This window comes from Malus sylvestris, chromosome 16 (assembly GCF_916048215.2).
Source record: "Malus sylvestris chromosome 16, drMalSylv7.2, whole genome shotgun sequence".
In the NCBI taxonomy this organism is placed as follows: Eukaryota; Viridiplantae; Streptophyta; class Magnoliopsida; order Rosales; family Rosaceae; genus Malus; species Malus sylvestris.
Genome location: NC_062275.1, coordinates 28,114,439 through 28,186,527, shown reverse-complemented (window position 1 = coordinate 28,186,527; position 72,089 = coordinate 28,114,439). Strand labels below are relative to the sequence as shown.

The 72,089-nt window shown below is 38.2% G+C and overlaps 1 protein-coding gene across 1 annotated transcript; it reads left to right on the top strand.

The window, feature by feature from the left end:
* Positions 1-49,695: 49,695 nt before the first annotated feature.
* LOC126608434 (probable small nuclear ribonucleoprotein F) lies at positions 49,696-57,036 on the top strand. Its single transcript, XM_050276307.1, has 5 exons — positions 49,696-49,776; positions 50,199-50,286; positions 54,396-54,433; positions 54,578-54,642; positions 56,726-57,036. The coding sequence occupies exons 1-5, from the start codon at positions 49,771-49,773 to the stop codon at positions 56,793-56,795; spliced, it is 267 nt and encodes an 88-aa protein (XP_050132264.1). The 5' UTR covers positions 49,696-49,770; the 3' UTR covers positions 56,796-57,036.
* Positions 57,037-72,089: the final 15,053 nt, after the last annotated feature.

The following is a 72,089-nucleotide window of genomic DNA, read 5'->3' as shown; positions in this document are numbered from 1 at the left end:
AACAACGAATAAACATGACAAGTATAGCAAAGTAAAACCCAGACAGAGTAGAGTTTAAGAACGCAAATCTGGTTTTGGAGATAGATGATCTTGTTGACTTTCGAATTGGTTTGGAATTCTGAGTGAGGAATATTAGAGTTCCTTGGTTGTGCAGTCTGCATTCTTCTCTGCTTGTTTCTTCTGCACGGCAGGCAGGCACGAGGTAGAGGTGATGGTCTGTTTCTTTCTTCAATCTTTCCAAGTGCCGACCATTTACTTTCTTTCTCCTTGCCCCTAGCTGAGGATGAATTAGCACATTGTCTTCACAGGCTTCGAGGTGTCATTTTCACTTCCCTTATATGTTCCCCAGGCAGATGTGGTAGCTTGAGGTAGCATACGATGTTAAAAATGAGTACTCGAGAGCAAGACCAGGTAAGCAATCAGGAAGGGGTTCCAGGCAGTTGGTTCGAAATTGGAAGATTGATACCAAGTGCTGGCTGATTGCTCTCTTTCTCCTTGTCCCGCAGGTGAAAAACAACGACAAGGAGAAAGACAGGGAGAAAACATGATATGAGATACTTTTACTTTCAACCTTCATGATATGAAATACTTTTTCTTTTGATGGGTTGTTTGCAGAGGTATCCCAGGGAATAAGGAACACTGAGTGACTCGAGAGGCTTTGTTGGGAAGGCATTGTCAGAGATAAAGAAGGGTTATGTATGTCTGCCTTGCAATGGAGCGTGAAGGTCGACATTTATATGATTAATAACTGGTACTATTCTTTCACTCTTGTCAGCAACCGTTGGACGATTAAATAGTAATCTTCACGTGCTTTCTACGCCACTAGAAATCTTCGATAGATTGCCCATAATTTCTGCAAGGCTGAGTGTGCATGTGACAGATGCTGACACGTCTGGAAAAGCAAATGCCTCTTTGATATCTGAAATCGGCATTTCGAAAAATTGCCCGTGATTTCCGTAAGATGAGTGTGCATGTGACAGATGCTGACACATCTGGAAAAGCAAATGCCTCTTCGATTTCTGAGCTTGCCCCTTCGATTTCTGAGCTCCGTCGAGTGCAGAGGTTGCCCCTTTTGAGAAAGCTAGGGCCTCTTCGATTTCTGAGCTTGCCTCTTCGATCTCTGAAATCCCATCGAGTGCTGATTTTTATAAAGGATAAGCAGTTCGTTTCTAAGCACACTTGAATTTTTGCCCGTAGAAACTCCCTTCATTGCACTTCTAAGATCTCGATTTGTCCGACCTCTTCTTTCTTCAACACCTTTGAAAATGTCTGGCCCATTCGACCGTCGTTTTGACTTGAACCTTGGTGAAGAGGCATTCATGCCTTTTCCAGACAACATATGACGCCCATCCTTCATATCCCCTACTGGTTCTCTTACCGTTGGGGATTCGGTGATGAAGAATGATATGACCACTGCGGTGGTGGCCCGGAACCTTGTCACTCCCAAAGATAACAGACTACTTTCCAAATGGTCTGATGAGTTGGCTGTTAAGGATTCTCTGGCTCTTAGTGTGCAGTGTGCGGGTTTTGTGTCTAATATGGCCCAACGTCTATTTGCTCGAACCCATCAAGTTGAATCATTGGCGGCTGAAGTGATGAGTCTCAAACAGGAGATTAGAGGGCCTAAGCATGAGAATAAACAGTTGCACAAGTTTACACATAACCATGCTACAAACATGAAGAGGAAGATTGACCAGATGCAGGAATTTGATGGTCAGATTTTACTTAATCATCAAAGGTTGTGGATTTGTTCCAACAGCATTTGCCTTCGTCTTCTGGGGCTATACTGCGTAGTGAAGCTGCAAATGATCAACCTCTGATACCTCCTCCTTCTGTGGCTTCGCCGACTGCTGTTGTTCCGCCAACTACTAAGACTTCTCCTAAGCAGCCTTTGTGAAGGCTCCCTCTTGTATTTTTCTGCTTCCTGTTCATTTTCAACTAATTTTAATGTAAAATACCTTGCATATATTGTCAATGTTTCAAAAATAAACCCACACAAAAAATAATTAAACAAGCAACAAATAAAAATAACAATCATGGCAAAATAAAATTGTTATTTTATTTTTAGGAACGCAAAATAAAAATAACAACCAGGTTTTTAGGAACGCAAAACATGGGTTGCCTCCCAAGAAGCGCTTGCTTTAACGTCTTGCAGCCGGACGAAACTTCCTTCTAAGCTTGGATAGGGCCCACGGCATTGAGTGGGATTTCTTCCACAATATGTCCCACATCACTCTCATAGTATAGCTTCAGGCGATGCCCGTTCACTTTGAATTCGTCGTCGTTCCTTAAGCTTTTAACTTGGACTGCACCATGGGGAAAAACATTAGTGACAAAAAATGGCCAAATCCACTTAGATCGTAACTTACCAGATAACAATCATAGACGGGAATTGAATAGTAGCACTTTCTGTCCAATTGAGAATGTTTTTCCCCAAGTCATTTTGTCATGAAACGGCTTTGTTTTTTCCTTGTAAATTCGTGCATTCTCATAGGCTTTGATGCGATGAAAGTTAAGCATTCAAATTAAACCCTTTTGTTGTCAAATTGTAGTATAAATGCAAGTAAGGATCGTTCTAAACCGGGGATTAGGAGGGCTTGCTAAAACCTCTAAACTTACTAAAAAACATAAAAACAAAGTTAAAAACGTTTGAATAGACTCAAAGGACTCAAAACACATTCTACAGATACAAAACAACTTTAAAACATTCAAAATTGCCTAAAAACACTTACTGGGCTGATTTGACTCTAACACAACTTTGGACGAAATTTGGGTTTTGACTTGAATTAAAACACTAAAAAACACTAACGAAATAGAAATTTAACACTTTGAAACAACAAAGTAAAAGGGGGATTTTGGTTTTGACGAATTCGAAACAAACAAACAACTTATAAAATTAGACAGATTGTAAAGCGAATTTAAGAAATGAGATAATGGATAGATTAGTTAGAGGTCCGTTCTTCGCACATGACACACTTGTACATGAATTGATTTCCAATTGCTTTTCAATAAACTATGATGCTCAACACCCCAGATTAACCGTGATGCACAAATTAACCCTTAGATTTTCCTTTACTCATTGAATTGGATGAATGCATGCGACAACCCAAATCATTCTGTAAAAGTCCCCTATATGAATGCATAATAGAGATACAATAAGAGATTATTACGTTTAATGAAAATCATAAGTGTTGACAAGGCAATTATAACTATGAATGCATGATACAATTGTCAAGAATTCAATTAACGCGATTGTGATAAACAACCTTCACTACTCATGAATATAAACTTGTAACGATTAGGTGAAACTCATTTATATTCTAGCATCTAATTCATGCATGAAAACTAAGTATGCATCCTTAATAAACATACAAGAATCAGTTATGAATAAAATAGATAATTGAATTGCAATCACAACTTATCAAATCACAATTGGAAGAAATCAATTCAAATCTCAAGCATGTTCATGGCTTCAAACTTCCCCCTAACTAAATTGGGGTTTAGCCACTCATAATTGCAACAAAATTAGAAAATAACAAAGTAGACATTGAAAGCAAGAACGAAGTACACCTAAAACGCTCCAAAGTTCCAAGCTTGAGACGCCAAGGACCTTTGTTTTCACCACCTTGTTGTAGCACAAGTGTCTAGGATGTGTATGGATATATGGATGGAATGGAATTGCACGACATGGAAAATGGAAATGTATGGAGATGTGTAAATGGAATGGAGCTCAAGGCAAAAGACTTGTGTTTGTGAATGAAGCTCTTTTGATGGATCAAGATTGTCCTTAGGAAGGGGAATGGTGGATGTATTTATAGGCTAAGGAGAGGACCACTTCAATTCCTTGCACGTGCAGTTTGTATGGGTGTGTGATCTCTATGTTTCCCTTTACATTTGCACACACATGACCTCCATCATTTCAGCCACAAAACAAACACATTTTCTGCCATGTTTCTCCTTTACATTTACACAAATATTCTTCATCATTTCAGCCACAAATCAACCCATTTTCTGCCCATGTGTTTGCCTTTCGTTTGCCCATGTGTGTGTGTTTTTCCTTTGCATTTGCACACACATGTTCTTCATTATTTCAGCCAACAATCCGCCAACAATCCACCCATTTTCTGCCCATGACAAGCCCTCCATGCTGTGCAGTTTCCATGTGTGTAGTTGTCCATGTTTCTCTTTTGCATGTGCCATGCCTTCTCTTTCTAGCTGTGCATTTCCACTTGCTCCAAAGCCAAATGAGTGCAATCATAACCCCATTTGCTGCTGAGTGTTGATAACAAAGCAAAACACCAAACAAGTGCCTTTACTTTCTCATTTTATTAGCCAAATCTGCTTAGCCCTTTTCTGAACCTTTCAGTGTTACAATGCCCATAACTTCTTCTAGAAAAATGATATTAACAATTCGTGAATTGGTCCAGAAAATAGACATCCGTATCTTTCCAAGCATATAAGGCTCATTTTCTCATTCATTCTGAGTTGTTCGTAACATGCTTCCAAAGTCCGCTAATCTGCACAGGCAGTTTTGACGAATTTGTTACTTAATATCTCACTTGCGCTACTTTTCTTTTCTTTGCTTGATAAATCACACAATACACAAAAACATAGTAAATAGCTCAAAAATATAAGGAACTAACTAAGAAAAGACAAGTGAATTTTATGTAAAATATATATAAATATGAGCTTATCAAATACCCCCACACTTAGCTTTTGCTAGTATTCGAGCAAAATAAAGAAAACAAAACACAACCTAAACCTTCCAACGTTTGCCTCAGGGATTTCCAACGCACATGACAAGTTAAAAATCATCATTCCCACAGATTTTAGTCAACTTAACACTTGAGCACATACTTAATCATAGTCACCACTTACTAGTTCACATTTAACCAATTAAAACGATGTTTTGAATGTAGTAACATGCCTTAGAGAATTTACTCAATTCCTTACAAGATATTCTCTATTTTCACACACATTTTCTGACTACACACCCTACACTAGTTATATGTGAGAAGATTGATGTAAACATGAAAACGAACACTCACATATATGTATAACAAAGAGGGCAATTTTCTGGAGTTATTCAGCATGTTTAGATATGATCTCATGAATGGAACGCTACTACTTAGATGCGAGAATCAGTGACACCATATGCTCATACCAATTTCAAACTCCACAAATTGAAACACATAACACTCAAGATAGAAGTCAAGGGTTGTAACGGGGCTTGGGGTATTGGCTAATAAGGAAAGGATAGGAATAACAAATATTCTTAAAGTGATAACAAGCAAAGCAATGGAATAGACACTTTGGAATTCACTTTAGAATGCAGAATCAACTTTTAAATACAAAGGAATGATTCATGCAACAGTTAGGGCTCTTTTTCACAACTTTTCTTCTTTTCATTCTATTTTCCACGAATGTTGTTTTTTTCTTTTTCTTTTCTACCCGTGCCTTATTAAGGACTTTGGCACACACACACACACATAAGAATCACTTCCCCCACACTTGTTTTTCTACAAAAGTTCAATAAAAGGATTTCCTTCTAAATTATGTTTTACTATGCTTTAAGAACAAGGGTATGGATGGTCCTAATCTAGGCTAGGTGAGGATATTGTGGGTTAACAAAGAACATAGGCTACACCAGGCTCAACGGGGTTAAACTTAAACACATAATGAAATAGGGCATGGCAATTTGGCTGTGGTGGTCACTACACAATTCATCTTGAATATGTATTATGCAAATCAATAACATGCTTTGAATGAAATAGGCATGAGTTCTAGCATTTGGAACTAACTGATGAAACGCCTTCTAAGTAGCAACCAAGCAAAGAATAATGAGATCATGCAACGACTTTAGAAAACAATGATGCACAGATTATTAACTCTCCAAATAAACATTTAGGCTCAAGACTCACAAGGTTGTAGCGTACATTTGAGTTCCTTCTTTCAAGCATGTTACAAAACATGATTTTTCCTTTATGATTGCATGTGAATTCATAAATTATAACTACAACCAAGCATACATCAAAGAGTAAATCAAATTTTCATCCATGTTTATAATTCTCTTTAACAGTCATGTAATTAAAAACCAAATCCTCATCATTGTGTTGGAAGGTACCCTAAGACACAAATAAACATACAAAAACAACTCTTTTTGGGTTTTTCAAAACAATTTTTCAAATTTTTATGAGATTTTCGGATTTTTATGTCAAAACACACTAAAACACTCCAAAACAGCTTAAAAATACTTACAAACAACAAGGAACAACACTAGAAGTAATGGGTGATAAATTCTTACGAATTTCATGCAAAACAATGGTTACCCCCCCCCACACTTAAATCAAACATTGTCCTCAATGTTTCAAGCATAAACTCACACAAACAAACAATGAATAAACATGACAAGTATGGCAAAGTAAAAATTAGACAGAGTAGAGTTTAAGAACACAAATCTGGTTTTGGAGATAGATGATCTTGTTATCTTTCCACAACTTTGATCTCGAACTGGTTTGGAATTCTGAGCGAGGAATATGAGAGTTCCTTGGTTTCAAATCAGACTCCTTCTGCTGGGTTGATTTGATTGTGCAGTCTGCATTCTTCTCTGCTTGTTTCTTCTGCACGGCAGGCAAGCACGAGGTAGAAGTGTTGGTCTGTTTCTTTCTTCAATCTTTCCAAGTGCCCACCTCTTCCTTTCTTTTTCCTTGTCCCTAGCTGAGGATGAATTGGCAAATTGTCTCCACATGCTTCGAGGTATCATTTTCACTTCCCTATTTTGTTCCTTAGGCAGATGTGGTAAACGAAAATGAAGCATAAAATGATGAAGATGAGTACTCGAGAGCAAGGCTAGGTAAGCAATCAGGAAGGGATTCCAGGCAGTCGGTTCCAGATCGGAAGATTGATACTAAGTGCTGGCTGATTGCTCTCTTTCTCCTTGTCCCAAAACAACGACAAGGAGAAGGACAGGAAGAAAGCATGATATGAGATACTCTTGCTTTCAACTTTCATGATATGAAATACTTTTGCTTTGGATGAGTTGTTTGTAGAGGTACCCCAAGGAATAAGGAACACTGAGTGACTCGAGAGGGTTTGTTAGAAAGGAATTCTCAGAGAAGAAGAAGGGTTATGTATGTCTGCCTTGCAATGGAGGGTGACATTTATAGGAATTAATAACCGGTACTATTCTTTCACTCTTGTCAGCAACCGTTGGATGATTTAATAGTGAACTTCACGTGCTTTCTACTTCACAAGAGATCTTCGACAGATTGCCCGTAATTTCCGCAAGGCTGAGTGTGCATGTGACAGGCGCTGACACGTCTGGAAAAGCAAGTGCCTCTTCGATATCTGAAATCGGCGCTTCAACAAACTGCCCGTGATTTTTGCAAAGCTGACTCTGTATGTGACAGATGCTGACACGTCTGGAAAAGAAGATGCCTTTCCGATTTCTGAAATCCCGTCGAATGCAGAGGTGACATGTGACAAGTACGGACAAATCTGGAAAAAAAGATTGGCCGTGGTTTCTGAGCAAGCCCAGCTTTTGAGAAAGCTAGCGCCTCTTTGATTTTTGAGTTGGCCTCTTCGATTTCTGAGCTCGTCTCTTCGATCTCTGAAATCCCATCGCGTGCTGATTTTTATAGAGGTACGCAGGATGTTCAAAGCACACTTGAATTTCTGCTTGTAAAAACTCCCTTCTTGCACTTCTACGATCTTGACTTGTCCGACATCTTCTTTCTTTAACATTCTGAAAATGTCTGGCCCCTCTGACCATCGTTTTGACTTGAACCTTGGTGAAGAGGCAGTCTCGCCTTCTCCAGACAACATATGGCGCCCATCCTTGTCTGGCCCCTCTGACCATCGTTTTGACTTGAACCTTGGTGAAGAGGCAGTCTCGCCTTCTCCAGACAACATATGGCGCCCATCCTTCATATCCCCTACCGGTCCCCTTACCGTTGGGGATTCGGTGATGAAGAATGATATGACAGTTGCGGTGGTGGCCAGGAACCTTGTCACTCCCAAAGATAACAGACTACTTGCCAAACGGTCTGATGAGTTAGCTGTTAAGGATTCTCTAGCTCTCAGTGTGCAGTGCGCAGGTTCCGTGTCTAATATGGCCCAACGCCTATTTGCCTGAACCCATCAAGTTGAATCATTGGCGGCTGAAGTGATGAGTCTCAAGCAGGAGATTAGAGGGCTTAAGCATGAGAATAAACAGTTGCACAGGCTCACACATAACTATGCTACAAACATGAAGAGGAAGATTGACCAGATGCAGGAATCTGATGGTCAGATTTTACTTGATCATCAGAGGTTTGTAGGTTTGTTCCAACAGCATTTGCCTTCGTCTTCTGGGGCTGTACCGCGTAATGAATCTCCAAATGATCAACCTCTGATGCCTCCTCCTTCTGGGGCTTTGCTGACTGCTGAGGCTCCGCCGACTATTGAGACTTTTCCTAAGCAGCCTTTGTGAAGGCTCCCTCTTGTATTTATCTGCTTAATGTTCCTTTCTTTTTTATGAATGTAAAAATACCTTGCATAACTGTCAGTGTTTCAAAAATAAACCCACACTAAAAATAATTAAACAAGCAACAAATAAAAATGACAATCATGGCAAAATAAAACTACAGATAAGAGAAGGTTTTTAGAAACGCAAAACTGATTGTGGAGTAATTCAAAAATCTTCCTTATTTGAATACATGGGTTTCCTCCCAAGAAGCGCTTGCTTTAACGTCTTCCAGCCGGACGATACCTCCATTTAAGCTTGTACAGGGCCCACAGCATGGAAGGGTACATTCTTCACAACATGCTCCTCAAAGTGCTCACACATTAAATCCTTGAACGGAACGAGATAGTAGTCCTTCCTGATTTTGGTGTGTTGCTTCCAACAATCGATATAACCTTCCCTACTACCTTGCATTCGATTAGGTACCTGCAACATAGAAGGTAACAACCTATTAGTTGAAATAGGAATTTAAATTGGGTTAGGTGACGTACCAATGTGCTGCAATGAAGTGGCAGCACTATTAACAAATGCACAAGGATTGCTCTCGGTCAGAATTGGGGTTTTGAGAGTTGTGGTCATGCACTCCTTGTTGTTCACTCCAATTTCCTCCTCGATGGTTGTTCGAGGTACTTTCTTTTTTATTAGTATTGAACGTTTCTGCCCTATATTTTCAATCACATCAATGGCACAACAAAAATGAACATCATTAGTATTCTCAACAGATTCAGGAATATTAAAGCTAATCATATCACCACCAAATGCCATAGTTACTGATCCTTTGGCTACATCAATCTTGGTTTGAGCCGTTTTCATGAATGGCCGTCCAAGGAGGATGGGCAATGTAGGGGAGTGATCCGACTCATCCATTTCAAGCACGTAGAAATCCGCCGAAAAGATTAAGTGATTGACCTGTACTAAAACATCTTCCAAAACTCCCTTTGGATAGGCATTAGAACGATCGGCCAATTGTATAATCACACCATCATTTTTCAATTCGCCTAAGTGCATAGATGCATAGATTGAATAAGGCATGATATTTATAGATGCACCTAAGTCTAACATGGCCGATTCAAAACGAGTATTACCAATTACATAAGGAATGGTAAAACTTCCCGGATCCTTGCATTTAGTGGGCAGTTTACATTGTAAAACAGCTGAGACATTTTCACTTACCTTGACAACCTCCTTGCTCGAAATTCTCTTCCTAGTTGTGCAAAGTTCTTTTAAAAACTTGGCATACCTTGGAACTTGCTTAATTGCATCCAAAAGTGGTATATTAACTTGAACTTTTCTAAACGTTTCCAAAATATCCTTTTCAGCCTCCTCCTTTTTTGATTGCATAAACCTACGAGGAAAGGGTACATTTGGAGGAACAACGTTAGAATTAATTAAAAATTGGAACTTCCTTACCTTTGTTGGCCGAATTGGATGGTTTAGGAGCTTTTGGGGCCTGCGACAAAGGTGTTTCCACCCTTTCCGTGGGGGTGCTTTGCTCCTCCTCTTCAATTATCAACTCTTCAACCTCATTGGAACGTGAATTGGACGGTTGGGGATCAGATCCAACTTGTTTTCCACTTCACAAACTTATGGCTTTTGCAGATTCGAATCCTCCCTTCGGGTTGACAATGGTTGAACTAGGCAACTTACCTTGCTCCCTGAACTGTCTTACAAACTTCACAATCTGCCCAATTTGCTTCTCCATTTGGTCCACCCTTCTTTCTTGGTTTTGCATTGCTTTGGCTTGATTTTCTTGCCCCTAAGACAAATTGGTGAGTAACTTAAGAAGTGTCTCATTATCTAAAGATGTACCTGAGGTATTTTGGGCAGGTTGTTGTGGGGCTTGTGTTGGTGCGTATTGCTTGGTATAGAAACCCGGAGGTTGCTGCCTAAAGCCTCCTTGTTGTTGGGGTTGTTAGGGTTCCCTCCACCTGAAATTTGGATGGTCTCTCCAACCTGGATTGTACGTATTAGAATATGGATCATTCCTTGGCTAGTTTTGGCCTTGAAATCCAATTGCATTGGCACTTTCCCATCCACCATTTTCAATCAATTGCGGGCACTTTTCAGAGGCATGTCCTTGGATAGAACACACACCACATACACTTGGTTCTTTCATCCTCATTCCTTCGGCCATCTGAGACACAATGGAAGTAAGATTAGCTAATTGCGATTGAATGTCGGATGTGACACTTACCTCATTCACTTGCTGTTGTGGAGTGTCCCTTTGACCAACGCCTTCATATTGTTGAGCATTCCATGCTCGGTTAGTAATTAATGTCTTGGCAGCCATGGATGTTTTGTCCATCAAAGCTCCTCCTGCTGAGGCGTCTAGCATTTGGCGTTCAATTGGTAGAAGCCCTTTGTTTTCAAGCTCGAAACGGCAAGGACCTTTGTTTTCACCACCTTGTTGTAGCACAAGTGTCTAGGATGTGTATGGATATATGGATGGAGAGGATTTGCACGACATGGAAAATGGAAATGTATGGAGATGTGTTTGAATGTATGGATGAAATGGAATGGAGCTCAAGGCAAAGGACTTGTGTTTGTGAATGAAGCTCTTTTGATGGATCAAGATTGTCCTTAGGAAGGGGAATGGTGGATGTATTTATAGGCTAAGGAGAAGACCACTTCAATTCCTTGCATGTGTAGTTTGTATAGGTGTGTGATCTCTATGTTTCCCTTTACATTTGCACACACATGACCTTCATCATTTCAGCCACAAAACAAACACATTTTCTACCATGTTTCTCCTTTACATTTACACACATATTCTTCATCATTTCAGCCACAAATCAACCCATTTTCTGCCCATGTGTGTGCCTTTCCTTTGCCCATGTGTGTGTGTTTTTCCTTTGCATTTGCACACACATGTTCTTCATTATTTCAGCCAACAATCCACCCATTTTCTGCCCATGCCAAGCCCTCCATGCTGTGCAATTTGCATGTGTGTAGCTGTCCATGTTTCTCTTTTGCATGTGCCATGCCTTCTCTTTCTAGCTGTGCATTTCCACTTGCTCCAAAGCCAAATGAGTGCAATCATAACCCCATTTGCTGCTGAGTGTTGATGACAAAGCAAAACACAAAACAAGTTCCTTTACTTTCTCATTTTATTAGCCAAATCTGCTTAGCCCTTTTCTGAACCTTTCAGTGTTACAATGCCCATAACTTCTTCTAGAAAAATGATATTAACAATCCGTAGCTTTCCAAGCATGTAAGGCTCATTTTCTCATTCATTCTGAGTTGTTTGTAACATGCTTCCAAAACCAGCTAATCTGCACAGGCAGTTTTGACGAATTTCTTACTTAATATCTCACTTGTGCTACTTTTCTTTTCTTTGCTTGATAAATCACACAAAACACAAAAACATAGTAAATAGCTCAAAAATATAAGGAACTAACTAAGAAAAGACAAGTGAATTTTATGTAAAATATATATAAATATGAGCTTATCAGGCTTCGTTCCGTATCTCCTCAAGTTCATTCAGTTGGAGCTTTCTATTCATTCCAGTAGCATCTAAGTCCCAATCGAATGTTTTCACAGCCCAGTGCGCTTTGTGCTCCAGTTCCACAGGTAGGTGACACGGCTTGCCTTAGATTAGTTGAAATGGAGACATCCCTAGAGGTGTTTTGTAGGCAGTGCGATATGCCCACAGTGCATCATCTAAACTCAAGCTCCAATCCTTCCGGTTTGGCCTAACAGTCTTCTCCAAGATTTGCTTGATTGCTCTATTTAAGACTTCGGCTTGGCCACTTGTTTGAGGGTGGTATGGCGTGGAAACCTGATGCTTTACATTGTACTTTTTAAACAGCGCCTCAATGGTGCGATTGCAAAAGTGGGAGCCTCCATCGCTTATTAACACCCTCAACATGCCAAATCTGGAAAAGATGTTAGCCTTGATAAAATCTGCCACCACTCTAGAATCGTTAGTATGGGTGGGTTTGGCTTCCACCCATTTTGACACATAATCAACGGCTAGCAAAATATAAGTAAAACCATATGACGGCGGAAAGGGTTCCATGAAATCCATACCCCATACATCAAAGATCTCCACATTAAAAATGGGGGTTTGCGGGATTTGGTCCTTGGCACCTATTATACCTCTTCTTTGGCATCTATCACAAGTTATACAAAATGTTCTAGCATCCTTAAACAATGTAGGCCAATAGAAACCACTTTCTAAAACCTTAAGGGTTGTCCTTTGGGTGCCAAAATAGCCCCCACATGCATAACTATGGCAAAATGCAAGAATTGAATTAAGCTCGGAATTGTGCACACATCTACGAATAATCTGGTCAGGACAATACTTCGACAAATATGGATCATCCCACACATAAAATCGTGCATCATTTCTGAGTTTATCATGCTTGTATTTATCTAGAGTGCTAGGAACTTGGTCTGTGACCAAATAATTGACCAAATCAGCATACCAGGGCTTACTTACCTTTAGGGACATCAATTGCTTGTCAGGGAAGGTCTCTAGAATGGGTAAGGAGTCCTCCTCGTGCACCAAACGGCTGAGGTAGTCAACCACCACGTTTTCACTCCCCTTTTTGTCTCTTATTTCAATGTTGAACTCTTGAAGTAGGAACATCCAACGAATCAACCTTAGTTTGGCCTCCTTCTTGGTGAGAAGATATTTCAACACTGCATGGTCAGAATATACAATCACTTTAGTGCCAAGTAAGTATGAACAAAATTTATCTAAAGAAAATACAACTGCAAGAAGTTCTTTCTCGGTGGTAGAATAATTCAATTGAGCATCATTTAGGATCTGGGAAGCGTAGTGGATGACGTGGGGCTGTTTGTTCCTCCTTTGGCCTAAAACAGTACCAATGGCGTAATCGGATGCATCACACATCAGCTCAAATGGAAGGCTCCAATCTGGTGGCATGATGATGGAGGCTGAAGTCAACATGTCCTTGAGGGTTTTGAAAGCGGTCTCGCACTCCTTGTTGAACTCGAAGGCTACTTCCTTTTGGAGTAAACGGCAAAGGGGTTGAGTGATTTTTGAGAAATCCTTGATGAATCTCCTATAAAATCCTGCATGGCCAAGAAAAGAACGAACCTCCCTCACCCAAAACCGAGGCAACTTGGCGGATTTGGAATAAGCTCTAGACCAGGCAGATCCCCAATCTCTCCATCTGTAGGTAAATTACCTTCAAATAGCATCTCCATATAGGAATGAATGCATGCACTCGCCAGATCAAAAGAATAAGAAGGCCTACCCTAAACAAGGCAAAGAAAGATGTTAGAAATCAAAGCTAAGACAATGAAAGTAAAGTAAGTCGCAAGAAAGAAGGGAATATGTACCTCTTTCTGAAGTGACAGACGACCACCAAATTGAGGAGGCCTTGATAGGAGCATATTTATACGACTTAGTTAGCTTGTTGTCTTGCATTTACATAGCTAATTTCTACTTATTAGAGTGTTTTAAACTATTTTCGTATGTTTTCAGGTTCAAATGACAAAGTTGGCAAGAAAGTGCAATTTGGAGCATTTTGGAGCAGTTTTGGGCAAGAATGGATAGCACATGCATGGAGCAAGGTGGATGGACGCTTTTGAAGTTTAAGAGGCTAGGAATATGCTGAAGAGATGAAGAAAATAAAGTCAAGACAAAGAAGATAAGGAATTAGCAAGAAACAAGGAAGCATTATCCAAAAACCTTATCTTATCCTAACCTTATCCTAATCTACCTAATTTCCAACTACAAGGAGGATATCTAAATGACATTAGGATACCTACAAATCAGGTTTCTAAAAGCCAAGCCCTTTTCCTAAAATCATGCTGCATCCACCACTTCTAAAAGCTATGTTTCCTATCACAAGGACCATTCCTTTTCCTCACAGGAATCTTAATGAGAAGTGTCCTTTTTCCTTGTTGATTTGGAGTCCTAATTCCCCTCATTCTCATCCCTTTGTCATGCCTTCCCTTCTCCCTATAAATACATTATGCCACAACAATCATAGATCATCCATCTCTCACCACAATTTGCACCACACATCCAACACACACAGAAGAGCCTAAAATCAGAAAAATACACAATTGTGCCGTAGCTTTGCAAGGAAGGAAAGAAAAGAAGAGCTTTGTGCCGTGCCTGCCATCCAAGGCCATTAGAGTGTTGAGCATTTATGGGTTCTTTCTATCCTTAGTTTTAGTTCAATGTTTAAATTAGATTGGTTTTGTTTAATTGCGAACATGTGGAACTAATTTCGTTTTAGCTAGAGGATAATTCAAAGCCATGAACATATATGTGATATGAATTGATTACATGCAGTTATGGTTTCATAAATCGTGAATGCAATTTGCTTAACTATTTGATTGATAACTTATTCTAGTGTGTTTATTAAGGATGCATACTTAGTTTGCATGCAGGGATTTGATGCTAAGATATAAGGGAATTTCACCTAATAGTTATGAACTTATATTTACAAGTAGTGGAGGTTGCTAGTCACAATCACGTTAAGTAGATTCCTGGCAGAAGTATCATGCAGTTCATAGTTTTGAATGCCTTGTCAGTGCTTATGATTTTCATAAAACTTAATGATCTTTGATATGTATCTCTATTATGCAGTTCATGTAAGGAACTTGATAAGAATAATTTGGTTGCATCATTGAGTCCAATTCAATGAATTTAGGAACATCTGATGGTTAATTTGTGCAGTTCACGGTTAATTTGGGGCATTGTTATTCATGGTTTATAGGAAGAATAACTGGAAATTGATTTGTATACATATGTGTCATGCGTGGAGATGAACCCTCTAGCTAGCCATTCACCCATTGAGACACCCAATTTCGTCCAAAGTTGTTTAGAGTCTTTAAATCCGTTTACTTTTACTTTAAATTCGTCAAAAACCACTCCCCCCTTTATATTTCGTGTCTTTTAGTTAGAATCTGTCCAAACTAGTTTCTTTTTAGTGTTTTGAGTCAACATAAGTTAGAATTCGTCCGTACACATTGTTTTGAGTGTTTTTAGTTTAATTTTCATCCAAACTTCCCTTTAGTTTCTGTTTTGAGTCAATTTGTTTGTTTTGTGTTGTTTGGAGTCATTCTGGGTAGTTTTGAGTCACTAGAGTCTAGTTTTGTGTTTTTATGCGAAAATTAACTTAACACACAAATTTAACCCTCTTTTGACAATTGCAGTATAAGTATAAGTAGGGATCGTTCTGAACCGGGGATTAGGAGGGCTCGCTAATAACCTCTAAACTAACTCAAAAACATAAAACCAAACTTAAAAACACTTAACAAGACTCACAAGACTCAAAGCAAACTTAAAATACTCAAAACAGCTTAAAACAACCAAATAAACTTAAACTAGACACTAGGAATGACTTTCAACGAAAATTGACTTTTACTTGAATCAAAACACTTAAAAACACAAACTAAAACTGATTTGAAACACTTTGAAACAAGAAACTAAAAGGGGGGTTTTGATTTGGATGAAGTTGAAACAAACAAACAAGTATGAAAAACTAGACAGATAGTAAAATAAATGTGAGAAATAAGATGATGGATGGGATAGCTATTGGGTTTTTCTCCACACATGACATGTATGCAAATAATTCGATTTCCAGTTACTACTTCATTGAATTATGAACGACAATGCCCCAAATTAACTGTGACATCACTAGTTAACCCTCAGATTTTCCTTGTTTTATTGGATTGGATGATATCATTCGACAACCCAAAACATTCTTCAAAAGTTCCCTACATGACATCATAATAGAAATACAATCAAAGATCATTATGTTTAATGAAAATCATAAGCATTGACAAAACACTTGCAACTATGACATCATGTCACTCATGCTAGAATTAAACTTAACACGATCGTTTATAAGCGATCTCCACTACTTATGAATATAAGTTTGTAACGATTATGTGAAACTTTCTTATATTCTAGCATCGGATTTATGCATGCCAATTAAGTGTCGACCCGTTAATCAACAAATACAAATAAGTTATCAATCAAATAGTTAAGCCAATTGCATTCACGAATCAAGAGTTCATAACTGGAATTTATCAAATCATATTACACACATAATCATGGCTTTGAAATCACCCCTAGCTAAGAGGGGTTTAGCCACTCATATTCACAACAAAACGAAAGAAAATGAATTTAAACATTAGAAACAAAAGAAAGAAAACACCTAAATGCTCCAACGATCCAAGTTGGATAGCAAGCACGTCCAAGCACTTTCCTTCCCTTCCTTTGCTACGGCACAAGGTGTTGGTGAGTGTTTGAAGGTTTGTTTGTATAGAGGAATGGATGTGAAGATGAATGGATGTGTTTGGATGAAGGTTGTATTGAAATGGGGATGAATGATCAAGTAAAAACTAAACTATATGGCTGCCACACACACTTCCTTTTATAGAGGAAGTGCGCGGCAATGAAGGGGAAATTGGTTGTGTGTGTAATGATTCAAGGGTGAAAATGAAGTAATGATGCAAAGCATGGGGGGTAAAATAGAGTGGTGTTGCAGCAATGAGTGCAATGAGTGGTGTTGAAATGATTCAAAGGTGAAAGTGAAGTGATGATGCAAAGCATGGGGGATAAAATGGAGTGGTGTTGCAGCTATGAATGCAAGTGGGGAACATAAATGATTGTGCACATGGTAGAGAAAGGAAAGGGAGGTGGAATGGTACAGAAATGAGTCAAAGGTGCAGGTTGAGTCACGATGCACGGCATGGGATTCCAAAGGTGGTGGATGGTGCATCAATGAGTGCATGTAGTGAAGGTAAAAGTTGTATGAAATCTGATGGGTGAAGAGGACAAGGAATGTGCAGCAATTGAGTGCAATGATTCAATGTTTTGGTGCATGAAATCAGAAATAATGAAGGAGACAAGGGTGGTGCATGGCATAGATGGATAATGAGTGTAATGGTGCATGAAATGAGTGCAAGAAATCTGGTGCATGAAGGGGACAAGGGTGATTATGCATGGCATGGGTGGAAAGGTGAGTAAATGGTGAATCAATGAGTGCAAGGAGGTGAAAGGATATTGTGCACATGGTAGACAAAGGAAAGAAAGTCGAATGGTGCAGCAAATGAGTGCAAGAAGGGAACATGGATGAATGTGCACGGCATGGGTGGTAAAATGGAGTGATTTATGGCAAAAAAATAGGAAATGAATGGCTCCCTGGCACGGCAAGGAAGAGAATGGTGAAGAATGGTATGGCTTGGACTTTTAGGGCAGGTTTAGGACTTGTAGAATATGTAATGAAATGTCCCAAAGTATTTAGGAACCCTTCGTGTGACTAAATCTTTGGTAATTTAGGATTAGGAAAGGTAACGACAAGATAAGGCAAGTTCAACTAGTCTTTCCTCATTCTTAATGGTTTCCTTGTCTTTCTTGGTCCTCAATTTATTTTCTTCTTTTCCTTGGCACATTCCTAGCTTCTTTAGATCTTTAATTTCGTCCAACCACTTTGCTCCATGCATTTGATATCCATTCCATGCCCAAAACTATTCCAAAAGGCACCAAAATGCACTTCTTTGCCTCTTTAACCCTTTGTACCTACAACCACATGAAAATGGCTTGAAATACTAAATCAACTAAGAAATAACAACATAAGTGCACAAGAACAAGCTAACTAAGTCGCATAAATATGCTCCTATCATGTTTTTGAGTTAAATTTGTGTAAATTAGCATCCCTTCTAATCCTCGGCCTAGAACGATCCCTACTTACACATACTACAACTATCAAAAAAAGGTTTAATTTGTGTGCTAGTTTATATCACATCAGGCCTATACACGTTTTCTTCTTATGACAAAAATTGACATCGTTATCAGCCTGAGCACCTTCAAGTGGTCGCTTGTTTATAATCTGTTAACACTATTGCAAAACAAGTCCATTTTTGCACGAATTAACTTCATCACTCGCCTCTTCATAAGCATCCAGATGTTGATGAGATAAGCATGGGCGCTGAGGAACTAAAACCACAAGTCTATCTTGCAAATGAGCTGCACTCGCACAATCAAACGATACCAGCTGTGTAGGAATCACAGAACAACCCTCTCTCAGTGCATCATTACTTGAGTGAGAAGAATTGGTACCACTTGCCATCCCTAAGTTTCCATAATGTACCTTTGACCACCAATTTACGTAAGCACGGGTCACCAGATTTTTGTTGAACTCATCATTGACCGGTAGGATGAAAAAAGCATTTGTATATGCACGGGAACAAGACTCATAATGAATATACACAACTTGCAAAGATTTTGACTGGGTGTTTTCCCTCAGCTTGCCTAGCACATGTTGGACAAAACCAAATTGCCTGTTAAACCGATGGGGACTGTACGGTTGAATGATGTATCAGTCTCTGAGCGAGACTTATAAGATAAGACAAGTTTGAGCGAGACTTATAAGATACCCTGAGCAAGACTTATAAGATAAGACAAGTTTGAGAAGCAAAGATGCAAATCATCTGTGATGCCTCACTGCGTTGGGCCAACTCTCGCTAGGTGGTCCATCCTCAAGCCTTCATAACTTTTGTACAACACTTACGCCTGTGAATCATCAAGGTTCTTCGTGGAAAACATACCAGAATACTTCATCATCAAAGGCCCCAGCTTGACTAAAGTCAGTGAAGAAGGCCCTAACTTGTCTAAAGTCGACAAAGAAAAATGAATGCCAAAGTACTCATCCGACTAACCATACACATAATGGTAAGGAAGTATTGCATCACGATCTTCAGTGCTTGCCAAGTTCAAAACAGCACTCAAGCCGTTGTAAATGTTGGCTAAGACAGGAATAGCAAGGCTAAAAGATTTGCCTGCAGCCATCTTGCTAGCAACTTTGAAGACTCTGAGACAGATAAAGTGGACATCGTCTTTGGGGAAAACAAACTTACAAAGCCAACAAGCTAAGAAAGCAGCTAGGTAAGATTCTTTCGCGTACTCTGACGCTACTCCAAGATTCTCAAATGCCCTTAACTCGCCAGGGGTATGGTGCTCAGCTGAACTAATAACACCAGACGGATCAGAGTTTCCCTTAGGCATGGTTGTCTTGTTGTGGCCACTTTTCTTCGAATGCCTCTTATACTTCAACATCCCAATACCAAAATCAGATCCATGAAGAAATCTTCACGCCTGACTTACTATGAGATTCCTGGAAAAGCTTATGGTACGCCCAAAACAAATAGCAGCAGCTCACAAGCAATCTCCATAAGATATAGATTTGTGGATGTTTTGTTGATCTAAAGGTCTTCGAGGCTTAATCTTGGATGAACAGTAGGAAGTTTCTTCAAGGGGCCTTCGGGGCTTAATCTTGAAGGTTAAGGGAAGTTTCTTTAAGGACCTTCGGGGCTTGATCTTGAAGGTTGAACGAGAGTATCTTCAAGGGCTTTTGGGCTTGATCTTAAAGAACAGTTGTGCGGATTTCTTCAAGGGCTTTTGGGCTTGATCTTGAAGAACAATGATGAACAGATCTTCAGGGGCTTTTGGGCTTAATCTTGAAGAATGGATGTGTGGATTTGTTGATGTTGTGGATCCAAAGGGTCGTTGGGGCTTGATCTTAGGATGAACGAATGATTAACGATGAACACTTTCTTCAAGGGCCGTCGGGGCTTAATCTTAAATTGGTGGAAGTTCTTCAAGGGCCGTTGGGGCTTCATCTTGAAGGAGGATTTGACGAAAAACGAAGAGAGCTTTCTTGATTCTTCAGGATTTGCTTGGGAGCTTTAGAGTTTCAAAGCTTCAAGGTTGTGGTGTGATGTGAATTGGTTAATGAAAATGAATGCCTTGGCTTCCTATTTATAGAATTCCAAAACTTGATTTTTAGATTTAAATAATCAGATGAAATAAATCATTTCTGCCAAGTATTGACACGTGTCCTATTTGATGATTTTTTTTTATTTTTTTCTACTTTTTCGTTGAGTCACACGCTACGTGTAAAATTTATATGATGCGTGAGCGTTGAAATTTTAATTATTGGTCAACATTTATTTAACCAAAGTTTCAATGTTTATGGCTTGATCTTGAGGAACGGTTGTGCGGATTTCTTCAAGGGCTTTTGGGCTTGATCTTGAAGGTTGATGGATGAACAGATCTTCAAGGGCTTTTAGGCTTAATCTTGAAGAATAGTGATGAACATATCTTCATGGGCTTTTGGGCTTGATCTTAAAGAATGGATGTATGGATTTGTTGATGTTGTTTGATCCAAATGGCCATTGGGGCTGAGGCTTGATCTTGAAAGAGGATATGACGAAGAATGAATAGGGCTTTCTTAATCCTTCGGGATTTTCTTGAGAGCTTTAAAGTTTCAAAGCTTCAAGGTTTTAGTGTGATGTGAATTGGTCGCTGAACATCAATACTTAAAGAATGCACGAAGGACGGAAGGATGGCAATCATAACTAAACAAAGATGCATAGACAGCATGATAAAGGCCCACGTTGGTAAGTACATCTTTGGAGCGGCTCAAGACATCTTCAAGCCACTCTTAGTAAAACTTAGAAAAGGCGGCTCCTCCAGTAGTCGACAAGGTACTACTCCAAGTCATAGCTCTGTTGCGAATATGATCGCCAAGAAGCTCAAACAAAGCCGGAGAATTGTCACACACATGGTACGAAGGGCTCAAGATGAGAATTCTCGATGTACATACATTCTTCTTTGTATTTGGTCGACAAGAAACTATCACCTCCAAGATACTTTAGAAGACCATGACTTGATATGCATCGAGTTGTCTTTTGCAGGAAGGGTCAGCGCCTTAGAGCCCGTCAATGGCTCACAAAACTTCAATGTCGTTCCCTTATCTTGCGAATCACCTCCTTTCGCAAGAATGGTGATGGTGTTTCTCTTAAAGCACTTGAAAAATATCATGGCTGCAATGAAAAGATTAGCCACAAAAATTGAGCGGCACAACAAAGAAGATAGCTACAAGACGATCCCTCCAAGCAGCAGCAAGAGGCACGAAGTCACCACCGAGGAAAGTCGTGACCAAAAGGCACTACACAGCATAAACTCATTGCAGTCTTTTGCACAACCCCACATGGTAAAAGTGACGCACTGCAACAAGCTCCAAGTAGCAGCAAGAGGCAGGACGAAGTCACCACCAAGGAAAGTCGTGACCAAAAGGCACTACACAGCATAGACTCACTGCAGTCTTTTGCACAACCCCACACGGTAAAACTGATGCACTGCAACAAGGTCCAAGCATGAACAAAGGAACCTCTGTCAAAACAGCAAGGAAGTCGACCAATATACTGAGTACATAAAAAATAAACCTCAAAATCGACCAATATAATGAGTAAATACAAAAAAAAAAAAAAAAAAAAAAAAAAACAAAGCCACGTGGAAGCCAAAATCCACCAATATAACTGTGTGTGTGTGTTTATATATATAGAAACATGACTAACCAATATCAAAAGCACCGTGAACCTCATGTGTGTGTTTATATATATAAAGTCACAGCAAGACCTGAACCTGCGGCAACAAGCAAAAAAAAAAAAATGCAGTGCAGCCAGAGGTGATCAGTGGTGGTCATAGCACAGCCCAAGACTCTGCGACTTGAAGGAAATGAAATGGGGATCAAATATTTGTCTAAAGCCTTACATGAGGGTCTATTTATACACAACTAGAATTGAAGAACTTGATATCTGGCACGGCAACAAGCATCGACTTTTCTCCAATGCTAAAGCATCTGCTCTTCTCCCCAAAACAAGAAACATGGTCCCTTTATCTTTTTATGGGCCAAATGGAGTGGGAAGCCAAAAGTGGATTTGGAAATGTCAATTAAAAAAATTAACATCCTAAAATGAGTAGACAAGACGAGCCTCGACATTTAGTATAAGTGATGATGGCATGTGGAAAGCAAATGGTAAAAAAAAAATAAATAAAAATAATGATAGACATCATTTGTTAAGGATGGAGTGTGCAAAAAGCAAAAGGGATAGACATGCAAATTGGCAAAAAGAAGAAAAAAATATTGATGGTGCCAGGCACACCGACAGCGAAAAAAATAAAATATATATGTATATGTATATGTATGTATATATGTATATGTATATATAGACCCTGAATGAAATAAAGTTCATTTATTTCTCTAGAAATTTACATAAATGTACATTTTACATGAGACAAAAACAAAAAAAACAAAAAAAAAGAGCAGCAAACAGGAGGGAGCCTTCACAAAGGTTGATCAGGTGGCGCCTCATAACTCGGTGGAACCCCAGGAAGAAGAGGCGCCGGAGGTTGATTGTTTGGAGCCTCAACACTTGGAAAAACTCCAGAGGACGAAGGTAATAGGTGCCTCTGGAGTAAAGCCACAAACATTTGATGGTCATTCAGAATCCGACTTTCGGATTCTTGCAGCTGGTCAAGCTTTCTTTTCATGCTCGTTGAGTAACTAATGTGAAAATTAACTTGACACACAAATTAAACCCTATTGTTGACAATTGTAGTATTAAGCAAGTAGGGATCGTTCTAGACCGGGGATTAACTAGGGCTGCTAATTAACACAAATAAGACTCAAAAACACTAAACTAGACTCTATAAACTCAAAACACTCAAAACAGCAACAAACAATAAAAAAGACTCAATTCTAGACCTAACAAGTGGTTTTGACGAAAATAAGACTTAACTTGACTCAAAAGACTAAAAGAAAACAGATTATGACTCAACTAATAAGACTCAATGAAAGGGGGATTGTTTTTTGATGAATTTAAAACTTAAAACAGGAACTTTGCATAAAACACTTTAAGAAAATGAATTTGGTGAATTAAAAAGGGTAAAGGGCTAGTTAGAGAGTCCTTCTCCACACATGATATATGCAAACAAACCAATTTCCAGTTATTATTCCTTTAAACCATGAATGACCACACCCCAAGTTAACCGTGATAGCACAAATTAACCATCAGATTTCCTTATTTCTTGAATTGGACGGGATACGCATCACAACCAAATTATCCTTCCCAAGTTCCCTAACTATGAAAAGCATGATAGAAAAACATATCAAGGATCATTAAGTTCTTTGAAAACCATAAGCATTGACAAGGCATTCGTAACTATGAAAAGCATGATACTCCTGCCAAGGATTTACTTAACACAATCATGACTAGTGACTTCCACTACTTGTGAATATAAGTTCATAACGATTAGGTGAAACTCCCTTATACTCTAGCATCAAGTTTATGAACGCAAACTAAGTATGAATCCTCAATCAACATACATAAACAAGTTTTAATAACTCAGATAAGCAAATCTCATTCAAGACTCAAGAAACAATAACTAGATGTAATCAATTCATATAAAACATATAATCATGGCTTCGAATTCACCTCTAACTATAAAGAAATTAGTTCCTCATGTTCGCAATTAAACAAAGATAACTTAAATTAGACATTAAAAATAAAAGATAGAAAACACCTACGAGTGCTCCAACAATCCAATGTTGAATGGCAAGGCACGGCAAAGGGCTCCAAGAATTCTCTCAATTGTATCTAAATATGTGGGTGTGTGGTGTAGGAAAATATGGTAGAGGGTGGTGGTTTGAATTGTGGCAGAAAATATGTATTTATAGGCTAGGGTTTTACGCAAAGTAGTGGAGGAGAAGGATTACACAATCCTAGAGGAATAGGACTAGGAAATTCAACAAAAAGCATCTAGAAAAGGATTAAATTCGTCAGATTTCTAGGGGAAAAAGGATCAGGTTATTTGCATTGTTTCAGGGCTTCTAGAATTAGATATTAGGTATTCTAATGTGATAAGGAGTCCCCCTTGCAGCTGGAGTTAAGGTAGAATAGGATTAGCATAGGATAAGATAAGGTTAGTTTGGATGAGATAAGGTTGGATAAGGTTTTGGATAATGTTCCTTCTTTTGAGCTGATTCCTTATCTTCTTTGTCTTGGATTTATTTTCTTCATCTTTTCAGCACATTCCTAGCCTCTTGAACTTCAAATTTGTCCATCCATCTTGCTCCACTCATAGGCTATCCATTTGATGTCCAAAATAGCCTCAAAATGCTCCAAATTGCACTTTCTTGCCAACTTTGTCATTTGGACCTACAAACACACGAAAATAGCTTAAAACACTATAATAAATAGAAACTAACTATGAAAATGCAAGAAAACAAGCTAACTAAGTCGCATAAATATGCTCTTATTAATAACTATTTACGAGCATGTGCAAATCTCTATTCTTATGTCGGAGCCCTCTAATCTCTTGCTTAAGGCTTACCACCTCAGCCACCAAGGATTCGACCTGGTGAGTACGAGCAAGAAGGCGTTGGCCCATATTCAATACAGAGCCCACACACTAAATACTGAAAGCCAAAGAATCTTAAGCAGGCAGCTCATCAGACCTCTTGGAAAAGATCCTATTATCCTTAGGGGTGAGAAGATTTCTAGCAACCACCGTAGCGATTATGTCGTTCTTCATCACAGAGTCGCCAACTGAAAGAGGACCAATAGCGGATAAGAATGATGGATGTTATATGTTGTCTTAAGGAGACATGTTGCCGTCTTCCACATCATTCAAATTAAGACGACGATCAGATGGGCAAACCATTTGCGAAAAACGATGAAAGAGGAAGAGGTCAGGTAAATCGAATTCTCAGAAATGTAAAAAAGGGAAGTTTTTACAGGCAGCAACTTTCTGAGCGTGATTTTGGAACACGATTAATGCCTCTATGAAAAGAAGAGGTAACAGGGCTGCCTGTTCAGAAATCGAAGAGGCACCTCTCCCCGAATTTCAAAAGCCAGGCTACTTGTTTTGAAATCGAAGAGGCACCGTTCTCCGAATTTCAAAAGCTGGATTTTCTAAGATAAAACTTGTCAGTACATTTCAGACGTAACCTCAGCTTTTCAGATATCACGAATGATTTTGTCAAAGATTTCTGATGAAGTAAAAAGCGTGTGAATCTTATTGTTTCAATTACCCAACAATTGCCAACAAGAGTAAAGGAACAATGCCATTACTTGCTATTGGGAAATCCCTATATATGTCGACCTTCATCCCCCATGGCAAGACAGACCTGCAAAAATGCCTAACTCTTCCTCGCTTCCGAGAGTGCACTCTAAACGAAGCCTTTCGAAATACTCAGTTCTCTTCCTCTCCGGGAATACCTCTGCAAATAAATGACACCAAAGCAAAAGTATCTCATATCATCAAGGCCGAAAGCAAGACTATCTCCTATCATGCTTTTTCCCTATCTTTTCCTTTACCCTTGCTCTTACCTGCAAGACAAGGAAAAAGAAAGCAATTAGTCGGAACCTGAAATCAAACTTCCGATCTGGAACTGATTGCCTGGAACCTTTGCTTGGTTGCTTGCCTTGCATTGCTCTCGAGTATTCATCGTCATTGAGAAGTAATGTTCTGAAGGACCATTTAAATGTAAAGGTTGCATTCCACTTCTGCATCGGGGACAAATATTGCAAGAGATTGAAGCAGAAGGATCAATGATAGGCTAGAAAATATCACTATAGAACGACGCCATTCCCTGCAAAACCACATAATCTAGATGGAGTCTAATTCAAATCCAAGATCAGCATCGTTGCTCTAATCCAAGAGCTCGAAAAGCTTCAACAGCCTTTCGCTAGCACCGTCACCGAAGAGCAAAGCTTCGCCGTGCAATGCTGTCAAATCGCCACCACTTTTTCGAAAGCAAGAGTATCTCATATCATGCTTTCTCCCTGTCATTTTCTATGTCCTTGTTTTTACTTGCAGGACAAGGAGAAAGAGAGCAATCAGTCGGAACTTGAAGTCAAACTTCCAGTCAGGAACCGATTGCCTGAAACCTTTCCCTGATTGCTTACCTAGCATCACTCTATCAAAAAAATAGACAAGGTAGCAAAAGATACCACATCTGCCTGAAGAACAGATAAGGTAAGTGAAAAAGATACATTGAAGCATGTGGAAATAAGCACAACAAAACACGTGCCGATTCATCTGTTACTTCTTAAAAAAAAAAAGTATCTCATATCATCAGGGTTGCAAGTACTCTAGAGTTGGCAAAATTGTTTTAACCCTCAAATTCTTGAGTCGACTCACTAAGGTGTTGTGAACTGCACGTGCCGATTCACCACCCTTGAATCAAATCCTTCGAGATCAAGTCCCAACGGCCTTTGAAGAAATCACAAGTCCTATTCAAGATCAAGTGTCCACCACTCTTGAATCAAATTCTTCAAGATCAAACCCCAATGGCTCTTGAAGAAATCACAAGCCTGATTTAAGATATAGTGTCCACCACCCATGAATCAAACCCATTTCAAGATTAAGTCTATTGAAAGTAAATTCAGTCCCTTGGAGGAAACCAAAAAGACCCTCCAACCCAATTCAAGATTAAGCCTGTGGAAAGTCAACAAGCACAACAAATCCACGTGCCGATTCATCCCCAGCAAAGCTAAAGAAACTTTCAGTTTTATTCAAGATCAAGCCCCGACGACCCTTGAAGAAACTTCCAGCCCAATTCAAGATCAAGCCTCAATGGCCCTTGAAGAAATTTTCAACCCAATTCAAGATCAAGCCTCGACAGCCCTTGGATTGACATCTACGTTGAGGGACTTCAAAACGCATCTTTTACATGTGACAAGCACATGCATGCGACGGGCCTTAAAGTGGGGGCATTTGTAGACATCTAAATTTCGGTGAAATAAATGTTGACCAATACTGAAAATTTCAACGCTCACATGCCACATACATTTTACACATAGCGTGTGACTCAACGAAAAAATCGAAATAAATCAGAAAAGTCATCAAATAGGACACGTGTCAACACCTGGCAGAAATGATTTATTTCATCTGATTATTTAAATCCAAAAATCAAGTTTTGGAATTCTATAAAAAACAAGCCAAGGCATTCATTTTCATTAACCAATTCACATCACACCAAAACCTTGAAGCTTATAAACTCTAAAGCTCTCAAGCAAATCCCGAAGGATCAAGAAAGCCCTCTTAGTTCTTCATCAAATCCTCTTTCAAGATCAAGCCTCGACGACCCTTGAAGAACTTCCACCAATTCAAGATCAAGCCCCGACATGCCTTAAAGAAAGTGTTCATCTTTCATCATCCATTTATCCTAAAAGCAAGCCCCACCAACCCTTTGGATCAAACAACATCAACAAATCCACACATCCATTCTTCAAGACCAAGCCCAAAAGCCCATTAAGATACGTTCATCATCGCTCTTCAAGATCAAGCCCAAAGGTCCTTGAAGATCTGTTCATCCATCAACCTTCAAGATCAAGCCCAAAAGTCCTTGAAGAAATCCGCAAAAGCGTTCCTTAAGATCAAGCCTAAAAGCCCTTGAAGATACCCCACGTTCAACCTTCAAGATCAAGTCCCGAAAGCCCCTGAAGAAACTTTCCACAACCTTCAAGATTAAGCCCCGAAGGCCCCTTTGAAGAAACTTCCAACCGTTCATCCAAGATCAAGCCTCGAACCCCTTGGATCAACAAAACATCCACAAATCTAGATCTTACGGAGATCGAATCAGAGGATCAAACTATTAAGAGATTGTAACCCCAAAATCATTAATACCAAAATATTATTTTGTACATGTGTTCTTGTTTCAGGAAAATTCGTGTTTACAACTGTTTATAAAGAAGGTGAAGTCTCATGTTATGATTGCTCAAGTGTATGTGGATGATATCGTTATTGGCTCCACTTCTAATTCTCTTGTGAAGCAATGTATCAATATGATGACATATGACAAGTAAGTATGAAATGAGCTTGGTTGGAGAACTAAACTACTTTCTTGGGCTTCAAGTAAAAACAAGAAGTGGATGACATTTTCATTTCTCAAGCTAAGTATGCCAAGATTGTTTTGAAGAAATTTGGTCTTGAATGGTCCAAGGCGGCTAGGTCTCCAATAAGCACTTGTGCTAAAATTCATAAGGACTCAAGTGGCAAGGATGTTGATCAAACCTTATAAAAAGCATATTATTAAGTCTACTCTATTTGACTACAAGCAGACCTAATATTGCCTTTGCAGTTGAAGAGTGTGCTCGATTTCAAAGTTGTCCTAAGGAATCCCACATATTGGCTGTCAAACGAATTATCAAATATGTGGATGGAACTACAGATATTGGGCTTAATATGCGCATGACACGAACACAAATCTAGTAGGTTTCAGTGATGCTGATTGGGCTGGTTATGCCACTAATTGGAAAAGCACTTCAGGTGGTGCCTTCTATGTTGGGAGCAATCTAGTAGCTTGTGTTGGAGCAATATTAGAACATATGAAAATAACAACAAATTCTAATGATAATAATCATAAAGAAAATCACGTCATTATATATATATATATATACACACACACATATATGTTCTAAAGACAGAATTTCACCCCTACGCTTGTGCTTGTAGTTTAGTAGGTGCCCATCTCCCAGTATTCAACAATCTATAATCCGAAGTTTAAAGCAACGCAATCTTTCGGACTCTGGCGAACTTTATATATTTCGTACTCTCAAGACACGACTCAGAATTTGAACAACAAAGGAATAAAAGACATTAGAGAAAATGCATCTCTTAAAAATTAGATAGGTGGGATGCTTGAATTTATATAGAACTCAAGCCACCCATTTTGAAACCTTGTGACTGTTGCCTAAAGTTCCAACAAACATATGCAACTCATAAATTTGAATTCAATTGTAACACTTGACTCTTATTTCTCATTCACACACAAATTAAATATTATAATTTATTATAATATATAATTTACAACAATTCCCCACATGAATGAAAAATTATAAAAAAATTGAGAGTACAGGTGGACAAGAGATGCATCAGGAGAGGTGTCTTTTGGACTTGAACCTACCCTAGTGAATACTTGTAGGATTTACTTGGTGACACAGTGGATATGGAAGATCTTGAACTGTTCACCGCAGTAGTAAACCAAGACAACACACATCAGTAATCCTAATATATTCTGGTTCATAAGGTTGTGTTCCTTTTGGTCCCAAACAATTCCCGGATTCTTGAGAGGCTTAGAGAACTTAGCCATCTCATTCTCATAGAAGTGACCCACTTCTACTCTCACATAGGTGACCATTGATTAAGAATAGTCTGCTATATTCCCCTTATTTTTAAGGTATCAATGTCATTAAGTATAAATATACACCCTAAAACTTTTGCAAACAACACACTTCTTCCACCATAGGAGTGAGGTATACAGTGTGTTAACTTCTTTGAATCATGCCCAACTAGTTTGCCTATTGAACTTAGACCATAGGATCTCCAATCAACTAAGTTAGATTTCTGCTCAAGTGATTCATTAGTTACATTGGCTTTAGCCTTATTCCTCTCAATTATCAACTCTCTCTAGTCAAACCTTTAATAATTGGTACCACTAAGGTTGATTACTCTTATGGTATGCATTTCCATATTATGAAATTATATTTCATACGAAAGTAGTTGTTTTCAATGTTAAGTCCTCAAAACATATGTTAGGACTTACACAATAATTTGCTAACACTAGGAAGTAGACTTCCCCCACATTTAAGGTATTTGTAAGAAGATCTCTAACCTCTTCACACCTTAAAATTATTCAATAAAAGAGATGACCTCTTCGTTCAATTAGCAAATTACTTTTAATTGACCCCCACAATTCTTTCATAATTGTGGTTGAAATGCAATCTGCAAGTAGTTAGATGCAATCTGCATGTAGTTAGACGTTATATCTCTTATTTTGCAAAATAATTTGAAGACTTAATCTTCCAAATTTCTCCAAGTATATATGTGTCTAACTTTTATACCATATTCTAGTGTCTTTCATTAGATGATGCAAAGTGGGACATCTTTTCAACAACCCCAAACACACAATTTGGTGGAATAGGAAATCCATTAAAAACCTCCAGGCCCTTGTTCCCATTTGATTACACTAGTGTCTTTCTCATGATCAACGACGTGGACTAGTGCAAGAACTATATGCTTCTAAAATACTCTTGGACAAATTCAAGTATTTATGCGTATGCCATGCTCATGCTAATCTGAAATGGGCTAGAACTAATACCAAAATTTAATTTTCTGAACTTGCCGCTGCAAGCACAATAATGCTTGGCAAGCTATACATCCATTCAAATGGAAAGCCACCTTTGTTTTCAGTTCACCACCAAATGCCTTTACATGTTTGTTCTATATTAACATCAGTCTAGCATATCAAGCACAAATATGGCTCCTTCAAATCATATACAATGGTTTGCATCTTCCCTATCAAGACATGATTTGTCTGGATGATGAAGCCTGATGAGTCAATTTCATATTATATATTTTACCCTATTCTTAGTATGTTTTGGTAATTATTTTGGTAGAATAAAGAAGCAGTGCCAAGTGGTAGAAAATGACGTTTCTTGGCTCAAAATGCATTTTTAAAGCCCAAGATGACCTCTGATGGGTTCATGGCCTTCTGGAGAAGTGTTCAGAATATTCCAAACTTTAAATTCAGCTATATTGGGCCAGTTTTGGAGCAGTTTAGGGGTTCAAAACGTGGTTGTTCTAATTTTAGGCGAATTTTACCATTTAATTTAGGGTTTTATTTTGGTATTTAGTTTCCTAGTTTGATTAGGAGACCTTTTATTAGGAGGATTTAATTTTTATTAGGTTAAATAAGCTTGGCCAACCCTATTCCTAGACAGTCTTCTTCTTCTTCGTGCGTTCTTGAAGAGAGGAAATTGGCCAAGCGTAAAGATTTTCAAACTTTTTTTTCATGCAAGCTGTTTTCGATCCTTTATTAGTTCAATAAAGAATTTTATGATTTTTATTATAAATATGTGTAACTAATTTTCTTTTTTTTAGGGTGAGGCCACAAGTCTTAGCAAGAATATGTAGTTTCTCTTCGATTTGCTTATGATTATATGCATGTAGGTTTTCGAATTATTAATCACTGGTTTAAACTATCTAATTGTCTTGATGCTTGATCACTATTAGGATGTTTAGAAAAGTAATTTGATGAAATTTTGGTCGGAGGTCGGACCCTGAAATTGACGAAGGCTTCTTGTGATTAATATGTGCAAGTTCACTTAGGATGAATACCACGTCTTAAGGATTGTATGGTTTTTCAAAAGGTTTCACAAAACTTAATGAGTCATGCATGTTTAGATTTGATCTGAATACCACAGACGGATTGCATGTTTAATACGCTCTATATTGGGGGTCCATGTAGGCATATATTAGGAACACCTAACCTTCGAAATATGCATAAGTAATTTGGAAGAACTATATAGGATTGTTAAGGTGACGGCGGATCCCTAGTGCTTTCTTAATTTGATTTCTACAAAACTGTTTTTATTTTCTTCATCTTTAATATTGCAGATTAGTTTACTTTTATTAATTAAATTCGTTTTAATTTAAGTAGGTCATAAGATCAATCATCTCAATTTCTGCTTTACAATAATTAATTGGAATTTGGTTTTCTTCGATTTATTTAATAATCCATGTGGAGAACGACCTTGCGAGAACCATTTATACTACAATATCTTTGTCATTCGTGCAAGTATTTTATGAGTTTTTAACCTTTTTGCATGTGTGGTAAAATTCCTATCAAAGCCACTCCATCTTCCATTTTAAATAATGGGATTCTCTAAACTAATGTAAAATTGCATGCATATCAATTTGATTTTCTTAGAGGAATCACTTCATAACAACATGTTTAAGAAACCATTTTTAACAGGCGCAATGATTAGCAACAATGGACCCCAAGTCCTCATTATTTAAATCAAACAATCATACCAATTAAAAACAACCATACCTGTTCACCTTGGCCTTGTCATCACCGACCCAAACTATAGAGATCATATAGTTTAATTTATACATACTGGTAGTTTCCACCAACATACATGAGTATTTGCATGAGCCAAACTCCATGGATAGCCGAACTGTTTGGCAGTTCTCTAAATCCATTGAATATAAAACTGATTTGCCATTTCTCATCTTTCTACCACAAGTTCTTGGCCGCATGTATATGAATTTAATGCATTAATTCAAATGAAGTCCCTTCCTTGAAGAGGAACTTATCGCACGGATTGATACTAATCTGCACTATAAACTTCCTTTTGCTTTTCCCATAAACTGCATATACATCTTACAAACATATCATCATATTTTCTAATTATTCCATCGAAAATTCTGTCTTTGGATTGTTGGAGCAATATTAGAAAATATGAAAATAACAATAAAATTTTAATGATAATAATCCTAAAGAAAATCACATCATCATTATATATATATATGTATGTATGTATATGTATATATATATATATATGTATGTATATGTATATATATTATATATGTATGTATATGTATATATATATATGTATATATATGTATGTATATGTATATATATATATATGTATATATAAACAACTAGAGAGAAAGTAAGAAAACTGACAAACTTGGAGATTGAGGCTTGCATAAATTCATTGTCCTAAAATTTTGAACAACTAAGGAATAAAAGACATTGGAGAAAACTCTTCTCTTAAAAATTAGACATGTGGGATACTTGAGTTTATATAGAACTCAAGTCACCCCTTTGAAACCTTATGATTGTTGCCTAAAGTTTGAACGAACAAATGAAACTCATGAATTTGAATTCAACTATAGCACATTTACTCTTATTTTTCATTCATACACAAATTAAATATTATAAATTAATATTATTAATATATAATTCCAATAACTTGGCATAGCAAGAAGCAAAACTGCATCTCATTGCTTATTGATGAGACTAAATATGTTGTTGTTGGATGATATTGCACTCAATTGATGTGGATGAAACAAATGCTCAGTGACTATGGTATCCCCCAATCCATTTTTCTTGTTTATTGTGACAACATGAGCGCAATTAACATTTCTAAGAACCTTGTCCAACATTCAAGAACCCAACATATCAATATAAGACATCACTTCATTAGAGATCTTGTGGAAGGTAAATTCTTACCTTAACCTTTGTGCCAACTGAAAAAACAGCTAGCTGACATCTTCACTAAAGCTCTAGATAATCAAAGGTACGAATATCTTCGACGGTCTATTAGTCTTTGTGTTGTGAATTGAATAGGTTGTATAACTTTGCTTCCAAGAGTTGAATATTTGGTCGAGTCTCTGTGCATATTTTTGTTTAGACAGTTAAATCATCAGATAATTTCTTTTTGTTTTCTATATGCATCTCTTAGTTGTCATAAATTATCAGTAATACGTGGATTAACCTTGGATAATTATTCACTATGATGTCAAATGTGATCTTTGATTTAAATTTGCATTAGTCCGAATTGAATGGCAGTGACTTTACTTACTCTATAATCTGAATTAAGTGCCAATTCTCATTTTCTTTTGTCTTCTCTACAAATCAAATCAAATCAAATCAAAAATTTGACGAGAGTTGTAAGAAAGGGGTATCTTCAAAAAGAAATCATTTAAAAATAAATAAAAAAAGGAAAATCCCATCAAATTGGCCTTCCATGCAATGTCATGAGGTTGTGCTTCAAGATCCCCTCGACAGGTGACACATCCCAACCCAGGATGTCCACTAGGACTCCAAATCAAGTTGTGATGGCCGACACCTGGAAGGTGACGAAGCTATAAAGTGTAGTGATGTGGAAAATGTGAATAAATTTAAACCTAAAAGTGCCTAAATGTAAGAGTGCGCTGGTGAGCGAGAATAAACCCATTTCACACGTGATGATAGAGCATAAGTACAGTACAGTAAAATAGGGTGAGAATTATACTATCGATGGTAATCGTCTACACCAAGATTTGCCAATAATCCTCGTCGATACGAAAACTCTGCTACTAGAACTTGGGGAGCGAAAAACAAGGGTGAGTGGGCCTGAAGATAAAGTTTTAATAAAAACCTTTTGAAAACGTTATAACCCCTTGCCGGAAAACCTGTATAGTTTCCAAAAAATCATACTATGTAAGTATGAAAAACCAATGCATAAAAGTAGTGACAACAAAGGCATGCCATGTCACAATATCTCAGCAAAAAAAAATGTAAGTCAGGTGTGAATAATCAACTAGCGTGCCAGTCGAAGTCACCTAATGTGACCTGTACGACTGGACCTATTGCTCCTCAGTCTATGCTAGCACACGAGTCGTAGTCACCTAATGTGACCTGTACGACAGGACTGGCTGTAAATATGTACGCTCTAGTGCTACAATCACGTGAAGGCTAGAGATAAATCGGAGGTCACCTACGAGTCGAAGTCACCTAATGTGACATGTACGACAGGGCTGGCACCAAAGTTGGATCCAAGGCGAGCCTGTGGTGCGGGAGGTGAACATCACGTGAAGGACTGGCCTTGGCCCGGGGCGGGAGCACTAACACCAGAGTGCATCAACGATGAGCACTAAATGAATATATGCATGCTAATATGATGCAACAATTCCAATCACAAAGTAAACTCACCTGAACTTACCTGCACATCCCGTAGGATCGTTTGGCATTTCACAATTTCATAAGAATGCAACATTTTAAATATAACATTATTTAATCATGACATGACATGCATAACTCAGTTCAAATCATTTGTGGAAACTATAAATTTATAAATACATATATATATATATAGTATAAAAACGAAAAAAACCCACTCACCTGGAGTCCGCGCTACAACTCCCTAGCACGAATATCAAGGTGTCACGAACTAACGTTGCCTAGAACAATTATCAAATCATGTCTCAGAATCCTTATTAATAGAACACGTAACTTATATAAAATACATCCCCAAGGACATTCTAGAATGATTGGTAACTTATTGACCAAAAGTCAACCGTCGATCAAAGGTCGACGGTAGGGTCCACAACACTACATAACTCGATTTGGAAGATCTGCCCCCTTGGATTTCTGATCCATAACTTTTAGAGATCCACATTATGCTTCTAGAACAACATCCTAAAGTTTTGGAACAATCCAACGGTCGGATCTCCGTCAACTGCTAAAAATTAAGTGGAGGCCGACGTTTTATTTTACAAACTTTCAAATCCAATTCGAAAAGAACCGTACGTTAGATTCCTAATTTGTTAGTTCCTAATATTCTTAAATATTACGTACCATAATGTATTAAGGTTTGGTGACAATCCAATGGTCGGATCATTGATTCATATAAGGATCAAGTAGGGTCTCTATCAAAACTGTGTTCAAGCGATTAGATTTCATCAATCGGACTTTGGATAAGCGCTCAGGACATCAAGCATGCCGCGCTGTCCAAAATCCATAAATTTTGAATTTTTCCCACGGGTCGTCGTGCATAGTGGTTTCCAGTGATTGGAAACCCTTTTTTTTTTTTACTAACTCCAAATTCTACCAAAATTTGTAGAAAGATAGAGCTCAACAAGAAGAACAACTTTTATACCTGCCACGAAGTCCAAAAGTGGACGGAAGATGGTCAATTTTGCCCACAAAGCTAGCGGGTGCCGGAAGCTTCCCAGCGTCGATTCGTTGCCTACGGTGGTCAAACGGGGTCAAGGGTGGTCGGGATTTACTCCTGGGATGATGGGCTACAAAGCCCAAGTGGTGGCGTTGGCCATCGCTTTGCCAATTCACTAGCAAAATGAAAAGAGTGGTCGAACATAATTTTGACTCGTCAGATTTCGTGGCTTCACCCCGCCACATATGGTGGTTTATAAAGGTGGTTCTTGGTTGGGTTTTGTAGAGGGGAGTGAGAGCTTCAAGATGGTAGTGTTGGTGTCGAAAAATTCCACCGGAGTTGGCTGAAATCGGCATTGGAAAATGAGAGGTCGCAATGGTTCCCTTAGGTTGGATCATAATTTTGGGGGAGCTAAGATGTTCTCTCTCTCTCTCCTCTCCTCAATTTCTGATTAGTCCATTAAACTCTAATCTAATTGGTCCTTGAACAAAATCTGATTGGGCCTCATCCCACAAGGTGAGAATTCAAATAATTTATAATCTAAAAAATAAATAACCAAATTCAAACGTCCCCAATTATACCGTTATAATCCGGATTCACAAACAGCTTTCACCTATGCGGTCATAGTGACGAGTACAACGAGGATACGCTAAAAAAAAATAAGCCATACGTCTTTCTAACCGAGGGTCAACGAAAGTCAAAATCTTTGCCTCAAAGGCATTTTCGAAATATCACTAATTTAAAATTTATAAAGCTTAAAATTAGGGACAGGTTGTAACAACAGGTCATGTCTCATCAAAATTTTACCTTCATTCAAATGACTTGGGCATCTCTCAAAATGGTCCTAACTCAAAGTTTTTCACCAAAGTTCTCTTTTCTTCCAAGACTTGTGTTTTGTTTTTTGTGAGTCTTGTCCTTTGTTCATATTATGTAGAAAGTGTTGTTTCTTAAGGTCAATGGATTATTAAAACCTCGGTTAACTTTGAAATTAATTTTAAAGCCTGGTTATATGCTTTCAAGATGGCTATCTCCAATCATATTCCCTTACACATCCCTGTTGCACCATGAGCAAGTGTTCATCTATGCATTACTGTCTTTTTGTTCCCTTGAAGAGTTGTCTTTTGAGGATTACATTACATGTCTTTTTGTCAAATGCTTGTCTTATCAATATCTCTTGTAAGCATCGATATTCAAACTACTTTTTCTTATCCCCTTCGTGGCTTGTGGTTTAGCTATCATTTATTGGTGCAAAGATTACAATTGTTATCTTGATCTCTATCTTTTCAATGAGCAATTCATTTGTTTGGGTACATTGTGTCTTTCTTTTGTACAAAACTGATTGTAAATAGACATCTTCCTTTTCTATTGAGTCACTGTCCCTCGTCAGAAAAGTAAAATCTTTTAAGTGTATTTCTGTTAGTGCATGTTTCAATCTTTGGTCTTGATTTATGGGGGAGTTTGTTTATATGAAAAGCATCATTTCTGGGGGAGTTCAATAGAATGCATGCATCCTTTCTGGGGGGGAGTTCATTTATTCATTAAAATTTGCATTTTCTTTGTCTTACCATTACAAAATGGGGGAGAAAATTTAATTTCCATTCCCATGTATTTCATACCTTGAAACTACTTACCCATGATAAATTTTACTTGTTCATATCAAGAGATGTTAATATGCAGGATTCAGTCCTTGGTTCTTCTCTTGAGTGTGGGTGAAGGAAATTAGTTCTAGATTTGGGGTATTTTGTCAAGGAAAGCCAAAGAGGAAGATTGTCAAGTCTAGACTTATATGTTTGGCTTTCCTTGTCAATATTGTAATTATACCACACTTGCTCTAACTAGTTTTTAGAATTCATCCTTAAAGGCTTAAGTTGCTCGAGACAAGAGTTCAAGGATGTGGCACATCATCTCAAGTAAGGTTCAGTCATTCATATACATTTCACGTCTAAATATTTTTGCTTCATTCTGATCAGTGTTGTTGTCTCCTCAAAATTGTTCACTGCTTTTTAGCTAGTTTGGCACATAATTTAAGACATGCCATATGTGATGACAGACACATTTTTGTTGAATGTTTGTTCCTCATGTTTGATCTTTTCAAATCATTTTGAAGTCCGACCCTTGTTGATTGAAAAACAAACCAAAGCTTTTAGGGTTAGGATCCCTAGCTGGTTCCTTTTTTTTTTTTTGGGTTTTTAGATTTATTTTCCTAGAGAGAGAGAGAGAGTGCATTAGAGTTTCAACTTCCTCTTTGTTCTTCATTTAAGAAACCCTATTTGCAAAACCATTTTCTTGCATTATACACCCAATCATCGTATAATAGGGTTGTATTGTCTTCATGGTTTTGCATTAAATTGGTGTTCAAATTTTTCTAAGTTTCAAATCTGCTTATTGGCACATTTTTTTATTCTCATCAGTTTCTTCCTTCAACTATTTAATTGGAGAAATGGACTAGTCATTGAATCCAGATTTTCATATCATCATCATAACATCATCTCCATAGGTTGAGTTGGTTTTGGTGCCACAAGGGGAAAAGTTCAAGGTAGAAGTTGCCTCCTCGTGAAGACCCAATGGATCCTTATCTCGTGCAAAGTAAGGTTGCACAAAGGTAAAGCTACTCCGTAGATTAGGTCTAAGAACTGAGCTTTGTATGGTACTTGTAATAACCTTATTTGTACTAGTGGATTGGACCCAATAGAGAGTCTTCAATTTTTTTAACCCAGATATTTTTCTGGCCAAAAACTTCTTGTGTTGAAAATCTTTTATTACTTTTCACATATGTCACCTATTTGTACATGCTACATTCACCTCTTAACTTTTTAATAGATTTGTGCACATAGTCATGCTCAGTCAACACAATAACAACATAAAATAAACTGGTGAAGTGCTGACTAGGACATGTATTGGTAACTTAAATTGGATTACATAATCTATGTTTGGTTAACTAACGAATTTGTCTTAGTTGACTGGTGTGATTGACTAGTCAGTCCAACATATCATATTTTATTTACACGATATTTCGCCTAGTACCAATTTCAAACTTTAACTTCACCTAGAAGCCCTCACTACTTCACAAGGCCCTATAGTGTGTTGATTGGGTTCATGTGTATGAATATAGAGATACATAAATAAACAAGAAGAAACATATTGCCTTCTAGTAATTGCTTAATAGAAGGATAAATTATTTGAAGCCACTTAAAGATTCATCTCGAAAATCTCTATGCAAAGTACTTGTTGGTCAACGTTAACTAGCATTTGGTAGAACGATGATTAGATATAATGAATTGTATATTATATTAATTATTTAGGTCTATTGGACATAGTTTTAATTATAATAAACAATTGGGCTGTATTGATGAAAAGAGCTCCAAGTCACAAGCCCAAGATGGCAAGTGAAGAAAGGGTTGATGCATAAGACAAATCTCATCGCAGAAAACCCTAAAAGGTGCTACTATGGAGTCTATATATACCCCTTATTTTTCTCTTATATGTCCACAAGTTGAAGTGCAATCAGTTTTTTCCCTTAAAGAAAAAAGTGAAAAATCATAATTCAAAAACATCTTGTGTGTCACCCATTCCTATTGATCCAAGTGAGAGATATTCCTATCACATTTATATCAATCACTCCATCATCTGTTCTTAGATTATCGGTGTGGAAACTCTTAGAGGTTCAACATTAGGAGAGTTTCACGTGATGAAGATAGCAAGCCTGAGGATGGTCGAATTAAACGGAACGTATATGGCTAAGGATTCAAGTAAGTTAACCTCTTCGTCATCTTTATTTGTTACATAATCGACTATATCAAACTAGAAATGTAATTGGGATTAAATATTATGCTTATTTATTATTTTCGCTACGTAATTAGTTATTCAAATTAAATATATCCTGATTATATGTCCGGAAACCCAACACGACCACCTCTTAGTTGGATTCCATTGAGTTAGGCCAGAATCCTACTTCGTATTCAGTACCGTTGAGTTGGTCTCGGACCCTACATCTTATGGAATTCAGTGAGTTGGTCTGGAATCCTACTTTCTATTTGGTTTCGTTAAGTTGGTCTCGAACCGTACATCCTATGGATTTTGTTGAGTTGGTTTGGATCATACTTCCTATTTTGTTCCGTTGAGTTGGTCTGGAACCTACAACCTATAGATTGGCGGTTCTAGAATCCTCATTCTTGTCGAGTTCTATTGAGTGGTTTTAGGACTTTAAGTTTATCTCTTAGATAGCTCCATGAGAAGTTCTGGAATCCTATGGAGTGTAGATTTAGGCCAAACGTGTTATCCTAGTTTTATAGTTTTATATATGTGTGAAAGTGAGGATTGATAACCTAGGAGAACATGACACATGTTATCCATAGAAAACAATTGAGGAAAAGGTAGCATTGGGGGCAAAACTAGTGATTGTGATTAGATGATGTGAATTAGTACTTGTGGCTTCATAATATAGTATTCATATTAGATCCCTGGTGTATATTGAGGACCACAATGTACCAACTTACTACTCATATGAGTTTCACAGCTTATGCGAGTTTGATTTGCCCGATGCACTATTCCAATGGTGCATGACCGGCTTTGCAAGTTAATAGGTTTCACCAAGTATGAAGAACTCCAATTGTAGTTGTAATGGGGATTGAGGATTTGGAGCGTCTAGAACTTTACAAATTCCCGGTGTGAGGAACTTTAAGTGTAGCTACTAACTGTGAACACCGAAATTCCTGAAACGAACGAGACAAGAACATGTGTACAAAATAATATTTGTATTGATGATTTTGGGGTTACAATCTCTCTCAAATTTGATCCTCTGATTCGATCTCCATAAGGTGTTGATTTGTGGATGTGCGATTGATCCAAGGGTCGTCAAGGCTTGATCTTGGATGAACGGTTTCAAGTTTTCTTCAAGGGTTGTTGGGGCTTAATCTTGAAGGTTGAGAGAAGTTTCTTCAAGGGCCTTTAGGTTTGATCTTAAAGGTTGATGGATGAATGGATCTTCAAGGCTTTTGGGCTTGATCTTGAAGAACTATTAATGAACGGATCTTCAAGGGGCCTTTGGGGCTTAATCTTGATGAACAGTTGATGAATGGATCTTCAAGGGCTTTTGGGCTTTATCTTGAAGAACGGTTAGATATGTAGATTTGTTGATGTTGTTGATCCAAAGGGCCGTTGGGGCTTGATCTTAGGATGAACGAATGATGAACGATGAACACTTTCTTCAAGGGTCGTCGGGGCTTGATCTTGAATTGGTGGAAGTTCCTTCAAACGGCCGTTGGGGCTTGATCTTGAAGGTTGGGTTGATGAAGAAGGAATAGAGCTTTCTTGATCATTCGGGATTTGCTTGGGAGCTTTGGAGTTTCAAAGCTTCAAGGTTTTGGTGTGAGGTGAATTGGTCCCCTAAAATGAATGAAATGGCTTTTATTTATAGAATTTTCCAAAGCCTAATTTTGAATATATTATTCAAATAAAATAAATCATTTCTGCCAGGTGTTGACACGTGTCTTGTTTGATGACTTTTCTGATGATTCTCAATTTTTCGTTGAGTCACCTGTTATATGTAAAATTTATGTGACATGTGAACGTTGAAATTTTAATTATTGATCAACATTTATTTCATAGAAATTTCGATGTCTACAAATGCCCCCACTTCAAGGAGCGCCGTATACATGTGCTTGTCACGTGTAGAAGATGCGTTTTGAAGTTCCTTAATGTCGATGTCGATCCAAGGGCCATTAAGGGTTGATCTTGAATTGGGCTGCAGATTTCTTCAAGGGCCGTTAAGGCTTGATCTTGAATTGGATCGGAGATTTCTTCAAGGGCCATTGAGGCTTGTTCTTGAACTTTGTTTGAAATTTCTTCAAGGGCCGTCAAGGCTTAATCTTGAAGGTTGAAATTGGACCACAATGAACTTCATGTGGTAGATGATCCTTGGCTTTGGTAGTGGATGAATCGGCACGTATTTTGTTGCACTTGTTGACTTTCCACAGCTTTGATCTTGAACTGGGTTGGAGGATTTTCTGGATTCCTCCAATTGTTGACTTTCCACAGGCTTATTCTTGAACTAGGTTGGAGGATTTTCTGGTTTCCTCCAATTGTTGACTTTCCACATGCTATTCTTGAACTAGGTTGGAAGACTTTTTGTCTTCCTCCGATTGTTGACTTTCCACAGCTTATTCTTGAACTGGATTTGATTCAAGGGTGGTAGACACTTCATCTTGAATCGGACTTGTGATTTCCTCATGGGCTGTCGAGGCTTGATCTTGAATTTGGCTAGAAGCTTCTTTAAGGGCCGTTGAGGCTTGATTCTTGAAGGTTAACTCGAACACATGGCAAGCAGGCACGAGGTGAAGGTGACGACTTGTTGCTTTATTCAATCTTTCTAATACACATCTAAGCAGTTTGGTCAATGGTATGATCTTCAAGACTGATGGGCTCTTCTTCCAGTTAGTGACTTAATCTTTAAGGATTTGATTCAAGGGTGGTGAATAGGCACGTGCAGCCCACAACGCCTAGCAAGTCGACCTAAGAATTTGAGGGTCAAAACGAGTCTACTACCCAGAGTGATTGCTACCTTGATGATATGAGATACTTTTGATTTTGAAGAAGTAGCGGATGAATCGGCACGTGCTTTATTGTGCTTGTCTCCACATGCTTCAATGTATCATTTTCCCTTGCCTTATATGTTCTTCGGGCAGATGTGGTATCTTCTCTGGAAGCATAAGATGTTGAGATAATAGGTACTTCGAGAGTAGTGCTAGGTAAGCAATCAGGGAAGAGTTCCAGGCAGTCGGTTCCTGACTGGGAGTTTGACTTTCAAGTTCTGACTGATGGCTCTCCTTCTTCTTGTCTTGCAGGTAAGAACAAAGACAAAGACAAGGACATAGAGAAAGCATGATATGAAATACTCTTGCTTTCGAAGAAGTGGTGGCAATTTTGACAGCATTGCACAGCGAGGCTTTGCTTTTCGGTGATGGTGCCGTCAATATGTTGTTGAAGCTTCTCAAGCTCTTGGATTCAACTCAGACTCCTTCTGCTGGGTTGGTTGATTGTGTAAGGAATGGGAGACTTGTTCTTGAAGGAAATCAGCACGTTATCTCCACATGCTTCAAGGTATCATTTTCACTTGCCTTATTTGTTCTCCGGGCAAATGTGGCATCTTCTTCGGAAGTACATCAGCAGCTGAAGACGAATACTCGAGAGCAATGCCAGGTAAGCAACCAAGTAAAGGTTCTAGGTAGTCAGTTCCTTACACGGAGTTTGAGTAGAGGTTCCGACATATTGCTTTCTTTATCCTTGTCTTTGCAGGTAAGAACAAGGACAAAGAAAAGGACAAGGAGAAAACATGATATGAGATACTCTTGTTTTCTACCCTAGTGATATGAGATACTTTTGCTAAAGGACAGGGAGAAAACATGATATGAGATACTCTTGCTTTCTACCCTGGTGATATGAGATACTTTTGCTTTGGTGTCATTTGTTTGCAAGGGTATTTCCGAAGAGGAAGAAACTTGAGTATTTCGAGAGGCTCTACTAGGAGTGCACTCTCGGAAGTGAGGAAGGATTGGGCATTTTTTTGTAGGTCTGCCCTGCTATGGATGATGAAGGTCATCATATATAGGGATTTCCCAATAGCCTGTAGTGGCACTATTCCTTCACTCTTGTCGGCAACAGTTGGGTAATTGAAATAGTAAAATTCACGCGTTTTCAACTTTGTCAGAAATCTTTGACAAAGTTACGCGTGATTTCCGCAAAGTTAAGGTTGCATGTGAAGGATGGTGACAAATCCTGAAAAGCCGGTCTTTTTGAAACTCGGAGAGTGGTGCCTCTTCGATCTTTGAATCGGTGGCCTTGTTGCCTCTTATATTTCTGAACAAACGGCCCGACTTTTGAAATTCGGGGAGAGGTACCTCTTTGGTTTCTGAACAACCCCATTGCCTCTTTGATTTCTGAACAGGCCCTGTTGCCTCTTCTTTTTATAGAGGCTTGAATCGTGTTCAAAAGCATATTTAAAAAGTTGCTACCTGTTAGGAATTTCCCTCATTTTGTATTTTCTAAGAATTCGACTTACACAACCTCTTCTTCTTTCATCATTTTTGCAAATGGCTTGCCCATCTGATCGTCGTCTTGATTTGAATGTTGGGGAGGATGTTGATATGTCTTCTCCAGACAACATATGGCGCTCATCCTTCTTATCCGCCACCGGTCCTCTTACAGTTGGGAACTCTATGATGAAGAATGACATAACCGCTATAGTGGTAGTTAGAAATCTTCTCACCCCTAAGGACAATAGGATCCTTTCCAAGCGGTCTGATGAGCTGGCTGTTCAGGACTCTCTGGCTTTCAGTGTTCAGTATGCAGGCTCTGTATCAAATATGGGCCAACGCCTTCTTGCTCAAACTCGTCAAGTCGAGTCACTGATGGCTGAGGTGGCGAGTCTTAAGCAAGAGATTAGTGGGCTTAAGCATGAAAACAGAGAGTTGCACATGCTTGCCAATAGTTACTCAACGAGCATGAAAAGAAAGCTCGACCAGCTGCAGGAATCTAAAGGTCGGATTCAGAGTGACCATCGGACGTTTGTGGCTTTACTCCAAAGGCATCTACTGCCTTCGTCCTCCGAAGCTCTACCAAGTGTTGAGGCTCCAAACAGTCAACTTCTGACGCCTCTTCTTCCTAGAGTTTCGCCAAGTGATGAGGCGCCACCTGAGCAATGAAGACTCCCTCCTGTTTGTTGCTTCTTTTTTTTTTTTTTTGTAAATATATATTTGGCATGTGGATTGCGAATTTATGTAATTTTTAGAGAAATAAATAAAAGATGGACTTTATTTCACTAAATGCATTATATATATATATATATATATATATATATATATTTCATATGTTTCTCATGGTGCCAGATGCTCCACCATTTTTTATGGTGCCAGATGCACCACCACTTCCTTTTTTTTTTCGGTGCTGGATGCACCCAAGACATATATACATATATAATTTTCTTTAACTTTCGGTGCTGGATGCACCCCCCCCCCCCCAATTCTCTTTTCTTTCTTCCTCCTGTGATGTGCATCCAGCAAACTTCCATCATTATCTTCCTTTTTTTTTCTTTTTTTGTCCACGTGGTGCCAGCACCACTTTGCTCCACCATCGCCCTTTTTTTATTAAATATTTTTTCTGTATAAATTTGGGTGATGGGTAAAGGAATTTGCAGGGAGCGGAGCAAGAAGGCCGAGAAAATGGTGCTTCGAGCTTCACGACCGACTAGTAGTTTGACGGCGGTCGTTGAAGTTCTTTGCTATCATGGTGGTCATAGTGACGAGCTCGAGGGAGGCCAGATGCTGCGGTGGAAGATGGGCAGAGATACATGATGATCCTTTATAATAATTTTTTTTTTCGGCTAACACCTTCTCTTTCTTCCCCACATGGTGTTTGGCGATGGGCAGAAGATGGAGCAGAGCTTCGGAGCACCGGTGCCAACGCTTAGGAGCTGGGTTCCTCGCTGGGCTTAGGTGTTGCACAACAGAGAAAGTGTTCAAATGATGCATTGTCGTTGCTGTTTGTTACGCTCGCTACACGAAGGCTGCTACAAGGCTGGATTTGTGGGTGAAAACCTAGGCCGAGTCCGAGAGACAGAGGTGCAGATACAGTGGAGGATCTTCAACAACCATGTAGGGTCTGGCCTTGATGATGAAGACGAGAAGGATAAGGGTGACCTTAATGTCGGATCCAGCTAGGAGACGAAGGCAGCAGCGATACCCAACAAAGGATGGAAAGAGCAGCTGGAGCTTGAGGTCATTGCAAGGCGTGTGCATCCGTCAATGCTGCTGCTGGTTCTCAGCCTGCAGGTCCAGGTGGCTATGAGGCACGGGTGGAAGCCATGCATACCTTCGCTGATGAGAGAGAGAAGAAGATTGGCTATGGAGATGGAGAGCTGTTGAACTGTCGTTGATGCTCACTATAAGGGACATCGTTTGTTGCGAAGGGAAGTGCCGCTCATTGTTGATGGGCTCGCCATGTTTCTTGCTTCTGATGCCCTCATTTTGCACCATAACTAGTTCGGTTAGCTCGACTCCGACGACGACAGAGTAAACAGCAGCTCGAACTTTGATTGCCTAGGAGGATAAGGACAGACAGAGAGCATGAATGAGGGAGAACAATCACGGCAGAGAAGATGAAGAAGGAGAGTGTGCACGGCGAGCGTGGTAGAGTCTTGAAGAAGCGTCACCGTACAAGGCAGGCATCAAAGTCCACCCTGTTGTGGTTGAAGAAATAGGCGATGTGCTACAACCCTATCGAGAAGTTCATCCATCCGGCTAGAGATTCCCTCCTCGTTGCACCACACTTGGCAACCTTGAGGCTCATGTTCAGACACCTCTTGAATCAACATTGCAGAATGCCCATCCAATGACGCCGTAGCTGAGTCACTCGCCGAGTCGAGATTCAGCGAGTTCTTGAGCGACGAGATGGCCTCAGACACGTTCTAGCTCAGCCTCTGCAGCTTCTTCTGCACCGCAAATGACTTTTTGACTCCAGCGCTAAGCGAGACCATTACAGCAAAGACAACAAGCATGGTTGCTGCTGCGATTGGTGGAGGCGTTGATGGCGAGTTGAGGAAGAAAAGACGAGCCTGGTGTAGCTTTTGGGGACTTGACTTCGAGGCGTGGCTCGTGAGGAAATGGGACAGTGTGAGCTGCTGGGCCGCATTGTGGGCCGAGGAGAAATGAGGAAGAAGACAAGCTGGAGTTTGGGCCAGTTGTGGCTTGAGCCCTTTTGCTGCTGGGTCGAGACACTAATGAGGATGGGTCGCTGACAAGGGCCCGGCTTTTGAGTTATGTATATGCATATATATAACATATATATATATATATATATATAATACTTGTATATTCCTTTTCTTTTTCTTTTTTTTTGTTTTGTAAATACATAATAACATATGTATTCATTTTTTTGTAATAAAATTGACTCTATTTAATAAAACACTTATTTTTTTATTTTGATGTGACAACTTGAAATTGAATATTCAAGCTGCCTACGTACCCTTCCAAAGAAAGAGATCAAGTCAAAACGTAGTTCAAATACATTTTATTTTTTGGTATTTTCTTTTGGTGCCACTCGCAGTTTTAACTCGTGCAAGCAAGGAGCGCTTGTTGGTGTCACCTTTTATGCTCGTGCAAACAATGAGCATTGTGCCGTGTTGCAATTTCAGCTCATGCAAGCAAGGAGCATTGGTGTTGCCTTTTATGCTCGTGCAGACCAGGAGCATTGGTGTCCTACAGTTTAGGCTCGTGCGGACGAGGAGCGTTGTGCCATGCAGTTTAAGCTCGTGCAGGCGAGGAGCCTTGGTGTTGCCTTTTATGCTCGTGCAGACCAGGAGCTTTGTGTCATGCAGTTTAGACTCGTGCGGGCGAAGAGAATTGTGAATTTGTCAAACGATCTTGGAGAGGCATTCCTTGCAATCTTCATAGCAAAGTGTCTTGATTGAGTGTTTGAAGAAGTCTTCGGGGAAGAAATCGCGCATCGTGATGGGGATGGACGATCTTTGTGTTGAAATTTCATCATTTTTAACAATTTCCCGTTGCTTTTGAGGTTGACAAAAGCTACTTTGCCCCCTTTTCGGTTGGCAAACTTGTGGAGGAGATGTAGGTTTCATGTGTAATTTCTTCGGAGTGACATGAATCCATCCTTCAACTTCGCTTGACTCGGAGCATACCCCCAGCGGTTGAGGTGAAAACTTTGAGTCGGAAGAGCCAGAAGTGATGGTGGTATAGTTTGACTTCACTGCATCGTCAAGATCTAGCTCGATGATTCCTTTCTAAGCCAGCTTCATGATAAGATCTTTCAGCACGAAGTACTTTTCTGTCGGATGACTGATGAAGCGGTGGAATTTACAGTATCTTGGACTATTGGTGCGATTCATCTCTTCTGGCTGTCTGCACTCAGGCAAACCGATCACCTTCTTTTCCAGCAAGTCTTCTAACATGGCAACCACATCAGAGTCGGGGAATGGATAAGTCTTCTCCTCAAGCTCCTTTAAAGTGCGTTTACGCATCTCTTGATCACGAAAAGCTTCGGCTTGAATTGTCTCGCCTCGTGTAGGGATTTTGACGGGAGCTGTGTTGACCGTCATTGCTTCCTTGGTGGATTTCCACGCTGCCTTCTCCACCTTTGTCCCAAGAACTTTGTCGTTCTCGTAGTCGACGATCGGTTCTTTCTTCCCATGATGGACGATGCTCAACTCCATGTCATGGGCGCGGGTGGCTAACTCCTCAAAGGTCCGTGGTTTGATGCCTTGAAGGATGTAGTGTAACCCCACTGCATGCCTTGAACACACATGTTTGATGGTTGGATCGTTGAAACTAGTTTCGTAGAATGTGTATCCCATCAAAACAATAGATTCACGAACACTTAAGAGTTTATTCATACTTTCATCAAGTATAACATAAGATTTTGTGGTATCCACTAGTGTAAATATTTTAAATTGAAGATCGAATTCATTCATTGTATTTATATAGGGTCAAGGAGTGTAGCTGTAAAAAATCATCAAAATTGGAGTTAAAATAACCGTTAAATCGTGATTTTTCGTTTATAACCGTCGAAAAGTTTTGTCTCGTTACTTGATCTCTAAATGTTTGTTTTTTGCAATTTTTGGCGTATGCGATCTCGAAGTATATACAAACAAGTTTGACGGTTGGATCGTTGAAACTAGTTTCACAAAATGCGTATTTCATCAAAACAATATATTCACTAACACTTAAGAGTTTATTAATATTTTCATTAAGTATAACATAATATTTTGTGGTATCCACTAGTGTAAATATTTTAAATTGAAGATCGAATTCATTCATTGTATTCGTATAGGGTCAAGGACTGTAGTTCTAAAAAATTATCAAAATCAGAGTTAAAATAACCGTTAAATAGTGATTTTTCCTTTATAATCGTTGAAACGTTTTGTCCTAGTACTTGATCTCTGAATGTTTGTTTTTTGCAATTTTTGGCGTATGCGATCTCGAAGTATATACAAATATGTTTGACGGTTGGATCGTTGAAAATGGTTTCGTATAATGCATATCCCATCAAAACAATAGATTCACTAATACTTAAGAGTTTATTCATACTTTCATCAAGTATAACATAAGATTTTGTGGTATCCACTAGTGTAAATATTTTAAATTGAAGATTGAATTCATTCATTGTATTCATATAGGGTCAAGGAGTGTAGATGTAAAAAATCATCAAAATCGAAGTTAAAATAGCCGTTAAATCGTGATTTTTCGTTTATAATCGTCGAAAGGTTTTGTCTCGTTACTTGATATGTGAATGTTTGTTTTTTGTAATTTTTTACAGATGCGATCTCAAAGCATATACAAACAAGTTTGACGGTTGGATCGTTGAAATTAATTTCGTATAATTCGTATCCCATAAAGTTCAATGGTGTGTGTGTGTGTGTATATATATATTTATTTATTAAGTAGATTTAAATCTATTTATTTTGTATGTATAATTATTATAGTTTTTAGGGGTATAAAATTTAATTTAAAATTTAATATATATATATATATATATATAACTAGTACAGTTAATATTTTGGGGGTATACTTATTAGAGTTAATTTAATATTAATATATATATATATATAATTATTATAGTTTTTAGGGGTATAAAATTGTTAAATTAATATATATAATTATTATAGTATTTTTTTAGGGTTATAAAATTATTAAATTAATATTTTGCTTATCGTGTATCGTGTTACCCACGTGTATACCCGAACTAACTCGTTATCTTAACATGAGCTTATCGGATTACCCGATAACGACCCGTTTTGTTATCGTGTCGACCCGAACACCTGTTAATTTTATGTTGTGTCGTATCAGGTTATCGGATCGTGTCAGGAATTGCGATGCCTGACCCAAAAACAAAAACGTGAAGAAAAACCCTAACACTTTCTCGTCAAGCTCGACTCTACCACTGAAGCCCCTCCTCTCTCTCTGTCTCCAATGGCTGTGAGTGTTTTCTTCTGCATCTATTTTTCTCCATCACGTATGAATATTCTTAAATTACTATGCATAATTTATTTTCTTGTGACTATTTTTTTGGGGTGCTATTCCATGTTTCTGATTTTTCCAATTTCTCCATAAAATTGAATGCAAGTTTTCTGAAAGGTTCGTTTTGCAACCAAATTTTGTTCCTTTGGAGATTTTAGTTTTAGGAGAAATTTGGTTTGTTAATTAGTACTTGTGAGATATGGATGTATGTATGTTTCAATTCATGATGTTTTATTTATGGTAGATTATTAAACAGTGTTGAAGTAGAGTAAATTGCACGAGAATATGGTTGCAATCTGTCCCATGTTTAATTAGATTCACTTGTTAAACATAAAGGCGTGTTCTGGATGTTGATTAGTTTGTTTATGTTCATAATGCAGACAATACCAGTTAACCCGAAGCCGTTCCTGAATAATCTGACTGGTAAGACTGTCATTGTGAAACTTAAATGGGGAATGGAGTACAAAGGTATGTTGCTTACGGTTATGGAAAAGTATTGGATGTTAGAGTATGAGTGTGATTCTTACAGTTTAGTAATAATCATTGTTATTTTAGATTGGTATAAAGAGGTCTTAATGTGTTTATAAGAGTTAATTCAACTTTGGTTTGGATTGAAACTCTACTGTTGGCTCGAGAATAGAACTCATACTTATACAAGGATTTGGTCTTGTATTCCTTGTAGGATTGTAATAGGGCAATCTATGTTTAGTATAAAAACATAAGCCACTGCTCTCACAAAACATACGCTCAATATTGAACTAAGACCTATTGTTAGTTTGAGTAATTTTGGTTTTGCAAGAGAGGAGAAGGTGCACTGTTTGAAGTCTGATTTGGCTTATTCTTCCACTGCTTTTACGGGTTAGTTTGTCATTGTATTTATCGAATTGTGATTTTAATACTTGTATAAATTTGTGGTTCATGAGCTTAATCTCTTAACTTATATTTTTGATAAGTTTAATCTAACATGTGGTATCAGAGCCTAAGATTTTTGCTCTTGAATTCAAATTGAAAGTATTAAATTAAAAGTGCAAAATACGTGACGGTAAATTAGCAGGGTTCAGGCTTAGTTTGTGAGAAATTTTGGACTTTGAATTGAGTTTCTTGTAATGAATATCATGTTTGCCGCATACGGTCTTGTAACTTTGGCATGTAGATGCCAAACGAATAATGGCTACATGTTGAACTCAATTTGATAGAATTAATCTATTAAAGCTTGTACAGTTATTAATTTTTCTGCTGTGCGTTGGATTCCATGTTGAATTTTTATAAGAATTAATCAAGGATTCATTGGGTGGTTATGGAATGTGAGTACATATACTATTATTGTTGTAATCAATAATCCGTGGCTTTTTGTGGGTCTTATCGTTTTGAATTAATGAATCTGATTATAAAGATGTGCATAAAATATGCCTTGTACAGACCAAATATTAGTAAGATAAAAGAAAGATGAAATCTTGGTTTGACGACATTAAAAGTTTTGTTTGTCTAAGAGATTTTAATGTTCATGGTTTGTCTTTTTATGTGAATTTGTGTCGATGGGATTCTGGCCATCGCTTTGGCGATGATTTTGGTTCGGCGCATCTGTAACAATGACGATTTACTTTGATAATCTGCAATGGTATGAGGTCCATGGGAATTGGGAGTGATGGCAATCCGCATGGATGGGTCTCGAGCATTTATGGATAATTTGTTTCGTTGATTTGGAACCGAGGAATTGCAATCGGGTTGACGAACACGGGTCCAATGATGCATTCAGGTAACTCAGTTCACTGTTTCATGCATGATTAATTGTTCTCCTATATGCGTAATTATAATTCGATGAGTTGGAGCATAATGAATTAGGGCTTTTGCTATTTCGAGTATGCTTGTTTATTTATATATATTGTGAAGGCATGATTAAACTCGAAATCCCTATAGATGCCAACTTGTGATTTATGTGAGATGTCTGGAATCATCCTTTGTTGCATAAATAAATTAGTGTATGTCTAGATATACTCTTCTATTTTTCATTAAAGAGTCAATGTGTATGCATTTTTTCATGTATGAATCTCGATACATTTAAATTGCGGGGAGCTACACATGCACATCTTAGTGTCAATTCCTGATTTTCAATTGGTTTGATTTATATCAAGTTTGGGTTGGAATGGATTTGACTGCATATCATATGCAAGTCAGCAGGTATTATAAAGCGACAAAAATAAATGCATATATAAAGTGGATGCCAATTGCTTTGTGATTTATACATAATAGCATATTTGAATGAAATATGTATATATATGGAGATAGCATTCGTGCATAGACGTTGTAATTATGGGCATGCATTTTTATATATATCAAATGGAACTTGCATAAGTTTCTCTGCATATTGATGCATGCATGCATACAAGAAAATATATGAACAAATGAATATATAAGGTAGATGTTTTATTGACTGCCTATAATGAGTCTTGTGACAATCAACTTTTAGCCATTTACAAAATATATATTCTATTATGAATCAGAAAGCAAATAATTATTTTGTCATCTTATTGGAAATTCATAAGATTAATGATATGTGGCTATCGTTATTTTCTCCAAGGACTTGCTTACGAATCTGTATATAATTGATGATGGTGTTGACAATGAATTAAAGGCATGAATATTTTTAATTTGGATTATTGTCGACTAATCTTATCATGTATATATCGATGCATGCTTACTGTATATGTATATTTGTGATTTCATGATGCATGCTTCCGCTATTATATTTTGGTTGAAATCACAAATAGGGAGGAAGATGAACTTCGAGTTCTCCAGAAGAAATAGTGGTCTTGATTATCTCGTTTTAATCAAGACATGTTGTTGTGATATATATCCAGACATTATCAAATTTGGTCGATCTTGCTCGATGGATATTGAACTAGTTATTGAACTAGTTAGGATCAAATTGAATGCAAAAATATTGTGCTTGCTATTCTGATTTTGATCATTGTTGAAACTAGTGATTTTGGGTTTATGTGAGATAAGTTTTTCCGAATGGATAGTGACTATCTTTTGATACATAGACTGCTTGCATAATGGTTTAGATGTATTTGACTAAACTGAGATTATGCAATTGGTAAGGAATTGGGAATCAATTGGTTCATATCTCCGGTTTCTTTATTGGCTGTGCAGTACATTTTGATTATGCTTAAGTGGGAGAATCATATATTCGAATGTAAGCATAAGGTTATTTAGGCCGGCCATTATAATTCATTTGGATGCTTGAAAACCAGATTATGGTTTTATTGAAGCAATTGGTAATTATTTATGTTACTTAATTTGTTTAAGTAATGAGAAGTTTAGTGCTATTTGCTGGAACTAAACTTAACTTGATATAGTGGGAGCAAATCAATTTATGTGTTTGTTCTGGTCAAGTAAAATCACATTGTTGTAAATACAAATTGGATGAATGTGATCATGGAATTTGTTTGCATATTTGTTGCGGCAATTGATCACATTGATAAGACATTCAGTGTATTGCAATGACTATTAGTTAATATAGTTGATATTAACTTATACTTAACTTGTTTGTGTTAAGTATAGCCTAGATAAGTGGGAGCAAATTGGTTTGGTTTTTTCTATATTGGTTCACATAATTACAAAGTGCAAATTAAGTATGTTGTGACTTTTGAGTTAATTCTGCGATGTAACAGAAAAGATTCTTAAGTTCAATACTTTAAAATGCATAGGTAAGTTGTATGTGAGGTTAAGCTTTTGTTATCCAAAAGATTTGGTGGCTATATGAGTGGGAGTAGACGTCTTGGTTTACTTTTGAGCTTAGATACATTGCTATGAACATAAACTAGACATTGTGATTTGTAAGTTAAATTTGTATATTGTATTGCAAAGGCAATTATAAATTCATTGTTTTGGTATATGTAAGCTGGTTGTGTCTATGTACTAGTGTGGTTGAAGAATGACTTATGTGATCACCTTTATATTGAATTTGAGATGATTATTTACTGTTGTGAATCATACTCAAGGGGGAGAATGTTAGAGTATGAGTGTGATTCTTACAGTTTAGTAATAATCATTGTTATTTTAGATTGGTATAAAGAGGTCTTAATGTGTTTATAAGAGTTAATTCAACTTTGGTTTGGATTGAAACTCTACTGTTGGCTCGAGAATAGAACTCATACTTATACAAGGATTTGGTCTTGTATTCCTTGTAGGATTGTAATAGGGCAATCTATGTTTAGTATAAAAACATAAGCCACTGCTCTCACAAAACATACGCTCAATATTGAACTAAGACCTATTGTTAGTTTGAGTACTTTTGGTTTTGCAAGAGAGGAGAAGGTGCACTGTTTGAAGTCTGATTTGGCTTATTCTTCCACTGCTTTTACGGGTTAGTTTGTCATTGTATTTATCGAATTGTGATTTTAATACTTGTATAAATTTGTGGTTCATGAGCTTAATCTCTTAACTTATATTTTTGATAAGTTTAATCTAACATTGGATACTTGTGCCGTGTTTTCTTTTGTTTCCTCGTGCAGTTAACTTTATTTAACGCAAGCTTAGTGTATCCCTAATCCTGATTTCAAGCCTCTGCTCAGGTTTTCTTGTCTCGACAGATGCCTATATGAACTTGCAGGTACTATTATAAACTTCAACTCTTTATGTTTACATATTCCGAGTACATACCTTTAGCTTGTTTTTGCTTCTTTCTTTGCTTTTTATTTGTGAGATAGAAGTTTGACGCTGATTTGTGTTTAATATTGAAATCTTATATGTATAGTTGGCAAACACTGAAGAATATATTGATGGACAATCTACTGGAAACCTTGGAGAGATTTTGATCAGGTGAGTTCATTTGAATGCTTTAATCTTCGTATCTGCACTCTTCCCTGGAATCTATGTTTTGAATGTGCTTTGTATTTTGTTTTTGCTAGATTTGTAGCATACGGTATGACTTCTTTTTCCTAGAAAGCATATATGACTTGTAATGTATAGGAACCACAAATGACATAGGGAGTGTGACGGGCACAGTGATCAGTCCCTAACTGAATGGAGGCAATTGATGCCTGACCCTGTACATTCCAAAAGTTAACGTCGTGTATCGATTACTGTTAATGTTGATGGTCCTCCCAGCTTTTGTTGGGAACTACTCCGTTGATGGTGGTGTCATATCCTATCACCTTGTGGAGCAGTGTCACTGCTTTTACCATTTGGGATTGGCCATGAGACCAACATTTAGCATACAGAGTAACTTTGAAGCTTCCCATGGATTTGGTCAACAATTTACGAATCTCTCTGAACGAAGTTTGATGGGGGACATTGAACTGAATGGAGCAGGCAATCAATGCTTGTACATTCCCAAAGTTAACGCCACGTATCAAGTACTGTTAACGTTGATGGTGCTCCCAGATCTTGTTGGGGCACCTCCTTTGACGTTGGTGTCATATCATATCGCCTTGTGGAGCAGTGCCACTGCCTTTACCATTTGGGATTGGCCATGAGACCGACATTTTGTTTTATAATTTTACAAATAACATATGGAGTAACTTTGAAGCTTCCGTTGGATTTGGTCAACAATGTGTCAGAGGAGTGTCTAGTTTATTACGAGTCATACGAATCTTTCTGAACGAAATGTGATGGGGGACATTGATCAGTCCCTAACTGGACGCAGCAGTCAATCAATGCTTGTACATTCCAAAAGCTAACGTCGCATATCAAGTAATGTTAACATTGATGGTGCTCCCTGATCTTGTTGGGGGCTCCTCGTTTGATGTTGGTGTCATGTCCTATTGCCTTGTGGAGCAGTGTCACTGCTTTTACCATCTGGGATCGGCCATGAGACCAACTTTTTGTTTCCTAATTTTACAAATAATGTATGGTGTATCTTTGAAGCTTCCCATGGATTTGGTCAGCAATGTATCAAAGGAGTGTCTAGTTTATTATGAGTCATACAAATCTCTCTCGTAACGAAATTTGATGGGGGACAATGATCAGTCCCTAACTGAATGGACCGGGCAATCAGTGCTCATACGTTCCAAAAGTTTAACTTCGCATATCAAGTACTGTTAACATTGACTGTGGAGCAGTGTCACAGCCTTTACCATTTGGGATCGGCCATGAGAAGAACATTTTGTTTTCTTGTTCTACAAATAACATATGGAGTAATTTTGAAGCTTCTGCTGGATTTGGTCAGCTACATAGTAGAGGAGTGTCTAGTCTATTTTCACTTATATCTACATTAAAAGGCTGCAATAATAATCATACGAATCTCTTTCTCTCTCTCTTCCCCCACCTCACCCCTATATTTTTTCTCCTCTCTTTGTAGAACATAGTACGAAGTTACCAGTCCCATTTTAACTCTGTGTACCTTTGCTTTTCTTATCATGGTGTTCAAATTTCAATAGAGAATGTTCTATCTAGAGTACGTAAAATTTTACTTTCAAACGAAGAGGAAGGGTATATTGAGATAATTCTGAACACCCTTGAGTAAGAAAGTTGGGAACATAGGACTTGATTAAGAAAGTTGGGAACATAGGATGAAAGGAGATAAATACAAAGTGGAGTGTTAATTTGATGGGAGTGCGTTCGAATAGAAGGTTGAGACTAGAGATATCCATCTGGAGTAGAAGCCTAATATATGTTGATTCAGAAATTCCATTCGGTCATTCTCCTTGGGCATGTATACATTCCCTCTGCGTCTTGGATATCTCTAATTCTTCCTTTTTGTAACGTAGGATTTTAGTGAGATTTGTAAAAAACTGCCATGTAGTAAAGGATGATAGATCATTCAAGCTCTCAATTTTATAGTCTATACAACCTGTTTCCTAGCGAAGATAGGGGATGGGTACACATGATAAGCACAATGCACGTACATTCCAATACCTTAGTTTTCAACGAGTAAATGATCTTTTCATGTTTCCTTGTGCAGATGCAATAATGTTCTGTATCTTCGTGGGGTACCAGAGGATGAAGAAATTGAAGATGCTGAACGGGAATGAGATGTGGACTTTGCAGCGGTGATCTTGCTTGAAAAACAGTACTCGAGGAACCAGTATTTTATCTCTACTTACGCTGTTGCATTTCTTGTTTTAACCTGGAGTGGTTGGGTTGTATTTGTATTGTATGTTAAATCGACATGCCCGTGCCATTTAAAAGGTTTGTAGCTGACAAATGGTTCTCAAACTTGAATGCGACTGTAACAAACCATATGATTTGAAATGAAACCATTTTAGTTATTCACTGCGACAAAATTGGCGCATAATTTTGCAGGATCTTCGTTTTAAGTTTCATCGACTCTGTCGATGAATTGCGTTCTAAAACGAATTTATAGTGGCAAGACAGTTGAGACAGCCTGAGTAGTAGCACGTTGATTACATTGTCCTTGATCATACGTAGTTTCATTTCTTTTTCGCAGCTTCCTATGTGATTGTGACGTATCTAATGTTCTGCTGTATCCGACTCCTTGGGCAAGTTTCTAAGTGAATGATGCTCAATATGTGAATTCAAAGTATCTACGTCCTTGTTGTTCCAAAGAGGATTGAATGCTTGATGCAAGTGGTGGATTGGTCTGGTGGCTAGGTTTTTCTCTTCAATTCACTGTGTTCCGGCCATGTTCAAACTCACCCCCTCCGCCTCCTCTAGATAGTGCTCGTTTCATATAATTGATTGAATAGGATGATATATTAAATGTAAATGAGAATGAATTTTCATTTTGGAAGAATTAGAAGCGGCTAGACATGAAGAAAATTTCTCCCTTTTAATTCTCCCATTTTGGGGAGGATTGTTTTGATAACTTGTGTTCTTCAGTAATCCTTCTTGGACATCTATGTTGGCCACAATATTCTTTCAATTTACCCTAAAAAAGTGTTTTATCCATTCCAGTCTAATCATGCATACCAAACAAGGTATCAACTTGGCTCCTCAATGGTTCCTCAATTCACCATGTAGCCAATTTAAGGAACTTCATGCTTATGATCAGGATCGTTCATTTTATCAAACACTTTGTAAAGATAATAATTTCTAGAAAAAAAAAATCAATAAATATTATGAAACCATTTAGTTATCGAACTATATAAAAACAGATAGACGGATTCTATAAAAGTATTAATAATTGTTTATCTCTTTGCCACAATTGATTAACTAAATAACCTTAGTTTTAATTGGTTTTTTATTTTTATTTTTGGGTAAAGATGATCTTTACGAAAGGATCTATAATATGAACAATTTCGGTTATGAGCAAGAAATTTCGTGAATCAATCACTAAGTGAATTGAGGAGCCAAGCATTGCTCACCAAACAAGGCCTTAATAGAGTAAATAAAGGTGATCAAAAGTATAGGATATGTTTCTTTAAATCTCACCGTTTATTTTACGCTGCATTAAATACCACAAGCGTCGGTCACTAGCATTCACCTTTACAACAAACACTTGAACTCCCATCATTCCAGCTTCCTCTCAAAGTCAAAACTCATCTGCCCTTCCAATTTTATTTGGTGGTGCTTCACTTGGAACTCGGATGACCATCTAAACATCATAGAAACGTCATCATCAAATAAAAGAAAATGTCCGCATCTCTGTCCACCCTACCCCAATTGCTAACGCTAATGTCAATCGTCTGCTCGTGTGCGGTCATTCCTAACCGTTAATGCGTATTGCCGGCCGTAACACTGCCATTCCAATAATTTGAAGTTGGCGCCGGCCTGAAACTTGTGGTCCGAGTAAAGTGCCAAGACATGATCCTCGCGTGTCCAAGTAAAATTTGACAACTGAAAATTACTTAAACAAGACAAATTGCGTGGTCCTATATTTGCTGAATTTTTTTTTTCTTTTCTTTCTCTTCTTGTGGTGGTAGAAAGATGTCACCAATAAAAGATTCTAGAGAAAATTGTAACAATGGTCCATCAAATTTAACTCAATTAGAGTAATAGTTTATCAACTAAAAATCCATGACCATTGGTCCCTTTACTCATCAAAACCTGTAGATATGACCATTTTCGTCAACTCCGTTAAAACTTCCGTTAAAATGAGACACGTGCCACGCATGTGAGTTTGAATGAAGTGGCAAATATAGAAAACCAAATGAAAAGAAAAATTGTAGCAATGGTCCCTCAACTTTAACCCAATTAGAGAAATGGTTCCTAACTTTAACTTAATTGGAGTAATGGTCCCTCAACTTTACCCTCCTGTAGCAATGATCATTCCAACATGAGTTATTGTAATAGAATTCTGATGGAGTTGACCAAAAACCAAATGAAAAGAAAAATTGTAGCAATGGTCCCTCAACTTTAACCCAATTAGAGAAATGGTTCCTAACTTTAACTTAATTAGAGCAATGGTCCCTCAACTTTACCCTCCTGTAGCAATGATCATTCCAACATGAGTTATTGTAATAGAATTCTCATGGAGTTGACCAAAATGGTTATAGCTACATGTTTTGATGAGTTAAGAAACCCATGGTCATGGATTTTTAGTTGAGGGACCGTTGCTCTAATTGAGTTAAAGTTAAGGGACCATTGCTACAATTTTCTCAAAGATTCTAACTTGTTTTTCACTGTGGTTACAATATCTTGTAATTTTAAGTGCAGCTTAATGGAGTAAATGAAAGGATCTGGTTCTTTAAATCTCACTCGTTTTATTTTATGCTGCACTGAACGTAACGTGGCATTGTAGGTTTTCTGCTTGTATAGAACTGTGAACATCACATTTGAATTGCCTTTTTTCTTTTTTAATTTATTTAGCTGCTGAAGTTCAAATTGTTATATTATTTGCCTAAAAGATTGTTGACTTATTTATGTTCAATGGCAATCGCGGCAGCCGGAATCTTATATTCTTAAGTAATTAGTCCAAATTATCAAAGAAAAATAAATGATTTGTCAAAATTTTCTGCATCTTAGTCCAAATTAGGCTGCTATTTCCCCCCCCCCCCCCCCCTTTTTTGTTTTTTGAATTTGGCCAAAAGGTACTTCACCATTTCTTTACTTGCAATTATTGAGATGTACGTCATCAGCTACGCAAGAATGTAAGTTGTATTATTTTAGTTTCAAGTTTGTGATCCTAACCTAGATTGGGACAGCTATTTATTTAGTTAACCAAATTCTACACCCATTATGTATTTCTTAAGAAAACTTGTTAAATACGACTAACCCAAGTTCAATCCGTTGATTAAGAATATTCACTTTTAAAGCCAAGATCCTGAATTCGATTCTTAGTTCTTTTCGTATTGTTTGTATTAAAAAAAAACACAAATAACCCAATTTGAAACTGCAAAGCTTGAATATATGAAAAGAAAAATAGATTCAGTTAAATTTGACTAGTATTTGGGACGAACATGAAATTACAAAAGAGTGCGGTATTGCATTTTTTAAATCGCCAATAACAACTTCGTTTTTTCCTTCCGAAATTGCTACTCTTTAAAATAAATAAAATTGTAAGTAGCCCTTTACTACAATGGTAGAAGGGTGTTGAGCTCATGTATAACGACGTGGGTTCAAATCATGTCGGTGGCTAATCTAACATCTAATTTAACAAAATTTATCATTTGACCAAAAAAAAATAAAATAAATATATATATATATATATATATATATTATAAATGAAATTAGTTGGTTTATTTTCCTTTAACCCCGCTGTCTCTTACAATGCTATTTGTCTATCCACAATACATACACTGTGTGGTCCGTCAATAGTTGAATTCTGCGTATAAGGATCTAATGAATTTTTGCAACCGTTAGATCTTACATAAAAAGAAGAGATTATAACTTGTACTCAACATAGATATTACAAATAAGAATGAAACAACATTTGACCGTCATTTGAACCTACTTCTGCTCCTGTTTGAAATATTGATATTGGTGAAAATAGCGATGAGCAAATTTATGAAAATATCAATAGATATATAGGTATCGGTGCTTCAATGAAAATGATAAAAATTTGCTCAAAAGCATGAAAATTTAAAAAGAAATGTTAGAGAATGTCATATCAAATCATAATATATTTATTAATCAATAATTAATGATTAAATACTATATAATATGTCCATCTTGTGTGCAAATACGAAACTCAAAAGCGTGAAAATTTAAAAAGAAATGTTAGAGAATGTTGTTTGTACCATACTTGACCAATTCCGAAACTACTAAGCACCGGTCAACGTTATACCGTCAAGGACCAGAAGAGTTTCCCTCCAACCAGGAGGCCAATCACAGCGCGACATGTGTCGACATCAGAAACCAATCATAGCGCGACATGTGTCAACATCAGAAGCCAATCATAACACTACACGTGTTAATCTCAAAATGAAACTAGAAATCATTCACTAGTACTCACTAAAAGAGAGCTTGAGCCTATGTACTTGTGTAAACCCTTCACAATTAATGAGAACTCCTCTACTTCGTGGACGTAGCCAATCTGGGTGAACCACGTACATCTTGTGTTTGTTTCCCTGTCCCTATCCATTTACATACTTATTCACACTAGTGACCGGAGCAATCTAGTGAAGGTCACAAACTTAACATTTTCTGTTGTACCAAAGTCCTCACTGATTTTGTGCATCAACATTTGGCGCCATCTGTGGGAATGACACTTATTCCCACTCTTTTAAGCTTTGCCAAGCTGGTTTCCACCATTCGTACTACCATGCATCCCTCTCCAACATAGGGAGCGAAGGAAGCCACAACACACATGATGACACCCCTCTTGCACCTAGTGCGAAGCAACGAAAGAAGGAAGAAAAAAGAGTTGCTTTTCAAACGAAAGTCGATGAGCTAGAAGCTCAGAACAACAAGATAGCAATGAAGAATGAGGTCCTCCAGGAGCAGTATGAGAAGCTCTTTCAGATGCTCCATGAAACTAGGCGTACTCAAACACGCAAGCTCGTTGCCTCTGTGGACATCAACCATCATCTGGGTACCCCCCAACACAGAGGGTCACCTCTTTTTGACATGGGTATCCCTGATGAGGAGCGAGCTAATCATCAAAACATTGATCAACATGAGACTTCTCTCAACCCAGATGCTTCGACCCGAAGCAGGAAAAGTGGAGGAAAACACCTTCTTGCAGAAGGGTTGAAAGGATCGAAAGCCGTTTATCGTGATTGCCGAGACTTCCTAAAGCAACGTCGAGAGAATCCCTTCCACATATGCTCGAAGATCAATGACCCAAGGGTTTTTGAAAGACTCGGTCCCCTCCCACGACCCAGGCCCGCTGCCAATCTAGGGAAGGAACAACAGGTCCTAGAGGAACATGAAAGTACAGAAGATTCTGAGGTATTCCGACAGCCTCGCCCTAGAAGTCAGTACGGCAAGTCCAAGAAAAAACCACATGCCCTTGCTTAAACTTTCCTACTTCCAAGAGGAGATGGAGACTTACGAAAGAAAATTCCAGGATACATGGCTCCACTCAGGACCCCCTTGTCCTACAGCTCCTTGAAGAAGTAAACAAGTTGAAGGCCGAACATCAGGCCGATATACCTGACTGGAACCAACCCAGGCCTGGCCCTCTCACAAGGAGGATCCTCGACACCCCCCTTAAAGTGAAGACAAAACAAAAGCTTGGTTTACAACTATATACTAGAAGGGAGGACCCAATTGAACACCTTAACCTCTTTGAGTCCATCATGGCATATCAGATGCACATCGACGAAGAGCGATGTCTTCTCTTCCCCTCCACCTTCTCTGGTGGAGCTTTAAACTGGTATTGTCGTCTTCCACTTGAGACAGTAGACGCATTTGAGGAACTGAGGAAACTGTTTGTTTCTCAACACATTTTCCAGACATATCGCTTGCATTCTACAGATGACTTGTACACTATTTGCCAGAAGCCGGACGAGTCACTACGAGAGTTGATAAACTCATATTTATATATATTTTACATAAAATTCACTTGTCTTTTCCTAGTTAGTTCCTTATATTTTTGAGCTATTTACTATATTTTTGTGTTTTGTGTGATTTATCAAGCAAAGAAAAGAAAAGTAGCACAAGTGAGATATTAAGTAACAAATTCGTCAAAACTGCCTGTGCAGATTAGCTGACTTTGGAAGCATGTTACGAACAGCTCAGAATGAATGAGAAAATGAACCTTATATGCTTGGAAAGCTACGAATGTCTATTTTCTGGAGCAATTCACAGATTTTTAATCTCATTTTTCTACAAGACGTTATGGGCATTGTAAAATGATAAAGTGAAAGGTTCAGAAAAGGGCTAAGCAGATTTGGCTAATAAAATGATAAAGTAAAGGCACTTGTTGGTGTTTTGCTTTGTCATCAACACTCAGCAGCAAATGGGGTTATGATTGCACTCATTTGGCTTTTTAGCAAGTGGAAATGCACAGCTAGAAAGAGAAGGCATGGCACATGCAAAAGAGAAACATGGACAGCTACACACATGCAAACTGCACAACATGGAGGGCTTGGCATGGACAGAAAATGGGTGGATTGTTGGCTGAAATAATGAAGAACATGTGTGTGCAAATGCAAAGGGAAAACACACATACATGGGCAAAGGAAACACACACACATGGGCAAAGGAAAGACACACACATGGGCAGAAAATGGGTTGATTTGTGGCTGAAATGATGAAGAACATGTGTGTAAATGTAAAGGAGAAACATGGCAGAAAATGTGTTTGTTTTGTGGCTGAAATGATGGAGGTCATGTGTGTGCAAATGTAAAGGGAAACATGGACATCACACACCCATACAAACTGCACATGCAAGGAATTGAAGTGGTCCTCTCCTTAGCCTATAAATACATCCACCATTCCCCTTCCTAAGAACAATCTTGATCCATCAAAAGAGCTCCATTCCATTCCATCCATACATCCATAAATCCCACATTTCACAAACACAAATACATTTTCCTTCCCTTGGCTAAGACATTCACCAATCCTAAATACATTCCTAACCTTTCCATATATCCATACACATCCTAGACACTTATGCCGCAACAAACAGAAGAATAAGGACCCTTGGACGTGCTTGCCATTCAAGTTGGATTGTTGGAGCATTTTTAGGTGTTTTCATTCTTTTATTTGCAATGTCTAAATTTGTTTATCTTTGCTTTGTGAGTATGAGGAACTAAACCCTCTTAGCTATGGGGGAATTCGAAACCATGTTCATGCTTGCAATATGATTTGATTACTTTCAGTTGTGATTCATAAGTTGTGAATTCAATTTACTTATCCATTTGAATTAAAACTGATTTGTGTATGTTGGTTGAGAGTGCACGCTTAATTTTCATGCATAAATCTGATGCTAGGATATAAGGGAGTTTCACCTAATCGTTATGAACTTATATTCACAAGTAGTGAAGGTTGCTCGTCACAACCGTGTTAAGTAAATTCTTGGCATAAGTTTCATGCAATTCATAGTTACAAGTGTTTCGTCAATGCTTATGATTTTCATAGAACTTAATGATTCTTGCTTGTATCTCTATTATGCAATTCATGTACGGAACTTGTGGGGAATGCTTTGGGTTGTTGTATGCAATCATCCAATTCAATGAGATTAGGAAAATCTGAGGGTTAATTAGTGCAATTCACAGTTAATATGGGGCGTTGAGAATTCGTAGTTTATTGAAAAGCAACTGAAAATCGTTTTGTTTGCAAGTGTGTCATGTGTGGAGAAGAATCTCCTAGCTAGCCTTCCATCCATTCAATTTACTCAAATTTGTGCAGATTTCATTAGTTCTTTAATTTACTTGTTTTGTTTTGTTTTCAAATTCATCAAAACCAAAACCCCATTTACCTTGTTGAGTCATATTAGTTAGAAACTGATTTAGTTTGTGCTTTTAAGTATTTCGAACCAAGTTGAAACCAAAATTCTTCCAAAAGTGTGTTTAGAGTCCAAATCTGCCCAGTTTGTGTTTTTAGGCAGATTTGAGTGTTTTTAGCTTGTTTTGAGTTCTTTGAGTTTGTTTTGAATTCTTTGAGTCTAGTTTAGTGTTTTAAACTTAATTTTACGTTTTAAGTCAGTTTCAATTGTTTTAGCAATCCCTCCTAATCCCCGGCCTAGAACAATCCCTACTGACATTCTTTACTACAATTGACAACAACAGGGTTTAATTTGTGTGTTAAGATAATTTTCGCATCAAATTTTTGGCGCCGTTGCCGGGGATTAGCAATTTTGCTAATCCCTTGTTATTTCTTTTTGTTTATTTTCATGTGTTTTTGTTCCTAGTTGCTGACTTTACTTGTTTTCTTGTTTTAGGTGGTTTATGACTCGAAGTTCTCAACCTATTCATAAGCACATCCGTGACTTTGACGACGATTTTGAACGAACTTTGAGACGAGCAAGGAATCAACAAGAACCCCAACCATCTCAACCTGCACCAGATCTTGGAGAAGACAAAGTAGAAGAGCAAGAGGAGCCCACGACACAGGTTGTAGAGGAAGATCCCAACATGGCAGCAGACAATCGAACAATCAAGGAGCTTTCAGCTTCAGGATTGGACAATGCCGCTCCTCTATGCATCCAATACCCCATGGCTACCCTAGGGAAGACGGACGAGTTCGAATTGAAATCAAGTTTGTTGCATCATATTCCTAAGTTCCACGGGATGTCCATGGAGGATCCTAATAAACACTTGAAGGAGTTTGAGGTTGTTTGCTCGAGCATGACCCCTGTAAACGTTGATGGAAGCATTCTAAAAATGAAGGCTTTTCCCTTTTCTCTCTTAGAAAAAGCTAAAGATTGGTTGTATGAGCTAGCCTCCGGAATTGTCACATCATGGGAGAGTATGAAACGGGCATTTTTGAAGAAGTTTTTCCCAACCTCTCGAGTCATTTTACTACGCAAAAGGATTAGTTGCATTCAGCAAAACCAAGGTGAATCCTTTCCCACTTACTATGAGTGTTTTAAAACCCTTGTTACTTCATGTCCACAACACCAGATGAAAGATGAACTTCTTCTTCAATATTTCTACGAAGGGCTTCTACCAATTGAACGCCAAATGCTAGACGCCTCAGCGGGAGGAGCTTTGGTGGACAAAACACCCATGGCTGCCAAGACTTTAATTGCTAACCGAGCATTGAATGCTCAACAATATGAAGGCGTTGGTCAAAGGGACACCCCACGGCAGCAAGTGAATGAGGTAAGTTTCACATCCGACATTCAATCGCAATTAGCTAATCTTACTTCCATTGTGTCTCAGATGGCCGAAGGAATGAGGATGAAAGAACCAAGTGTATGTGGTGTGTGTTCTATCCAAAGACATGCCTCTGAAAAGTGCCCGCAATTGATTGAAAATGGTGGATGGGAAAGTGCCAATGCAATTGGATTTCAAGGCCAAAACTAGCCAAGGAACGATCCATATTCTAATACGTACAATCCAGGTTGGAGAGACCATCCAAATTTCGGGTGAAGGGAGCCCCAACAACCCCAACAACAAGGAGGCTTTACGCAGTAACCTCCGGGCTTTTATACCAAGCAATACACACCAACACAAGCCCCACAACAACTTGCCCAAAATACCTCAGGTACATCTTTAGATAATGAGACACTTCTTAAGTTACTCACCAATTTGTCTCAGGGGCAAGAAAATCAAGCCAAAGCAATGCAAAACCAAGAAAAAAGGGTGGACCAAATGGAGAAGCAAATTGGGCAGATTGCGGAGTTTGTAGGACAGTTCAGAGAACAAGGTAAGTTGCCTAGTTCAACCGTTGTCAACCAGAAGGGAGGATTCGAATCTGCAAAAGCCATAAGTTTGCAAAGTGGAAATCAAGTTGGATCTGATCCCCAACCGTCCAATTCACGTTCCAATGAGGTTGAAGAGTTGATAATTGAAGAGGAGGAGCAAAGCACCCCCACGGAAAGGGGGGAAACATCTTTGCCGCAGGCCCCAAAAGCTCATAAACCATCCAATTCGGCCAACAAAGGTAAGGAATTTCCAATTTTGATTAATTCTAATGTTGTTCCTCTAAATGTACCTTTTCCTCGTAGGTTTATGCAATCAAAGAAGGAGGAGGCTGAAAAGGATATTTTGGAAACGTTTAGAAAAGTTCAAGTTAATATACCATTTTTGGATGCAATTAAGCAAGTTCCAAGGTATGCCAAGTTTTTAAAAGAACTTTGCACAACTAGGAAGAAAATTTCGAGCAAGGAGGTTGTCAAGGTAAGTGAAAATGTCTCAGCTGTTTTACAACGTAAACTGCCCACTAAATGCAAGGATCCGGGAAGTTTTACCACTCCTTGTGTAATTGGTAATACTCGTTTTGAATCGGTCATGTTAGACTTAGGTGCATCTATAAATATCATGCCTTATTCAATCTATGCATCTATGCATTTAGGCGAATTGAAAAATGATGGTGTGATTATACAATTGGCCGATCGTTTTAATGCCTATCCAAAGGGAGTTTTGGAAGATGTTTTAGTGCAGGTCAATCACTTAATCTTTCCGACGGATTTCTACATGCTTGAAATGGACGAGTCGGACCACTCCCCTACATTGCCCATCCTCCTTGGATGGCCATTCATGAAAACGGCTCAAACCAAGATTGATGTAGCCAAAGGATCAGTAACTATGGCATTTGGTGGTGATATGATTAGCTTTAATATTCCTGAATCTGTTGAGAATACTAATGATGTTCGTTTTTTTGTGCCATTGATGTGATTGAAAATATAGGGCAGAAACGTTCAACACTAATAAAAAAGAAAGTACCTCGAACCACCATCGAGGAGGAAATTGGAGTGAATAATAAGGAGTGCACGACCACACTTCTCAAAACCCCAATTCTGACCGAGAGCAATCCTTGTGCATTTGTTGATAGTGCTGCCACTTCATTGCAGCACATTGGTACGTCACCTAACCCAATTTCAATTCCCATTTCAACTAATAGGTTGTTACCTTCTATGGTGCAGGTACCTAATCGAATGCAAGGTAGTAAGGAAGGTTACATCGATTGTTGGAAGCAACACACCAAAATCAGGAATGACTACTATCCCGTTCCGTTCAAGGATTCAATGTGTGAGCACTTTGAGGAGCATGTCGTGGAGAATGTACCCCTCCATGCCGTAGGCCCTGTACAAGCTTAAATGGAGGTATCGTCCGACTGGAAGACGTTAAAGCAAGCGCTTCTTGGGAGGCAACCCATGTATTCAAATAAGGAAGATTTTTGAATTGCTCCACAATCAGTTTTGCGTTTCTAAAAACCTTCTCTTATCTGTAGTTTTATTTTGCCATGATTGTCATTTTTATTTGTTGCTTGTTTAATTGTTTTTGGTGTGCGTTTATTTTTGAAACATTGACAGTTATACAAGGTATTTTTACATTCATAAAAAATGAACATTAAGCAGATAAATACAAGAGAGAGCCTTCACAAAGGTTGCTTAGGAGAAGTCTCAGTAGTCGGCGGAGCCTCAGCAGTTGGCGGAGCCCCAGAAGGAGAAGGCATCAGAGGTTGATCATTTGAAGCTTCATTACGCGGTACAGCCCTAAAAGACTAAGGCAAATGCTGTTGGAACAAACCCACAAACCTCTGATGATCAAGTAAAATCTGACCATCAGATTCCTGCATCTGGTCAATTTTCCTCTTCATGTTTGTGGCATAGTTGTGTGCTAGCTTGTGCAACTGTTTATTCTCATGCTTGAGCCCTCTAATCTCCTGTTTGAGACTCATCACTTCAGCCGCCAATGGTTCAACCTGACGGGTTCGAGCAAATAGGCGTTGGGCTATATTGGACACAGAACCGGCGCACTGCACACTGAGAGCCAGAGAATCCTTAACAGCCAGCTCATCAGACCGTTCGGAAAGCAGTCTGTTATCTTTAGGAGTGACAAGGTTCCGGGCCACCACCGCAGCAGTCATGTCTTTCTTCATCACTGAATCCCCAACAGTAAGAGGACCAGTAGGGGATATGAAGGATGGGCGCCATATGTTGTCTGGAGAAGGCATGGCAGCCTCTTCACCAAGGTTCAAGTCAAAACGACGGTCGAAAGGGCCAGACATTTTCAAAGGTGTTGAAGAAAGAAGAGGTCGGACAAGTCAAGATATTAGAAGTGCAAGAGGGGAGTTTATACAAGCGCAAATTCAAATGTGCTTTGAAATGAACTGCGTGCCTCTATAAAAATCAACGCTCGACGGGATTTCAGATATCGAAGAGGCGAGCTTAGAATTCAAATAGGCTAATTTAAAAATCGAAGAAGCGCTAGCTTTCTCAAAAGTTGGGTTTGCACAGAAACCACGGGTCATCCTCTGTTCCAGATTTGTCCGCACTCGTCACATGCAACCTTTGCACTCGACGAAGCTTAGAACTCGAAGAGGCAAGCTCAGAACTCGAAGAGGCAAGCTTAGAAATCAAAGAGCTATCTGCTTTTCCAGACATGTCAGCATCTCTCACATGCATGCTCAGCTTTGCGAAAATCACAGGCAGTTTGTCGAAGGCCGATTCCAAATATCAAAGAGGCATCTGCTTTATCCAGACGTGTCAGCATCTGTCACATGCATGCTTAGCTTTGCGGAAATCATGGGCAATCTGTCGAAGATTTCTGGTGAAGTAAAAAGCACGTGAAGTTTACTGTTCAATCATCTAACGGTTGCCGACAAGAGTGAAAGAATAGTACCGGTTATTATTTCCTATAAATGTCGACCTTCACCCTCCATAGCAAGGCAGACATACATAACCTTCCGTCATCTCCGAGAATGCCTTCCCAACGAAGCCTCTCGAGTCACTCAGTGTTCCTTATTCCTTGGGGTACCTCTGCAAACAACTCATCCAAAGCAAAAGTATTTCATATCATGAAGGTTGAAAGCAAGAGTATCTCATATAATGATGTATCCTTGTCATTCTCATTGTCGTTGTTTTCATATGCGGGACAAGGAGAAAGAGAGCAATCAGTCAACACTTGGTATCAATCTTCCGATCTGGAACCGACTGCCTGGAACCCCTTCCTGATTGCTTACCTAGCCCTGCTCTCGAGTACTCATCTTCAACATCTTATGCTTCGTCTTCGTCTACCACATCTGCCTGGAAATAGATAAGGTACTAATTCATCCTCGAAGCATATGGAGACAAGGTACTAATTCATCCTCAGCTAGGGACAAGGAGAAAGAAAGCAAGAGGTGGGCACTTGGAAAGATTGAAGAAAGAAACAGACCAACACCTCTACCTCGTGCCTGCCCGTCGTGCAGAAGAAACAAGTAGAGAAGAATACAGACTGCACAATCAAATCAACCCAGCAGAAGGAGTCTGATTTGAAACCAAGGAACTCTCATATTCCTCGCTTAGAATTCCAAACCAATTCGAGATCAAAGCTGTGGAAAGATAACAAGATCATCTATCTCCAAAACCAGATTTGTGTTCTTAAACTCTACTTTGTCTAATTTTTACTTTGCCATACTTGTCATGATTATTCGTTGTTTGTTTGTGTGAGTTTATGCTTGAAACATTGAGGACAATGTTTGATTTAAGTGTAGGGGGGTAACCATTGTTTTGCATGAAATTCGTAGGAGTTTATCACCCATTACTTCTAGTGTTGTTCCTTGCTGTTTTAAGTGTTTTTAAGCTGTTTTGAAGTGTTTCAGTGTGTTTTGACATAAAAATCCGAAAATCTCATAAAAATTTGAAAAATTGTTTTGAAAAACCCAAAAATAGTTGTTTTTGTATGTTTATTTGTGTCTTAGGGTACCTTCCAACACAATGATGAGGATTTGATTTTTAATTACATGACTGTTAAAGAGAGTTATAAACATGGATGAAAATTTGATTTACTCTTTGGTGTATGCTTGGTTGTGGTTATAATTTATGAATTCACATGCAATCATAAAGGAAAAATCAGTTTTGTAACATGCTTGAAAGAAGGAACTCAAATGTATGCTACAACTTTGTGAGACTTGAGCCTAAACGTTTATTTGGAGAGTTAATAATCTGTGCATCATTGTTTTCTAAAGTCGTTGCATGATCTCATTATTCTTTGCTTGGTTGCTACTTAGAAAGCGTTTCATCAATTAGTTCCAAATGCTAGAACTCATGCCTATTTCATTCAAAGCATGTTATTGATTTGAATAATACATATTCAAGATGAAGTTGTGTAGTGACCACCACAGCCAAATTGTCGTGCCCTATTTCATTATGTGTCTAAGTTTAACCCCGTTGAGCCTTGTGTAGCCTATGTTCTTTGTTAACCCACAATATCCTCACCTAGCCTAGATTAGGACCATCCATACCCTTGTTCTTGAAGCATAGTAAAACATAATTTAGAAGGAATTCCTTTTGTTGAACTTTTGCAGAAAAACAAGTGTGGGGGAAGTGATTCTTGTGTGTGTGTGTGTGCCAAAGTCCTTAATAAGGCACTGGTAGAAAATAAAAAGAAAAAAAAACATTCGTGGAAAATAGAATGAAAAGAAGAAAAGTTGTGAAAAAGAGACCTAAGTGTTGCATGAATCTTTCCTTTGTATTTAAATGTTGATTCTGCATTCTAAAGTGAATTCCAAAGTGTCTATTTCATTGCTTTGCTTGCTATCACTTTAAGAACATTTGTTATTCCTATCCTTTCTTTATTAGCCAATACCCCAAGCCCCATTACAACCCTTGACTTCTATCTTGAGTGTTATGTGTTTCAATTTGTGGAGTTTGAAATTGGTATGAGCATATGGTGTCACTGATTCTCGCATCTAAGTAGTAGCATTCCATTCATGAGATCATATCTAAACATGCTGAATAACTCCAGAAAATTGCCCTCTTTGTTATACATATATGTGAGTGTTCGTTTTCATGTTTACATCAATCTTCTCACATATAACTAGTGTAGGGTGTGTAGTCAGAAAATGTGTGTGAAAATAGAGAATATCTTGTAAGGAATTGAGTAAATTCTCTAAGGCATGTTACTACATTCAAAACATCGTTTTAATTGGTTAAATGTGAACTAGTAAATGGTGATTGTGATTAAGTATGTGCTCAAGTGTTAAGTTGACTAAAATCTGTGGGAATGATGATTTTTAACTTGTCATGTGTGTTGGAAATCCCTGAGGCAAACGTTGGAAGGTTTAGGTTGTGTTTTGTTTTCTTTATTTTGCTCGAGGACTAGCAAAAGCTAAGTGTGGGGGTATTTGATAAGCTCATATTTATATATATTTTACATAAAATTCACTTGTCTTTTCTTAGTTAGTTCCTTATATTTTTGAGCTATTTACTATATTTTTGTGTTTTGTGTGATTTATCAAGCAAAGAAAATAAAAGTAGCACAAGTGAGATATTAAGTAACAAATTCGTCAAAACTGCCTGTGCAGATTAGCTGACTTTGGAAGCATGTTACGAATAGCTCAGAATGAATGAGAACATGAGCCTTATATTCTTGGAAAGCTACGGA

Excerpts from the sequence above, each read along its gene's own strand:
- LOC126608434 (XM_050276307.1), top strand. Across the intron at positions 50,287-54,395 it reads ATGGGGAATGGAGTACAAAG|GTTTTCTTGTCTCGACAGAT; the intron begins GTATGTTGCTTA and ends GCCTCTGCTCAG. Across the intron at positions 54,434-54,577 it reads ATGCCTATATGAACTTGCAG|TTGGCAAACACTGAAGAATA; the intron begins GTACTATTATAA and ends TTATATGTATAG.